We start from the raw sequence: 72089 nt of genomic DNA on the forward strand, positions 1-72089 counted from the left end.
GAGTGGTGTTGGTTAACCAAGGTAAAGGTGGGGATTTCAGATTGGATGAGAATGGTGTTTTGATGTTTCGTGATCGTGTTTGTGTACTAAGTGTTCTTGAGATTAAGAGACAGATTTTGGAAGAAGGTCACAGGAGTAGTTTGAGTATTCATCCAGGAGCGACTAAGATGTATCAAGATTTAAAGAGGTTGATTTGGTGGCCTGGAATGAAGAAGGAGATTGCAGAGTTTGTGTATGCTTGTTTGGTTTCTTAGAAGTCTAAGATTGAACATCAGAAACCGTCAGGTTTGATGCAACCGTTGTTTGTGCCAGAGTGGAAGTGGGACAACATTTCTATGGACTTTGTTGGAGCTTTGCCCAAGACTGTTAAGGGTTTTGATTCGATTTGGGTGATCGTTGATCGGTTGATGAAGTCGGCACATTTTGTTCCTATCAAGACTGGTATGTCTGTGGCGAAGTTGGCTGAGATCTACATTGAGCAGATTGTTAGATTGCATGGTATTCCTTCTAGTATTGTGTCGGATCGGGATCCGAGGTTTACTTCTAAGTTTTGGGAGAGTTTGCAAGTTGCTTTGGGGATTAAGTTGAGGTTGAGTTATGCTTATCATCCCCAGACCGATGGTCAGACGGAGAGGACTATTCAGAGTTTGGAAGATTTGTTGAGAGCTTGTGTTTTAGAGCAAGGTGTCAGTTGGGTTGAATGTTTACCATTGATTGAGTTTACTTACAACAACAGTTTTCATTCTAGTATCGGAATGGCACCGTTTGAGGCTTTGTATGGTCGGAGGTGTAGGACTCCTTTGTGTTGGTATGAGTCAGGTGAAAGTGCTTTGTTAGGACCGGAAGTGGTGCAAGAGACTACGGAAAAGGTTAAGATAATTCAAGAGAAAATGAGAGCGTCTCAGAGTAGGCAGAAGAGTTATCATGATAAGAGGAGGAAGGACATTGAGTTTCAGGTTGGTGATCATGTGTTTTTGAGAGTGAATCCTGTAACCGGTGTTAGTCGTGTTTTGAAGTGTCGGAAGTTGACTCCTCGTTTTGTTGGACCGTTTGAGATTATTGAGAAGGTTGGGGTTGCAGCGTATCGGATTGCGTTACCACCACCTTTGTCGAATCATCTTGATATGTTTCATGTGTCTCAGTTGCGGAAGTATGTGTATGATGCGTCTCATGTGATTCAAGTGGATGATTTGGAAGTAAGAGATTATTTGACCGTTGAGACTTGGCCAGTTAGGATTGAGGATCGTGAAGTGAAGCGTTTGCGTGGCAAGGAGATTGTTTTGGTTAAAGTGATTTGGGTAGGACCAACGGGTGAGAGTGCCACTTGGGAATCGGATAGTAGGATGAAGGTTGCATATCCGGAGTTGTTTCCTTCAGGTAATTTTCGAGGGCGAAAATTCTTTTGAGTGGGGGAGAGTTGTAACAGTCCGATTTTTAGCTAGATTTATTGTATTATATATTTATGTGTGATATATGTGCTCTTATGTGATTATTTGCCTCTGTGTGTATTTTTGGTCGGGAATTGTAGAATTTGGTGTTAGAATGGTATTTTGGTCATTTTGAGAGTAGGGGTAATTTTGTAATTTTGCTGAGGATTATTTTTAGTACTTAGTGAGATTAGTGTTATTTTACTAAGTTGCTAGAGAGAGTGTAGTAATTATTTATTTATCCGTAAGTGACCGCTAGTATTACATTTTACCGTTAAGTGAGTAGTAACATTTTGGGTTAGAATAGAAATGGGTTAGGCCCATTAAGGAGTTGTGAGTTGAGCCCAATTAGGTTGGACCTATATAAACTCTAGTTGGTAGAGAAAATAGGGTTTTACCAACATTTCATTTTCATTAGAGAGAAGAGGTACAGAGACGAAGAACAAGAGGAGAAAGGGTTTGAAGAGAAGAATCTAGAGGGAGCTAGAAGAGGCTAGAGGATCAAGTGTTGGGAGCTAAAGTGAAGCCTTAGCTTGAGTTTGTGGAGAATTAAGGTAAGGGGGTTAATCTTTGGTCATAATCACTTAGTTGTAGCTTCTACCCTAATTCTATACATAAGTGCTTATTTGAATAATTGATTATTTGTGAAATTAATTGTGAAATTCGTGCTTATGTTGTGATGCAATGTTTGGGTATGTAAATTGAATGTTAATTGATTTGTTGACGATAAAATTGCAAGCTTAAATCATGTACATATGTATGCTTTGTGTTTTACCCAAAAATTGATGACATGAGATGTTGTTGTTGATGAATTGTGATGAATTCATGATTGGGTGTTGTTGTTGATGTTGTGAGGTGTTGTTGTTGGTGTTAGAAACCTTGGGTAATCATAATCTTTGATGTTGTTATGAATTTGTGTTGTTCTTGAAGTTTTCATAAAAATGGGTCAAATGATGATTCTTGTGGTGAGGATGTTTTGGTACAAGTTTTACATGATTTTGAGTGTCTTTTCATGTTTAGAAATGTTTAGACAAGTCTTGGGATCAAATTTGGGCATTGGGAAGTCAAAATTGGGGTTTTGGGGTGAAAATGGAGTTTTTCCCGAGAGCTTACTGTCACAACTCGCCACCGCACTCGCGAGGCGAGTTGGATGCGAGCAGCAGGGGCTCCTTGGAGCTTACTCGCCTCATGAGTAAAGTCACTCGCAATGGCGAGTTACACAGGGCAGCACCCCCTGTTTCGCGTTCTTGCTTCTCTTTCCCTCGTTTCTGTTTTGATTTGATTTTTGGTGTGAACATGGAAGTTTTAGATAATCTTGTTATCTTTCCAAAGGCTTTGGTTTGGCGTGGAAATGATTTTTGGTTTTTAAGTTGAGGAAAATACTCTTAGTAAATTTTACGAAACTTCCGCGTAACTATTCCTAAGCCGACCCAAACCTTGTGGATTGTTTCCCAACTTCAAATTATTGTTTTATGAGTTCATTTAAGGTGTCTAATACTTCCTAAACTGTGATTGTAGCGGACCTAACTTGTTTTGATTTGAAAATGTAAAATTCCTCAAAGTGAGACGAACTTTGTGATTTTTATGATTTCGTCGTGTTTGGCCGGTGAAACGCCCAAGTATACTCTATTGTGTTTTATCTTGGTTTTCGGGTGTCAAACATTGATTACGTTTGAACCTTTTTAACCGGTGATATCTTATTTTTTCTTGGGAAGGGAAAAATAAGCAAAACCCTTGAGAATCGAGGTCCGGGAGTTGTTTTCGCTACGGGAAGGTGGTAGGCACCCATAACGACTATAGTATCCTATAGGAACCGTCTTTAATTTCTACGCGCGCGATTTATTTTTAAATGCTATTTAAGAAAGTGATATTAAGCCTAAAGGTTTTCTAAATGAAGAATTGGAGGGAGAAGAATGTGTTTGACTTTTTATTTTATTTGAATTGAAGGAATTTTGTCCTTGCCTACGTACCCGTTTAAGGGATCAAATCCACCGTAGTTCTCTTCCAAAAATGTTTTTGTTTTTGTTGATTGATTTTAAGTTTGAAAATTGGATTTTGAAGAATAAGAGAGAGGCCTCAAGGGCATGAGATTAGAAAAAGGTGAGGTGGAACTAGTTACTCTGCAAAATATGGTCTAAGCATGATTAAAATTCTTTAAGATTTTGTTTAAGAAAAGAAAAGGAAAATTCAATGGGATTTTGATCCCAAGGTTTATTAAAAAAAATATTTGAGTGATGTTGTTCATATTTTTTGGAAAATTGATTTTTCTAAGTGTAAATCCTAAGCATTCATCTAAACATACAATCCTAAACATACATCTAAACATGCATATTCTAGCCATATACCTAAAGTGGGGTGTGTGCATGTGTCGGTGCTTGTGTCAGTGTACATCATTAGAGTCCATTGTCCTTATTACATCATTGGCCTAGATACATTCTATGGTCTTGCAAGAATTTAAAATGGCATAAAAGTAAAGTACAAAAAAATCCTAAGTATTACATTCTAATTTTGGCATGAACTTTAAAGTGTAGAAAAAGGATGAGGATGTGAGATGGAAGATGAAATGCTCATGATGTATGAAATACAATAGAGGAAATTGTTAGTAATATAAGGCATAGAGAGATAGAGATATAGGTAAGTAAGGTGGTACTAACAAAGTGGCAAAACTTAGCAAAACAAGTAGTAAAATATGCCTAAAGATTCACCACAATAACAAGGCAAACACATGACCTATAATCCTCATATCATGACCACTTTACAGAGTATTTTAGTTCAGTTCTAACACAAGAATTATGAAGAAATGTCATGCCAAGCTTTATAGCACACTTTAAGCATATTTTACACTTTATTTTCACAAGAAATCTCTCATTACTTGCAAGACAAGAAACTCATAATTGGACACACAAAACTGTAAAACACAAACATATATCCAGAGATAAACACATCACAAAATCACATATCAAGGATCAACATCACATAACAAGGTAACATGGTCAAAATGTAGTAAGATTTCACAAAAAAATTAACAAGAAAAGCAAACAAGTAACAAGAATTAATACACCTATCTTTAGTCAAATTTTTATCATGCAAAAATATCATAAAACCACTAAAGAAAATACCAAAAACTCGTGGAAATTTGTTTGGAATTTTTACACAAAATTTTGACACGCAGGAGGTGTAAAAATCAAAGTCCAGGGGTGCATCTAGCGAGAAATCCACAACAAACGAAAAACATAAGCCCAACCCAATCCTGTATGGATCCTGGATCTTCAGGAGATTGCAAGGACCGTTGGATTGATCCAGATGGATCAACCCTAGATCCAACGGTCTAGGAAGCGAACCAGTTGAACCAGGCCGGTCCAAAGGCTTATATAAGGGCGTGGTGACCGGTCTAATTCATTTTCCACTTCCCTTTCTCTCTCTACGTTGCAAGTTCTCTCCCTTCTCTCTAGACTTCTGGTCATCTTCTCCGGTGGGTTTCACCGCCGCCGGTGAAGATTCCGGTACCGGAAACCTAACTAACACTCAAACACACCAAAACTCTTCGATCTAAAGCTTTTCACCGTTTATTTTTTGTTCTGAACACGAATCAAGCATCAGAAAACATGAACGAAGTCTAGATCTATGTAGATCGAAACTCATACTTTACGGTTTCTAGGGTTTCAAACTTTTTTCCTAATTTTCTTGAGACTAAACCCTAATCTAACCTATTTTTTGTGCTGATTATGGATTTGAACTCTGTTTCGTGAAATAAACGGTGAATCTCTGAGGATCTACATTTTTAGGGTTTCGTTTCGAATTTTCTTTTGAATCTTTTCGAAGTTTTCTCTTCGATTTACCGTTTATTTCCAAATTCGAGCCTTCGATGATAATTTTATGCGAAAATGAGAAGGTTCTGGGGATTTACCTGGAGATTCGAGTGAGAAGACGGACGAAACCTTCGTGACTCTTCTCTGAACTTCTGGTAAGTGATTTGTTGTTGCGAATTGAACCAGTGAACTTTCTCTTCTTCTTCTCTGATTCGAATCTTCTTTGTTCCTCCTTCTTCTCTCTCAAACTCTCTGCGATCGTACGAATTCCCACCTCTGGTGGAGGATTTGTGCTTGAATTGCAGAGGAATACTGTTCGATGATGAAGGCTCGTCTTTGAGTCACTGAGAACGGTGAAGAAATTGCTTCGATTTTGCTCAATTTGTGATTCTGGAGAATTAGGGTTTTGAACGTTCTTCGTGTTCTTGGTATTTTTTGGAAACGGTTAGGATTTTGATTCTTGATGAGATGAGAGAGAATCAATTTTTGTGTTTGTGATGATTTTTGCTGAGTTGTTGTATTGTGACTGGAATGGTAATGATTGGGGCTTTTTATACATCTGACATGTGTCCTGAAGCTCCAATGGAATATTGACACCTGGATTGGACTTGAGGTATTCGGCCTTGCTGAGTTTGAGACTTAAGGGCCTCTTTTGCAATTTTGGGAAATTTGAAGGACTGTTCTGCAAACCAAAAAAACTAAAGGGACAAAACTGCAAAATAGAAAAAAGGACTGAACTGCAATTTTAATAAAAAGACTTAAAAAAAAATTGAAACAAAAAAGGACTATTATGCAAAATGCGAAATTAAAAGGCCTAAAAAAAAGAAAATTATTAAGGACTAAAAGGACTTGAATGTAATGTTTGGAAACTTTAGAAAAAAGAATAAAAAATAATAAAATTGAATTAAAAGACGTAATTTGGAACAAACGTAAAGTGAAACGGTTAAAATTGACAAAACGGACTAAAATGAACCAATTACCTAAATGAGGTACTTTAAAGTAACCTCTCTCTGCCGAAATTTTGTGTGAAATGACCAAAATGCCCCTGGGGACTAAAATGACTAAAAATGACTCAGATGCAATTTAAAAAATGGACTTTTAACAGGAAATTGAAGCAAGAATTTATTTAAATCAATTTAAAAGACTCAGAGACAATTTTTAGAATTTAAACAGAGTTTTAACACCTGAAAAGACTAAAATGCCCCTAGGGGCTAAACTGACTCAAAATGACTTCAAATGCAATTTTAAAATGGACTTTGACACAGAATTGAAATAAGGACTTATTCAAACTATTTGAAAGGACCCAAACAAATTTTTAAAAGACTGAAAGAAATTTAACATAGGAAATGACTAAAATACCCTTTTCATGAATTTTGCAAGTAATGTTGAAATAAAATGCAAAGAAAGATGTAATTGATCAAAGATAGTTCAAATGACTTGAAATGCAAGAAAAGAAGAATTGAACAAGTATTTTTAGGTCCAAAATTAGGGTATAACATATTGCACTTATATGTGGACTAGAGATATACTTAGTTGAGGCATTGGATCTTAATTGCTTGGTTTTGAATTATTTGTCTCAAATATTTTTATGTAGAACATGAGAGACGAACTTGTCGAAAATGGTCCTCTATATCCAATTACCTTATAATTCTTTCATGAACGATTTTATATGATTAATTGAGGATATGTGGATGATTGTTGAAGGTTGAATATGGTATTTATCATGAAATGATGTGTTGTGCCATTTTACTTGATTATAAAGCATATGGAATGTGGAGGTATATTGTGAATTGATGTAGATGTATGTTGATGATAATGGATGATGACTCTTAGTTGAAATATGATTTGATTGATTGTGTGGACGTGAGTACTTGATAATGCAATTATTGTTGAGTTGATTAATGTAAAAGGAGATGGACTTTTACATTGTTGTTGGTGATATAATTGTTGAGTTTTTGCATTATTGGGTCTTTACTTGTATGTCCATGCATCATAATCATATTGAGTCATATGTTGAATTGTAAAGGAGATGGACTTTACATATGTGAATTGTAAGAGGAGATGAACTCTTACATATGATGTTTTTGTTGCATCATGGGTGACGACCTTGAGGAGATCCGGTACCACATGCATATATGTGTCGAGTATAGGCACATTGCATATTGTCATGGTGTCTTGTTGTGGTATGCGAATGTTGTTTGTCGGTGATGAACATGTTTGATGAGTGCTAGTTGTAATGTTGAGTTTGTTGTACGAGTGTAATTATTGATGTTAACCATTCATGCAAACTATCTGGGATTTAATTGGATTATTTATATCAAATTGTGATTTGTTGATTATGATTAATGTAATGCTTACCCCCAGTGGTTTTTGCCGCATACCTGTCTGTATGGATGGGTAGACGCTGTGCAGGATTAGTGGCTCGGTGAGTTTGCTTGGTGGATGTTTGGATGGCGGGAGCTTTCTCCGCTGTCGAGTCTTAGTCTAGGACAGGCTCTGATTAGGCTAGTGTCTTGTGTCTGTTGTTGATTTGACTTTATTGTCCCTGTGTTTAGGACTTGGAGGATTTATATGTTGGTGTATTTTGACCTTGGTTTGTATTTGAGGAGTTATATGTTTCGTTCCGCTGTGACTGCTGAGATAGTTTATATATATGCATGTTGAGTTTTTGGATTTTTGTGTTAGACGTAGCGTCTATTTCTTGAATATTTGTTATATTCGCGTGTTTTATCGCTTTAATAGAAATAGGGCGTTACAATATGTGCGTGTGAAATTCTATTGCTTATGAATATTAATATAGTTTTATTCAATTCAATTGTTCTTAATGTTTTTTATATACTGATAATATATAACATGCATTCGTGAGAATTAATGATTACTGACCAAAGTTTTCAAAACGTTGACCTAATATCACAAATAAACAATTGTCTATTCCTAGACTAACCTTGTTTATTTGAACAATTCAATTAGGTCTAAGTTTCATCCATACTGAGACAAAGTAAAAACCTACTCACTCATTATAGTAATGAGGATACTACTGAAAAAAATTAAAACAAGAATAAAAAGAAAAGAACTTTTCTTTAAATTCAAGATAAAATACATAAGTTTGCTATTGTTTACAATGGTAAAGTGGTAGCATAAGCAAATGATGCAAAACCTATTATAGACTAAGAGCTACTGAATTCATCCATAATTGACAAAGAATATTATTATGTGACTTAGTTCTCGCATAATGCTAATAATTACAAACAATTTTAACATTTGCAACTTCATAAAATAAATATTACATTATTTTGACTTAAATGTAATTTTGATCCCCCTATTTTTAGTTTTGTTAACTTTCGATACCCCTTTTTCTAAAACGAGCTTTTTGGTCCTCTTATTTAGACTGTCAACAAAAATATTCAATCCCCCTTCTATTTAGATGATGTGGCGTCCTCATTAATGATGTGATCCTACATGACATTGTAGACATGGAACCATCATCATACTTTCATTTCCACATCATTAATATTAAAAATAAATTAAGAAATTTAATAACTATAATTTATTTAAAAAATCTGAAAAACAAATGTCTAAATTGAAGAACCCTAATTTTGCAAAATCCCCAAATTGAATTTCCTTCCAAAATTGAATTTTTCAGATTTAAAGAGCAAAGCTTGAAAGAACAGTAACAAATTAAAAGATCCAGATGCTGCATAATAGAGTTCTATGTTCGTTAGTAATTGATGACGTGTTGGGCAGAGTTTGATCCAATTTTTTGTTTTGTTTTCGGTTAAGTATTTTGTCATCGGTATGTGGAGTTTTTATTTTTCATTAATACATAATATGATTATGTTTTCAAGCAAGAATATCATCGACCTAATGAACTGTGATGTTTCAGTGATCTGGATGGAAAAATTCAGTTATAGACGTGAAAATTGTGAAGTAGAGTTGATAATTGTGAAGTGATTTTCGTATACTCCTTTGACAGAAAAAGAATAAGGAGAAGCTTGATAAGCTATTGATTCACTTAATTTAGTTTCAGCTTAAACCGACTCAGTTTGGGAAGGAAAATTCGTTTGGGGATTTTGTAAAATTAGGGTTCTTAAATTTAGATATTTGATTTTCAGATTTGATTTTTAGTTTTTTTATAAATTATAATTATTAAAATTTTTAATTTAGTTTTAATATTAATGACATGGAAATAAAAGTATGATGGCGGTACCATGTCAGCAATGCTATGTAGGATCACATCATTAATGAGGGTGACACATCATATAAGAGGAAGGAGACTGAAATTTTTTGTTGACTTTCTAAATAAGTGGACCAAAAAACTCGTTTTAGAAAAAAGGATATCAAAAGTTAACAAAACTGAAAATAGGAGGATCAAAATTGCATTTAAGCCTATTATTTTTTATGTGATTGACATTTAAAAATATAAACTATCATTCTCGTTTGAATATTTTTATGAATAAAATACTTATATATATATATATATATATATATATATATATATATATATAAAATAAGATCTAACATAATATACTATAAATTCCAATAAGTTAAAAGGTCAATATTTGAATATACTTTCAATTTTCATATAAATGATAATATATTCTGTCTTTAACATTTATCATCAAACTTTATTGAACTTTACATGGGAGGGTTTTTTTCTTTTTGAGAGGACAAAGGATATGAATCACTATCCCATCAAACAAAACAAATATTAATAACTTCCTGGTCAAAAAAGGAAACATTAATAAATATCTACTCAAAAAGACAAACAGTTAATGTTTTTAAATTAAGTATCGAGTAAACTTTAGTGATGCATATATATGTGAATCAATAGCTTATCAAGCTTGAACTGAGTCAGTTCAAGCTAATTAAGTATTTAAGTATCCATTCCTCTGATTTGACATAGTTCTTATATTTTCAGAGTTCTATTGAAAATATTGTAAGTGTTTGAACACATATGTGGCCCTATTGGCCATACACACATGTGCTCATGTTGGATATGTTGTAGATTGGAAGATGAAAAAATTGGTTTCTAAACGAGGATGATTATGTTCCTGATTGTCAATAATTCAGGAAATTATAATTCAAAATGTAATAAGTAAGAGAATTTAATAATAACCTCACATCCTATTTTATGTGTTATTTATTTTGGGTCTCATTTTTTACTTTTTATTTTTTAGTCTATTTTGAAATTTGACGATCGATTGAATAATGACAAACCTCTAAAGTGGTTTAAGAAGATACTATGGACCATTTTTCCCTTCATTTGGTAACAGACAACTCCATTTATTCACCTTTAAGGTGAATTTCTCTAGCCGCTAGACAACTTGATCAAAAAAAAACTTTTGAGATACTATGGACCATTTTTCCCTTTGTAAAGGAAACATTTTGGTATTTGTCAGTTTAACTTATTTGGTAAAGGATAATGCATAATATATGTAGGTGCTGAAGTTCGAACTCCCGACACCCAACATATTCACTCTTAAGATGAATTTCTCTAGCCGCTAAGCAACTTGACAAAAAAAGAAACCTTTTGAGGAAGGAGGTTGGTTTTCTTATAAAATATTTTTTATTTTTTTGCATAGGATCAATTTTCGCATACTTGTTTTTAATTAAAAAAAATATATATCGATTAAGGGATCCTATTGGTGGTATGTATTAGATGTACAAGAAAGTAGAGTTTAAACTGTGTTCAACGTTTAAGAAATTTGTATAAAATGTCCTTTGTCAAAAAACTTTTCTTCATTTACTAAAACATTTAACTAAAGAGGATGCGGAAAAGATATAAAAAAGATTGACTCTAAGTAAATAAGTAAAAAGAAAATGAAAAAAATACTTTTTTTTATAGTTGTTCAAAATAAGTTTACTAAACCGAAAAATAAGATGTGTGCAAAACATATAGTTAATATTTATTTATTTTTAAACAAAACAAGAGTACTGCATTTTTCCTTCAAAAAAAAAAAAGAGTACTGCATTTTGTTAAAGATCAAGGGATAAAAAGTATGAGAGACTTCATGAAAATTATGGGAGCTAGGATGTGATAAAGCAACTCTAACTATACTATGAGCTATCTTATTTACTAGCCTCCGAACAAACGACACTACATAGTCGAAATTACTACAATATTTTTTCGATAAAATAAATTCATTGATTTATACCTAGGTTAGCATCATTGGAACACACTCTCCCCACCTTCTATGAAGGGTTTGAGAGGGAAGTCGAGATTACTATATAAGATGCTCTTATATTCAAAAAGTAAATCACCAAATTCATTGAGAGGCAAGCTGGAAGAACGTCCATCAAAGTCTTACTATCCGTTTCAAATAATTCATTGAGAGGAATATTGTGAGTTAGAAGAGCGTCCACCACAGTCTTACTATCTGTTTCAAATATATAGTTAATTGAACCATATGTGTAAATTAAACTACATTGAACCATAAAAGATCAAAACCATATTAAATGATTCATAAACTAAAGAACAGATTTTAAGTAGTTCAATTAACCAACTATTATATGATTCATAAACTACTCAGCTAAAGCATTTCCAAGCTGTCTAACCAACTATTTCTTTTTATAATCAGACAAATATACTCAAACTTAACCTTGTTAAAAACATGAAAACATAAATATTTTTTAATCTTTGACTCTTCAGACACGAGTACAAGTTAAAGCAACAAATTTATCAAAGCCTCATATGCTGCAAATATTGCTTCTTATAAAGAACATAGCATTGAATCATTCATTTCCTTCGGTATGGGTTGAAACGACGCTATGGGTTGAATTAAAGAATCAATAAACCAAAAAAAAAATGAACTAACTAATCTGATTGTAACAGAAAACCGGTTCAAAGCTGGTTAAAGTGAACTAAACTGGTCTGAATCAATAAACCACTACTCAACCACACAAGTGACATAGACACCACATTACTGATAGAAATTAAATGGAAACTTTAATACTTAATTAGGGCGAGTAAACGGAATCGAATTTTCTATTAAAACTTACCATGATAAAATCAATTTGCCACTTATTGAAAAGATTTAAATCAGTACATTAAGGAAGCAAATATTCCATATTTATTTTGTTTCCTTATTTTGATGTTTTAGTGAACTTTATGCATTTTATTCCTCTACTTTGACATTGTCATAGCATTTTCACAGTTCTATTTGAAAATATTTAACTCTATTTGAACTTTCAGAGTTCTATTTGATCAAATAACATCATGAAGCTAGGAAGCACTCTCTTAATTGTGGCAGCTTTGTTTACTCTCTTCACCTACGGATCTGGTAAATTTATTATTATTGTTGTTTTAATTATGAGCAGTAATATCGTTTATGAAAATTATAGGCAAGAAAGCGAAGAATTAAGACGAGATGCTAAGATTAATTCTTCGCTTTCATCTGACAAATGGATTGTGATAACTTGCATTTTCCTATTATTATTATTAAACTAAACTAACATATATGTGAAATGATTTGATCTTGTTTTGTAGCCAATTTTTGTTTCCAAGATCTGACAAACAATGGCGACTGTTCTAAAAACTCATGTGAACAAGAATTTGTGGAGTCTTTTGGATCAGGCAGCCAGCCTTACGGTTGTAGATGTGACACTACTCTTGACAATAAGCACATATGCTCATGTTGCGCTTCTTGTGGACCCAATGATAAAGGTTTAGTCTGCCCGCCGCCACAACGGCCAAATAAGAGGGTTTTTTGAGCAATTAGTAAAAGACTCGTGATTTCGCAACTAATTACTACCTTCTTAATGTTTTATTTTTAAATGAAGTCAATAAAAGGGACAATATTCAAGAGGATAATATATACTAATGTAATAGCAAGGGAACTGAATAATGACCTTACATCCTATTGAATGAGGTGCTATATTTTGTTTTCACTTTTTGTTTGTATGAGGTGTTTTGACAATTGATGATTTAATTAAATAATGATAAACATTGGAGTTGGTTTTTTAACTATAAAGATATTTGTTGATTAAATATGATAGAATAGTAGAATTAATACATCAAAAACAATTAAGTAAATAGCATAAACCGGAATGATGTCTTACAATTAATGCAATCAAGTTAAAGTAATCGAACTCTCTATGGCAAAATGCACACCAAGTTATTGATTGAATTTCTAATGTATCGAAGCTAATTGAGTTAATTCAAATCAAATAACGTCTGGTATAGACAATGCATAGTATATGTAAGGTTCAAGTATTTGAATCCATCACATTCATTAAGCTTATTTCCCACCCGAATCACATTTTTAGGGGGCCATAACTCACCATTATTGTCATTATATGAATATTATGATATGATTTCAACCGCTCCACCTCATTCAAAATATCCCATTTTAATTAAAGAGTGAAGACCCAATTCAAATCACCCCTAAAGAAAAAATACCCATTTTACTCTGCCATGGCTTGATTATAATTGAGTGAACTTTAGTGAGGCAATATTCTACGTGATATTAGGACACTTCTTATTTAATCAAGCAAGAGGAACATTTTACTCTTATTGAGTAAAATACTGTGTAATATATTGAGGTCTTTCAGAGTTCTCATATTGAGTGAACTTTTGTGTATTATTCCTCTTATTTGACAGTGTCCTAACATTTTCAGCGCTCTATTAAAAAAACTATCATGAAGCTAGGAGCATATGGATTCAAAAATATTTTATGTTGGAGTGAACAAATGAACTCGATAAATAGAGCAATCAAGGATTTAAGTTTGATCCTTTAGAGAATTCTTAGTTGATATAATGAAAGTTACAAACGCACAAATATGAATCGAAGAGACATATGAATTTTATTTCATAATGTTAAAAGGAAGACATAGAGAGAAATAAAGGTACAAGTGTGCAAAGAGTGGGTGTGTGTGTATGTATATATATATATATATATATATATATATATCAAAAATGATAAACGAACACAAATATTTTGACACAATATAGACACCACTGTATATTATACGGTATTTTACATTTTTTTTTTATTTTTTTGTTTATTTTCTTTTTCTCTCCCTCTTCCTCTCCATTTTTCTGCAACCCTCACTCTCTCTCTCTCTCTCTCTCTCTCTCTCTCTCTCTCTCTCTCTCTCTCTCCCCCCCCCCTTCAACCTCTGATCTCTCTCACACATCCATACTCTCCGAATCACTCAAATTCCTCTCCGGCAGCATGCTGACAACCGCCACAACATCCAGATCGAAACGGTATGAGAAGGTCGATGGTGGTGACAACGAGAGGGGGGGGGGGGTGATCGATGATGATGGTGGTGGTTGTGAGGACTGGGTGTGGTGCTGGGACGATGGTGGGAGGATGGTGACGTTGGTGGTGGTTGATGACATCCTGTCATTACGTAATATTAGGGACTTATTGTGACATTTTGATAGAGTTCTCATGCAATTTATACTATTCTGGAGTGCAAAAAGCTTAAAATTTGAAGTCTGTTCGAAGGAAATCGCGCCACGCCGATTTCAAGCCGTGCTGCGATTTTTGAAGCAAAATTACACACTTCCTGTAAAGAGGAAATCGCGGCACGCCATTATACAAGGCGCGGCGCGATTTTGATGTGTCATGCCCATGACTTCTATAAATACTGCACTCAATCTGAAGAACAAGGGTTACGATTTTGGAGAGCAAAGTGCGATTTTGAGACATCAGAGACGGCTAGAAGGGCGATTTCTTCATCCTTTTACCAATTCATGTATGTTTTAATTATTTCATTGATTATGCTATTTGTAAACTCAATTATGAGTAGCTAAATCTCTCAGAGATTAGGTCAGAGATGAATCTATGTAACCCTAATTGATACATGTTGCTGTGAAACTCTATTACTTATTAATGATATTCTAGTTTTCATTCAATTCAATTGTTCTTAATGCTTTTTATATCCTGATCAAATATAAACATGATTTTGTGAGAACGAATGACTACTGACCATAGCTTTCGACTTAGACCTAATTGAATTGTTCTAATAAACATGGTTAGTCTAGGAATGGATAATCGTTTGTTAGTGATATTAGGTTAACGTGCTTAAACCTTTGATGATTATTAGACCACCTAAGGAATTAGGGGTTGTAGTTTAAAAAGAGGGTCCTAACTCAAGGGATTGATTAGGGCTAATTTGTTAACTATCGTGAAACTAGAGAATCATTAGTAATAATAGGTGCAGTAACCAATTAGGGGAAACATAGAGGATTCGACAGACCTGATCTCATCTCTCTCTCCATATTCTCTTAATCAACTTTATTTCTGTTTCTTGATTTAATTAAAATCAAACCAAATCTACTGCCTAGTGGCAAAACAAAATAAATTTTATACATCCTAATTATATAACGAAATTGAATTATTGAAGTTAAAAACAGTCCTCGTGGGATCGATATTTTTACTACTTCGATAGTATTTGGTGCACTTGCCAAACGTCTATCAAGTTTTTGGCGCCGTTGCCGGGGACTGTTGAGTCATTTCAATAAGGCAATTACGTTATTATTTAGGATTTCTGTCTTTTATATTTTTGTATATATATTTATAAAAAAAAATATATTATGCTCTTTGTTTTCTTCTCATTGTACTGTGCTACTGAAAAGTTTATCCAAGTTTTGCAGCTATGATAGACAGGTTACTCCTCTATGACACAGAAGAGATTGCTAAGTTGCAGTATGAAAAATATATGCTATCTTTTAAGATCAAAATTTTGGACAACAAAATCTCGAGTTGTGATCATCATGAGGCAAATCAACCAGGTAGTGATGGTGAAGGGAAGAAAGAGATGATCAACATCGATTACAATACTCAACTTCAGAATATTTTAGATGATTTCTTGGTGTCAAATCAAGTTTCATTTGAGAAGTTTGATGTTCAGTGTGGTGATCTTGTTGAGAAAGCACATGAGTCTCAGAGGAAGTTGGTTCAGATGAAGAGTGAGTGTCACAAGGTTGAGGTGGAAGAAAAACCCAAAGTGAGGAGTGTTGATATATTCCCAAAGTCTGAACCAACGGAGGTTGAGGAAATCACTCGTGTGCAGATGGATGCACGTCCTTCTCTACGGTGGGAGAGCTTAAACTCTAAAGGTTTAACAGTGAGAGCATGGGAGCATCTACTTCTTTGCTACAAATTCATGGAATTCCTACCAAACAAGAGGAAGAAGAAGGATGATATATTCTTTCTGACATATTTGCCACCCTAACAGTGGTTGAAGCGTCAAGCTCAATGACGTAAAAGAAAGCGCTGGGTGGGAGGCAACCCACTGTTTAATTTTCAGGTATGATTTTATTGCTTTCAAAAATAAAAACACAAAAATATTTTTCTTTTCTTTTAATATGAGGCAGGAAAGTTTTCGAAAAATTGTTCTAGTACCTCCTATCAAGAAAATCATGCAAGGTACTGATGTCTTGCATGATTCTCTCATCAAAAGTTTTTCAAAAATTCAATAAGACTCAGGCATTTTTCAAGAAAACAAGTTTTGGCATGAGAGAACTCCCTGTTTCTACAAAATCGCGCCGCGCCTGTATATGGCCGCAGCGCGATTTTTCTCCTCAGCCCATAAAAACCTCACTGTTCATCATCATTTTCATTCCATTCTTCCTACCTTTCTCTACCAAAACTTCCCTAAACTTCCATTCACGAATTTTTCTCATCTTCATCTCCTTTTTCACTTCCTAAACATCATCTACCCACAATCCTATCATCAATTCATCAATCCAAACCACCATCAAACCACCACCATTCCCAACTTTCCCAAACTTCACAAAACTTCCCTTTCACCATCTTCCTAAACCACAAATGGCCTCCAACCAAAGAAACACCCGCTCAAAGAAAACCACCAACCCAAAACCATCCACAAGCAAATCCAAACGCCCTCGTGCCGCATCCGAACCACCCGAAAACGCCATCCATTTCATCAATGACCAAGCCCAAGAGTTCCATCAATCTATGAAGAGTTTCGAAGTCATAGGGGAAAGGAAGTTTGATTTCACAAAGCTTGTGAAGTATCCTTTCTTTGAGTCTGAATTACGAAGGAGGGGGTGGACGAGGTTGAATGATATGATCGACGAAGCAAACAACAAAACGGTGATCGTCGAATTCTTTGCAAATGCAAGGGTGTCCGATACACCCTTTCAATCTTTTGTTCGAGGAAAGTATATTGATTTCAGCCGAGATGCTCTCAATGCATGGCTGAATGTTCAAGCACCGGAGGAGTGTTGGGTTGAAAAATTGAGGAGGGAGAGATTTGCCATTACGGAGGATACCTTTGATGAGATCATAACCACAATGTGTAGGCCTGGGTCGACTTGGAAAAAGTCCCGGATGCTTACCTATGCGGAGATGCTGCAGGTACCCAAGGCATGGGTGTCTTATGTGGTCCAGACTCTTGAGAGTGCATCTTGCACTTCTGAAATTCCTCTCAAGAGGGTGCTTGCTGCCTACGCCATCATCAAGGAGCACCCTATAGATATTGGCCGCCTCTTGGCCAATAGTCTTCATGATCTAGCAACCGGAAACACCACACAATTGGGGCATGGGAGTCTAATTAATTGGTTGTGTGAGCAAGAGTTGGTGCCGGCTTATGATAGTGATCTCAACACAAGCAATATGAAGCCAATCACCGACTCGGTAATGGATGGATTTATGAAGAAATATGAGGGCTATATGAAGGAGAGAGAGAGGGAGGCAGCAAGGCAACAACAAATGGAGCAAGGAGGGAGTAGTAGCCAAGGGGGTTATGCTCCTCTTCACCCAAAGCTTGAGGAATTCATGCATGTGCAAGCTAATTGGATGAATGAGACTTCGGACCAGCTATGGGTGAACCGTCCTAGGTTCTCAGCTGCGTTTGCTGCGGAGGCTCAATTGCATATGGGTCCGATTAGTGGGTCTTATGAGAGGTTTGGAGGCTCCCGTGAGCGCATGGAGCAATATTTTACACATCAAGAAGAGTATGGGCTGCGCATGAGGAGGGAAATCACTGATGATTTCAATACCACCGAGCAAGATCAAGGGGATGGCATCTTTGAAGCATTGAGGACACCGGGGGCTGGACACTCGGATGATGATGTGAACATGGGCTGATCTACTGATGGATTAGCATTTTCTGCTTTGTATTTTATTTTCAGTCATTTTTCTTTTGATGTATTTTCTTTATTTTCTTTTTAATGTCGAAGTCCATTGAACTATTTCCCTATTGTAATTGCTCCTGCACTTGTTTTTTATTAATGAATTTGTTTTGTTTCATGTGACCTATTCCAGTGTAGTAACAGTTGTTTGATGAAACGGTATTCCAAAAGTTCTAAAGGAGGGGTGACTTGATTCAAAGGCGAAGTGTACGGCGTTGCTAGGTAGTCGCATACTCCCAGAAAGCTCAGCCATAAGGTTCATTGCCAAATCTTGTTTTTCAATTTACTTATATTTAGATTAGTTTTCCATGCAACTACATTTCTAGAACTTGCATTGTTTCTCTATTATTGATTGGTCTTTGTCAATTACACACTGAGGCAAAAGTGATTGGTCCTGTGAGCCTTTTTGAAGCCTACCCTGTTTTAATTCGTTGAATTTATCCTTTCTTAACCAATTTTGAGCCGGTAGGATTAGAACTTTTTGTTCGGTGACAAACTACATTACAAGCCTAGAGACTTTTAGGACTTGTCCCTTAATGTATTTTCTGAGTTAAGGCATTGTAGTATGTTGCTAAAGATTAAGTTTGGGGTTGCTATTGGAATTTACAACCAACTAAGTTTGGGGTGGGGGTACTAGAGAATTAGAGAACAAAAATGAAAGAAATATGAAATTGACATGCAAAATACACACAAAAATGGTGTATCAAAAAAAAAAAAAGAAATTGAATGATGAAAAAGGGACAAAACATTTAAAATCCGAGTAACTTCAAACTCGATTGTCCCTAAATGTTAAAAATGTTCTCTAGTACCTTTGCATTGATTGTATTTCCACAAGGTGAATGATTGAAGGATTGAATTTTGTGCTTTAACTTCCGTAGGAATGCCTAACTCAAATTTTGTGTAGCCTACTTATCCAAATATATCCCACCTTTCACCTAAGCCCCGTTATAACCCTAAAGACCTCAAAAGTGTGTAATGATATTGACTTTGATTGATATGTAGAAACTTTTCAAGCGTATGGTACTATGTAGACCTGCATGTCGACTGGTAGAACCCTGTTTCAATTTGATGCGAGGAGTTGTGAATTGGTGGATGCGAACAAGTCAAACTAGCTCATCTTTAGCTAAAAGGAGAATGAACTTTTGGGTACTATCGTTTTGTCAGGTAACTGTTATTTTACTGTCATTTGTCACTGTTGCAAGCAAATTCCTTGAGGACAAGGAATGGTTTAAGTTTGGGGTTGTGATGACATCCTGTCATTACGTAATATTAGGGACTTATTGTGACATTTTGATAGAGTTCTCATGCAATTTATACTGTTCTGGAGTGCAAAAAGCTTAAAATTTGAAGTCTGTTCGAAGGAAATCGCGCCACGCCAATTTCAAGCCGTGCTGCAATTTTTGAAGCAAAATTACACACTTCCTGTAAAGAGGAAATCGCGGCACGCCATTATACAAGGCGCGGCGCGATTTTGATGGGTCAGGCCCATGACTTCTATAAATACTGCACTAAATCTGAATAACAAGGGTTACGATTTTGGAGAGCAAAGTGCGATTTTGAGACATCAGAGACGGCTAGAAGGGCGATTTCTTCATCCTTTTACCAATTCATGTATGTTTTAATTATTTCATTGATTATGCTATTTGTAAACTCAATTATGAGTAGCTAAATCTCTCAGAGATTAGGTCAGAGATGAATCTATGTAACCCTAATTGATACATGTTGCTGTGAAACTCTATTACTTATTAATGATATTCTAGTTTTCATTCAATTCAATTGTTCTTAATGCTTTTTATATCCTGATCAAATATAAACATGATTTTGTGAGAACGAATGACTACTGACCATAGCTTTCGACTTAGACCTAATTGAATTGTTCTAATAAACATGGTTAGTCTAGGAATGGATAATCGTTTGTTAGTGATATTAGGTTAACGTGCTTAAACCTTTGATGATTATTAGACCACCTAAGGAATTAGGGGTTGTAGTTTAAAAAGAGGGTCCTAACTCAAGGGATTGATTAGGGCTAATTTGTTAACTATCGTGAAACTAGAGAATCATTAGTAATAATAGGTGCAGTAACCAATTAGGGGAAACATAGAGGATTCGACAGACCTGATCTCATCTCTCTCTCCATATTTTCTTAATCAACTTTATTTCTGTTTCCTGATTTAATTAAAATCAAACCAAATCTACTGCCTAGTGGCAAAACAAAATAAATTTTATACATCCTAATTATATAACGAAATTGAATTATTGAAGTTAAAAACAGTCCTCGTGGGATCGATATTTTTACTACTTCGATAGTATTTGGTGCACTTGCCAAACGTCTATCAGTGGTGGTGGGGAAAACGATGGTGACAATGGCAGTAAGGAAGTCGATGGTGACGGTGGTGGTGTGAGGATGGGGTGTGTGTGAGGACGGGGTGTGGTGCTAGACAGTGGTGGTGAGGATGGTGACGGTGGTGGTGAGGAAGTCGATGGTGACAGTGGTTGTGTGAGGATAGTGATGGGTCACTTTCACATAGAGAGAAACGATAAAGAGAATGGTACAGAGGAGAGATACAAAAATTGGTGTGTTGTGTTTTTACATAATTGCCCTGGATATAAGGTGGAAATGACAAAACTGTTCCTGGTGTTGGTATTGTGTCAAAAAATTTGTGTCTAGTTATCATTCCTATATCATATGAGAATGACATCTTTATATGAGAATGAAAGGAATAAATCCCATCAGATCAAAATAGATCATCCAGATTAAATGCTATATTTTAATTAACAAAAAACAGATGGTCCAGATTAAAAGCTATATTTTAATTAACACATGTGTCTTCTTGCCCTCAATTAATTATGAACCTTTCAGCTTCTTCTTCTCTCATCTACCATGTTCTGCAAAATTGATTTTCCAATCTTATTGTTACAAAGCTTACTAAGCCTATTAATAACTGAACACAAAAAATTTGACACAATACAGACACCATGGGCAGTTTAGACATTACAGACTTAAAAGCAGGGACATTTTTATAACAACACCACACTCCATGATCTTCTTCCTCCCTTCTTTGCGTCCTCCCTTCCACCGTCCATTGCTTCATCACCACCACGACCCTCTTCCATCACCGTTGTCCTCACTGCCGCACTCTTCCGTCCTCCTTAGTGACCACCACCATTCTCGTTGTCATTCAATTTGTTCAGATTTGGAACTCACGGTGCCGACGACCTCATCTTCTCACTTACGTCGACGAAGATCTGTTAAAATCTTCACCATCATCCTCGTCAGTCACAAACATCGTTGTCTCTTTGATTCATCCAGATATGAAAACCTCATGTCGCCGACGATCTCCTCTTCTCCCTCACACCGTCGGAAATCAGTTCACTTTGGCGATCTCCTCTGTATCACAATCAACATTGACTTTGTGGTGGTGGTTCGATGAATGGTCGTCGGAGATAGGCTCATGGGTGAGATAGAGTTGTGGAGGAGAGAGAATTGAAGATAGGAAGAGAGAGACTATGAGTTGCAGAACTGGGGAGAGGAAGAGGGAAAGAAAAAATAAAAATAAAAAAGTGGAAAATACGTAAAAAGATACGGTGTTGATTTTGTGTTAAATTTTTTGCGTCAAGTTATCATTATTGTATTAATAATAGAAATAAGGGATCCGGATCCTCTCCAGCCGACATCCCTGTAGCAGCCTCTCCATCTAACAAACCAATCATTAGATACATCCAATGGATGATATGGAAAGGCAATAAAAAGTTGGAAAAACAATCTGCCAATATCTCCAAATTCAATTCGTACACATAAATATTGCTTGCATTTATTACCAAATTCTCAAAATGAGCAATCAGCGCCTAATTTCATATCAGGTTTTTTTCCCGGGTTATGTATGCTCACATCCCTACCCATTCCCGGGTTATTTACGTGTACGGATTGAATTTGGAGATATGTGCGGATTGTTTTTTCAACATTTTATTGCCTTTTCATCATCCATTGGATGTATCTAATTGTTGGTTTATTAGATTGAGAGGCTGCTGCAGAGATGTCAGAGGGAGAGGATCCAAATGCAGAAATAAGAATTCCTAAGGATTTCTATCGAAAATACATCTGAGAGAAGAAAATAATGTTAATTAGATGGAAAATTTGAACAAAAGTTAAGATATTGAAACTTGGTTGGGTCATTATTTTAGGACAAAATATTTTTACAAAAGGTCAATATTTAAATAAATTTTCATATAAATAATATTTTTTTGAAGAAATATAAATAATAATATATTTTGTCCTTTAACATTTATTATCAATCCCATCAAATAAAACAAATATATTTTTTTTAGGGATAAAACAAATATTAATAACTACCTAGTCAAAAAAGGAAACACTAATAAATATATATTAGAAAAGGCAAACATTCAATGTTTTTAAATTAAGTATCGAACTTTAGTGATGCATATATATTGCATTATCCTATTTCATAGTCCTCACATTCTCAGAGTTCTATATTGCAGTGTTTGAACAAATATCATCATGAAGCTAGGAAGCATTATCCTATTTGTGGTGGGTTTGTTTGCTCTCTTCACCCTCACCTACGGATCTGGTATGTTTATTATATAATTATAATAATTATTATAAAAATGACTTGAAATATTTATATATCATATAAAAATGATTTGAAATATTTATATCATATTTTTGTTTTTTATGTTGTAGATGTAGTGCACCCCGACATGAATTTTTGTCCCAGAACTCTATATGGATTGTGTGGTCCCTGTCTGGACAGTTGTTCTTTTAAAACCTGTGAAGAAGAATTCAATGCACGAAATAAAAGTGACCCTCGGAGTTGTAGATGTGACACTACTGGCAATAAACACAAGTGTTCATGTTGGATACGTTGTGGATTGGAAGATGAGAAAATGGTTTCTAAACAAGGATGATTATGTTCCTGATCGTAGATGATTTAGGAAATTTTATTCAAAATGTAATAATTAAGGGAATTTAATAATAATCTCACATCCTATTTTATGAGGTGTTTTCCTCTAACAAAAACAAAAAAAAATCTGTTCTATAAGGTGTTATATTTTGGGTCTCATTTTTACATTTTTTTGTCCATTTTAAAATTTGACCATTAATTGAATAACAAGTCATCCTGTTTGGTGCATATGTTAAGGAGATAGAATATGATAAAACTATCGTATCCTAGTCAAATCCTCTGTTTTGTTAATGGAAACCTATTTCTAATCCTATCATATTTACCCTTTGTTTTTCTAATTCATAACTTTTGGTGGGTTAGAAACCTGCTAACAAAAATATCACACGCCTGTTGTTTTATTAACAAAGGATCCATCTTCGACTCCCACTACAACCCACTCTGCCTTTCATTTTCATGTGGATTTTCAATTTCTAATCGACATCAATTTTTCAATCGACATCAATTTCCGATCCTAATTCTATGACTTTCAAATTTCTGTTCCTAATTTTGGTATAATCGACTTCAAATTTCTGATTCTAATTTACATCAATTTCCATTCAACATCAATTTGATGTCAATTTCTGTTTCTAACCGACATAAATTTACATCAATTTCTGACTACTAATTTTGTGCTAATCAACATCAAAATTTTGCCATGAATATTTGAGTTTGTTTTTTGCATGGTCGCTGCATGCTTGAATTTGTGTTTCCACGAATATTCTCAAATTTTTGCGGAATATTTTAGTCTATGTTGCTTCGTGCTAATCGACAAAAGAAAAATTAATGTTATTTTCTTTTTTATCATGGGTGCAAACACATGTCACTATCATATCATATCTTTATCCAACTTTTTTTTTGTGGTGGTCGCATTGTCTATACCAACTGAGTTAAGTTCACGAAGACTTCTTCATCCAACTCTTTATCATATCATGTCTATATCATATCATGTCCTCCAAACGGACTCTAATGTGGTTTAGAAAAATATTGTGGACCATTTTTCCCTTTGTAATGGAATCCTTTTGAGAAACGAGGCTGGTTTTCTTATAAAATATTTTTTATTTTTTTGCATATGATCAATTTTCGCATACTTGTTTTTAATTAAAAAAAAGATATATCGATTAAAAAAAAAATTGACTTACACCTAGGTTAGCATCATTGGGACACACTCTCCTCGCCTTCTAGGAGGGGTTTGAGAGAGAAGTCAAGATTGCTACATAAGATGCTCTTACATTCATAAACTAAATTAGCAAATTCATTGGAAATATTGCGAGTTGAAAGAGCATCTACCAAAGTCTTATTATCCCTTTCAAATAATTCTTTGAGAGGAATATTGTGAGCAAAAAGAGCATCCACCAAAGTCTTACTATCCGTTTCAAATATATAGTTAATGAGTAAATCATCAAATTCGTCCTTGAATTTGCAAGACCAGCCAAATTTGTCCCCCAATTTGTCGAAATATCGCATTAGTCCCTGAATTTTTCAAATGTCAATCAAATTAGTCTCTACGTCAAGTTGTGGTACTAATGGTGCTGACGTGGTCTGTTAACCTCTCACAAGCAAGGACTAATATGTCCGAAAGTGACAAAATTACCAAGGACGGAATTGATTAATTTGCAGAAAATTGGAACTCTGATTTGCAGAAAATGGTTGTTATATAACGGCTCTTTCTTCCCAAAATCTATAAAATTGGAATCCTAATTTTATAATCTATAATCTAGAGTACAAAATCCCCAAAATTTCTTCCATTAATTGATGACAATGTTCTTCCCCGATTCTAAAAACTTCAAAAACTAATTTTTTTGATTGAATCCGAAATCCAAAAATCCCCAAAATTTCTTCAAGCTTTGGTGTTCAGGTTGAGTCCAAAATGATGGGTGGTGGGTGTATGGGCAAAAACAGTTATCAAAGTCGATCTTCATCTTCAAGCTATATGTTTAATGGTGATGTGAGAGTGTTTGAATGTTGGTGTCCCAGAATTTGTGATGTAAGGAAAGCCAATATTGTCAAAAACCCGTGAAGGTCTTTTTATGCTTGCCCACTGCCAAAGGTTTGTTTAAACATGACTGTGTGATGTCAGAATGGCTTGTTTAACTTCTACTGATTTCTAATTTTTTTTTTGTACAAGATGATGTTGAAAATTGTGAATTTTTTGTCTGGGTTTATGAAGCTAAAGAACTGGGTTACTTTGAAAACAATGGAATTGGTGCTGGTCATGGAAGAAAGGCAAGATTGATGGAGAAGTTTCAGTCCATGGTTAAGCCTGAGGAAAGTGGCAATGAAGATGTTAGGAGGGCAAAGTTGAAGGACAAAGATGACTGTGTAGGAAGTGAGCTTAGGTTGATTAAGTATTTGATAGTCATAATTTGCTTGTTTGAATTGTTTCACATGCTATTGTATTGTACTAGGTGTGTGTAATGTTGTAATGAAAAGAGGTTAAAGATGAATGAATGCAACCTTTCTGTCGAAATATTTTCATAAAATTAGTCCTAAAATTATATAAAAAAAAACCATCAAATAAGTCCTTGAATTATTTAAACAGATGTCAATGTGATCCTTGATTCACATATGTGTAGAACAAAGTAAAAAAAGTAAAGAGAAATAATTTGATTCTTGATTATACGACCAAATAAGTCGTAATTCATTCATTGCACTACAAGTGCAAAAATATTACATAGGATAAAAGCAACCTAACTATGGGACATTAACAAGTCATAAGTCAAAAATCCCACGTTCTTAAATATTACATATCCAAAAAGAAACACAACTTTGGGGGATAATTTAAACAAGTCTAAATATTACATTTTCCAAAAGCATAATTTAACCAAGCATCAAGCATTACTTCAATGGAAATCCTAGGGTTGGGATGAACTTCATGAATTGGGGTTGAATAGAACCGAATGACCCATAACTTGGATATGGTACTCTAGTAACTCCATAAGCAGTTGGATGTTGTGGAGCAAGACCCCTCACTGTTGTTGCTTAGACCTGTCAGTCGAAATAACTGATCCTCAAATGCCATACCTCCTTGTACGTACTCCCTGCAATAAAATAGATCAAATTAGTCCCTAAATTTCTAAAAGTTTCAATCAAATCAGTTCCTAAATTAATTCATTTACTATCAAATTGATCCTTATAAAAGAGGAGTAACACGGGTTTTCTACATATAATTATTTATTCATTTCAATCATTCTTTAAAACTTATTTTTGTAAACTAAAAATTAAATAAATGTTTGGGACTTTTCGGGGAGGTTAAACTGGGATAGATAATCGTATTAGGTTAAGAGTAAGCACGAAAGTGAGATTGATACCGCATTTTCACCGAAAATCTTAAACATTATGTATATGGGTCATATTACTTAAATGTTTTTCACCGCTTACTATTGCATCCAATGTTGAACTATAACTCACATATGACAATTAACATATCTCCCTTAAGTGTGAGACTCTCTATGATATGGTAAATAATGTCAGTCGATGGCACAACATGCTAAACAATGTTGGTTGGATATAATTTCATGAAGAGAGGTTTTTGTTCCTTTATTTTCATGAAAAGAGAGAAAATAAATTTAAAAAGAAAAAAGATAGAAAAAGAATTTGACAATGAGAGAAACACTAAGAAAAAAAAAAAGGAGTGTGTGTTTTATCTGTGAGAGTATAGAGAAGTAGAGTGAGATGTTGGTTATTTTACGGGTTTGTTGATGAAGTTAGAGATTTTTGAATAACTATTTTACCAAAAAAATATACTAAATCAAAAAATGCAACATCATATTAAAATCTCATAACCATGTATCACATCTATATCACATCTATATTTTTTCATTGTCAAATTCTACAAAACACCAAAAGTAAAAGAATTTAAAATAATAGAGGTTGAATAACAAACATAGTATAAAAGCGAATGACATCTAATAACTAAAATTTAAGATTAAGAAAAATTAAACAAATGACATAAAAACTAACAAAACAAATTATTATAATCTTGATACTTTTGGGGGATCTTAGATTGGGTTGAATCATCATATTAAGTTAATAGCAATCACACAAATGAGATTGACACCATATTTGTACAAACAACCTGAAGGAAATTAAGTATATATGTCATCTCACTTAGATGTTCAAAATCTACTCTTTCATTCAATTTAGAATGTTAACTCACACATGAAACATTAACATCTTTAAATCAAGTGTGTGACTATCCACGTCTGTAATTATGTAACATAGTCCAATAAGGTCAAATAGAGGCGTAACATGTTCGAAAAGGTGGCTTGTTGTGTATTTTTATGGGGGGAGGTTTATGTTCTTTTCTTTAATGAGAAAAGAAAAAGGAAATTAGAAATAAATAAAAACAACACGAAAAAAGAATTTGAACATGAGAGAAAAAATAAGGGGAACAAATAAGTATTACGTGCTTTGTCTATGAGTGTGTATGGAATAGAGTGAGTTGTCGGGTTTGTTGAATGAGTTGGATTTTTTCGGGTCATTATTTTACCAAAAAATTAGACTTAATTAAAAAACACCAAAAGTCATTTTAAAATGTCTAATAAGTGTCTATTCTGTCAATTCATCATAACATTTGAATTTTTCCATTGTCACATCCCACCAAAGACCAAAAATTGAGGAATTTGAAATAATAGAGGTTGAATAATGTTTTATCTTGGTTTTTCGGGTGTCAAACATTGATTAAGTTTGAACCTTTTTAACCTTTGATATCTCATTTTTTTCTTGGGAAGGGAAAAATAAGAAAAACGCTTGAGAATCGAGGTACGGGAGTTGTTTTCGTTACGGGAAGGTGTTAGGCACCCATAACGACTATAGTATCCTATAGGAACCGTCTTTACTTTCTACGCGCGCGCTTTATTTTTAAATGCTATTTGAAAGTGTTATTTACACCTAAGGGTTTGCTAGGTTAAGAATTGGAGGGAGAAGAATGTGTTTGAATTTTGTTTTATTGGACTTGGAGAAGTTTTGGCTTCTTGCCTACATACCCTTTTTAGGAATCAAACTCCATGTAGTTCTCTTCCAAAAAATGTTTTTTGTTTTTGTTGGTTGATTTTAATTTTGAAAATGAAATTTTGAAGAATAAGAGAGAGAGGCCTCAAGGGCATAAGATTTGGAAAATGTGAGGTGGAATTAGTTATTTTGCAAAATGAAGTCTAAGTATGATTAAATATTCATGAAAGTTTTTGTTTAAGAAAATAAAGGGAAAATTCAATGGGATTTGGATCCCAAGGTTTCTTTAGAAAATTATTTGAGTGAAGTTGTTCATGTTTTTTTGGAAAAGAGAATTTTTTCTAAGTATCATGATTCCTAAGCATACATCTAAAGCATACGTTCCCTAAGCATACATCTAAAGTATACACTCCCTAAGCATACATCTAAAGTATCCATGTGATGTGTGTGCATGTGTCGGTGCTTGTGTCAGTGTACATCATTAGAGTCCATTGTCCTTTACATATTCCCTAGTTTACATTCTATGGTCTTGCAAGAAATTAAAAGCATAAAGAAAATTACAAAATCCCTAAGTTTTTACATACTAAGTCTTGGCAAAAATTTAAGTGAAAGAAATAAAAGCTAAGAATAGAAGATGGAGGATGAGATGCTTGTGGATGAATGAAACATGAAATAAAATGATTAGTAGCACAAGGTGTAATGTGGGGAAAAATATAAGCAAGTGAACATCCCAAAAAAAGACCTCAAAATACACCAAAAGCAAAGGTAAAATATACCTAAAATTTAATCACAAAGGCAAAGCCAATACATGATTCCTAATCCTCCCATTTCAATAAATTTCCATAGGCTTTAATTCAGTCTTGACAATGAGGATTAGGGGAAAGTATCAATCTATACCATTATGATGCATTTTTAGACCTATTTTACACTTTAATTCCACATAGAACTATTTACATAACTTGTGAAACAAGTAAGTCACAAATCAACACGCCAAATAGTAAAATAACCACAAATTCAGAGGCATATATATCATAGAATCACACAACAAGTAGCACCATCATATATCAAAGTATTAGAATCAAGACCATACCACAAGTTCACAAAATTTAACAAAACAAGTGAAAAATATTAATGAGAAACATCACATATATTTTTTTACAGCTTTTATCATGCAAAAATATCACAAGAAACAAGTCTCAAGTATCAATAACAATCACAAGAACTTTCACACAATTTTTGGAAGTCTTAACAAGATTTTAACAAAATTAAAAGTACTAAACAAATTAAGAGATCAATATTTTCACCTATATTTTCCTAACCAATATTAACAGGTAAAAATCACCAAGAATCAACAAAAAATATCAAGAAAAGCATTAGGAAATTTCTTAGGAATTTTTATAAAAGTTTTTGGTATCACAGGGGTGCAATTATCAAAAGGCAGTGTTAGAAATAGCAAAAAGACAAGTAAAACGAAATTCAACAGCAAAGTTAGGCCCAAGCCCAAGGTTAACCTGGATCTGGATCTCAGGAAGTTACAGGAGCCATAGGATTGATCCAGATGGATCAAACCTAGATCCAATGGCCAGGATGCAAGGGGAATGGACCGGTGCTAGACCGGTCCGGTTTAACTACCTATAAATACCTAGGAGGACCGGTTCAAATCGTTTCCTCCTTTCGTTTCTCTCTCTAAGTTTTCCCTCTCTCACTCTAACTCAACGTTGCTCTCTTCTTCTCACCGGTTTCTGGAAGAAACTGGTCGGAGAAGATGAAGATCGGCCGGAATCTTCATGATTCCGCCGGAATCTTCATCTAAACCACCGTCACCTCCAGATTCTGACGAGGTTGAAGCTTTCACCGATTTAAATGAAACAAACCCTAATCTATTCTATTTTTCCTCCTAAACACAAATCCAATGCCAGAAATCACATGCAAGCACTGAAACGTTGTAGATCGGAGAAAAACTTTTACGGTTTTCAAACTCTTTTTAGATCTTAAAACTTTTTCAAAAGAAACTTTCTTGAGGCTCACCGATCTACATCATTTCGTCGATTAGACACACTCACGCGCCTTCGTTGATGTTTTGAAAGAAAAGAAGAGAAGGTTTGTGATATTACCTGTCTTAATCGGAGATTCGAACAAAGATTTCACTGGAGAGCTTCGTAACTGCTTCTGATTCTTCTGATTCGAACAAAGATTTCACGGTGAGTTTCTTCTTCTTCTCTGGTTTGATTCTTCTTCGTTTTCACTTCGATCCTCTTCTTCTCTCCTCAAACCCTCTGTGATCGTGCTTGAGTTCGCCGTTAACAATGGTGAATTCGCACTCGAATTGCAGAGGTAACGATTCGATGATGAGGATTCTTTGATGAATCACTGAGAATCACCACGAATTTGTGGAATTTGGCTTTGAATTTTGATTCTAGAAACCTAGGGTTTCATAGTGTTCTTCGTGTTCTTGATGATTTTCTGAAAACGGTTAGGGTTTTGATCTTCTTGAGAAGAGAGAGAAATAGGGAAAGTGTTTGTTGAGTTGGCGTTGAATGATTGATTCCTTTTCTGTGCATTGATGATGTGTCGTATTTATAGCTGACAAGTGTGATGCCTTGGCCAATAGCTTGCTGACATGTGTTCCTGGACTTGTTTGGCTCGTATTTGGACTGAATTTGGGGCTTGGACCATTCTGCAATTTCTGAAATTCAAAGGACTAAACTGCAATTTCTGAAAACGGACAAAAAGGGCAATTTTGACCAAAGGACTAAAATGCAAATTGAAAAAGACATTAAAAGGAAAATAAAATGGAAGAAAGGACTAAAGTGCGATTTTTAAAATCTTGAAGGACTGAAATGAAAATAATAATAAAATTGGAATAAAATTGGTAAAATGGAAAAAACGTAAAGTGAAACCAATAAAAAACACAAAATGGACTAAAATGAACCAACTACATAAATGAGGTACTTCAAAGTAACCTCTCTCTGTCAAAATTTTGTGTGAAATGTCCAAAATGCCCATAGGGACTAAAATGACTTAAAATGGCTCAAATGCAATTTTAAAATGGTTTTTAACAGGGAATTAAAGCAAGAGTTTATACAAGCAAATTGAAAAGACTCAGAGACAATTTTTAGGGATTAAAAAGAGTTTTAACACGGGAAATGACTAAAATACCCTTTTTTATGAATTTTGCAAATAACATTGAAATGAAATGCAGAGAAATATGCAATTGATCAGAGACAATCTTCAAATAACCTGGAATGCAAGAAAAACCCTTTGGATGGTTTAAAATGCAAGAAAACATAGACAAAGTCACAATTGAAAATTTTTCAAGACAAAGACAGTAAAACGTGCAGCTAAAACATAGTAAAATATCAGGGTAAACAATATCAAATTGGCAATCTCTCAAGAGTAATAGACACATATCAAATATGGAAAAACATTTTGATCAAGTATTTTTAGGTCCAAAATTAGAGTATAACAGCTGCCCCTATTTAAGTTTCTTTGTCCGGAGGGTCAAGAGACGAAGTCTTTGATTTGACGGGACGAAGATACTTAAATATTAACATTTGCACTGTTTTTTGGACATAAAAATACGCTCTCACATTTGCAAAATCATGAATGCCATGCAACATTTTGATTATGAATGCAAGGCAACCAACTGGAGTCTACAAAGCATGTCATATCACTGGGGATCTTGGTAAACATTGACAGGGTAGACAAACCAAGGGACAAAAGGTAGGTACAAGCTGTTCTTTGGATCGAACTAGCCACTTGACTAGGTAACACAAGCAAAAGGTGGGTACAAGCTGTTCTTTGGATCAAACTTGCTACTTGACCGGGAATAGAAGTACAAGAAAGGTACAAGCTGTTCTTTGGATCGAACTTGCCACTTGATTGAAAACACAAACAGTTAGGCGGGTACAAACTGTTCTTTGGATCGAACTTGCTGTTTGAACGGAGACATAGACAAAAGGCAGATACAAGCTGTTCTTTGGATCAAACTTGCTGCTTGATCAATATCACAACATGCAGGCAGGTGCAAACTGTTCTTTGGATCAAAGTTGTCGTTTGACCGGTAACAAAACATAAGCCGGGTACAAACTGTTCATAGGATCGAACTTGTCGTTTGACCGGAAACATATGCCTATAAGCAGGTGCAAGCTGTTCTTTGGATCGAACTAGCCACTTGACCAATAACAAGACATATAGCAAGATACATTGAAGGTTTGAATCAAGATACAAATTGAGGGTAGATCGATATTGACTTAATTTGAAGATAGACATGACCATTATTGTTGGCCCAAAAGCAAATTGAGAGTGGATTAGCATTGGTTTGAATTGAATTAAAAGTTGACATTGAAAGAGACATTGAAAGTTGAAAATAATCAGAGACACAAACATAGACATAGACATGGAATTGAATTGAGAGTTTAATAGAGACATAGACATAGACATTGAATTGAGAGTTGAAATTGGATTGAAGCGGAAGTTGAGATTGAGTTGAATTGAAATTGAGATTGGAAATGCAACATGTACGTATGGTATAACAATATCATCAAATGTATGAGCACATAAAATGCATGATTATGCATGTATGAATGTTTGGAAATGCATGATTGGTTTACAATTTGGCAGGAAAGTTTCACAGAGACAGACAAATCCTTGGAAGATCGGACACGTGGTGGCTCGTGCTATAACATATGTACGTGGACATCCTCTTTGGAGAGACCGTCGTTGAGGGACGTATCAAAGCCATGGCTGAGGGCAATATATCATATCACAGATGCAAAACTTGCAGAAAAGGGAACCTCGGAAGACTCCTTGATACAGGTTGGCATGTCAGTGCTGGGCAAACATTGGATGTTCGCATTTGTGGTCAATGCTTTTTATATCATTTTTCATTCTTTCCTTTTTATTCTTTCATTTTTTAATCCCATTTTTGCCTGAATCGCCCTTTCGGGTTTTCGACTCACCAGGAATAAATTCTTTTCATTGCCCCATTTTTGCTTGAATTGCCTTCATAGGTTGTCAATCAGCGGGGTGCTCATTTTTGCCTAAGCCGCCCTTTCGGGTTTTCGTCTTAGCGAGCTTTTCATTTTTATTTTCATTTTTTTTTCGTTTTGTTTTTCATTCTTGCCATTGACCACAGATCATCCTGGGGAACAAACTGCTTGTAACATGTATTGAAATAGACATTGACGCTCATTTATTCATGCATGTTTCACTGGAATGTACCCTATTGCTCATGTTTGCTTTCAAAATAGACGGAAAAGGTTTTTCAATTTTCAAAAATGTTTGTTTCAGACGTTGACATTATCAAATAGAAAGAAAATATTTTGTATATAGCATTGAAAGTAGAAGGAAAGTAGAGTTTCAAACAACAGCACAGGCTCAAATTGATGTAGAAGAGTGAGAGTCAGCCAAAGGCATAACTCCATGGATTTACAAAGCTTGGAAAATGGTAATTTTATTGGTTGGTGGTACATTGAACACGATGACCGCTAAATTTCATAGAAATTTTGAATTCACAAGTACAGAAGCTTCTGATGAAGACGATCATTGACAGCTGCAGATGCCCCAAGGGGTGATGGTGATTTGCCAGATATAGTTACTTGTCTTTCATTATCGATCTCATTTTTGCATGAACCGCCCTTTCGGGTTTTCGGCTCATCGAGACGCTCAATTTTGCCTGAGTTGCGTACAATCTCAGCGAGCTTTTTCATATTCATTTTTTTGTCCCTAAATTTTGCCTGGATCGCCCTTTCGGGTTTTCGATCCACCGGGAAGCGCATTTTTGCCTAGGCCGCCCTTTCGGGTTTTCGACCTACCACGCCGTTCTTTTCACATTTTTAGACAAAGTATTTCTTGACTATATCGGCATTTACAGGATTCGGAAGTTCAACACCATCCATGTGTGTGAGGATCAAAGCACCACCAGAGAAAGCCTTCTTGACAACATAAGGACCTTCATAGTTAGGTGTCGACTTGCCCCTTGGGTTGGGTTGCTGGCTTATCCTTCTTTTCAATACAAGTTCGCCTTCCTTGAATTCTCGAGGTCGGACCTTCTTTTCAAAGGCATTCTTCATTCGCACTTGATACAACTGTCCATGAGCCAAAGCATCCATGCGTTTCTCTTCAATCAAATTCAACTGATCATACCGACTTTGACACCATTCAGCCTCGGTTAGTTTTGCTTCCATGATCACTCGAAGAGACAGAATCTCCACTTCCAGAGGGAGGACTGCTTCCATACCATATACCAGAGAAAAAGGTGTTGCCCCGGTTGAACCGCGCATCGTAGTACGGTAACCATGCAAGGCAAAAGGTAGCATCTCATGCCAGTCTTTGTAAGTAGTGACCATTTTCTGCACAATCTTCTTGATGTTCTTGTTAGCGGCCTCAACTGCACCATTCATCTGAGGTCTATAAGGAGAAGAGTTGTGATGTTCAATCTTGAATTCTTCACATAAAGCTTGCATCATGTTATTGTTCAGATTGGAACCATTGTCAGTGATGATCTTGTTGGGAACACCATATCGATAGATGATGTTATTCTTGATAAATTTCACTACCACTTGCTTGGTCATACTCGCATAGGAATCAGCTTCAACCCATTTGGTGAAATAATCAATTGCCACTAAAATGAAACGATGTCCATTAGAAGCCTTTGGCTCGATTCTTCCGATCATGTCAATGCCCCACATAGAGAAAGGCCATGGGGAAGAGATAACATTGAGGGCATGTGGAGGCACATGAATCTTGTTAGCATAGATTTGACATTTGTGGCATCTCTTGGCATGTCTGTAGCAGTCACGCTCCATAGTCATCCAGTAATAACCGGCTCTTAGTAGTTTTCTTGACATGGTGTGACCCGTAGCATGGGTCCCGAAAGTACCGTCATGTACATCATACATCAATTTCTCAGCTTCTTGTTCATCAACACATCTCAACAAGACCATATCATAGTTCCTCTTGTATAGGATTTCTCCGTCCAGAAGGAATCTACTAGCCCATCTCCTCAAGGTCTTTTTATCCCTATTAGAAGCACCAGGTGGATATTCATGATTCTGCAAGAATTGTTTGATGTTATAATACCAAGGTTTTCCATCATTCACATCTTCATCAGCCTGATCTGGCATATTTTCAATAGTAAACACGTGAGTGGGTCTATCAAGACGCTGCACCTTGATTATGGGCACGTCATTCCAGTGATTCACACGAAACATGGAAGACAAAGTAGCAAGAGCATCAGCCATCTGGTTTTCATCCCGAGGGATATGGTGTAGCTCAACCTTTGTAAAGTATGTCAACAGACGTCTTGCATAGTCACGGTAAGGGATCAGCTTCTCATGATGAGTCCCCCATTCACCTTTTATCTGATTAATAACAAGTGCAGAATCTCCATAGATGTCAAGGTGCTTAATTCTCATATCAATGGATTCTTCAATGCCTAGGATGCATGCTTCATATTCGGCCACATTGTTCGTGCATTCAAAAGTTATTCGTGTAGTGAAAGGAATGTGGTGTCCCTGCGGAGTTACAATAATGGCCCCAATCCCTTTACCATAAGCATTGACAGCACCATCAAATACCAATCCCCATTTGCTATTGGCATCCGACCCTTCATTAATCAGTGGTTCTTCACAGTCTTTTGCTTTCAGATACATAATCTCTTCATCAGGGAAATCAAACTTAATCGGCTGGTAATCATCAAGAGGTTGACAAGCAAGATGCTCAGCAAGGATACTTCCTTTGATTGCTTTTTGAGCTTTATACACGATATCATATTTAGATAACAACATCTGCCAGCGTGCAATATTTCCAGTAACAGCAGGCTTTTCAAAGATGTACTTGATCGGATCTATTCGGGATATCAACCAAGTTGTATGATTCACCATATAATGACGCAGGCGTTTGGCAGCCCAAGCTAAAGCACAACAAGTCTTTTCAAGCATTGTATACCGAGTCTCACAGTCGGTGAATTTCTTGCTCAGATAATAGATAGCATGTTCTTTCTTTCCAATCTCGTCTTGTTGACCGAGAACACAACCCACAGACTCATCTAACACTGACAGGTACATAATCAAAGGCCTTCCTTCCACTGGCGGGACAAGGATAGGTGGTTCCAACAAGTATTCTTTAATGCTATCAAAATCTTCTTGGCATTCATCATTCCATACGACAGGCTGATTCTTTCTGAGTAATTTGAAAATTGGTCCACAGGTAGTAGTCATGTAAGATATAAATCTTGAAATATAATTCAGGCGTCCGAGGAAACCTCTGACTTGCTTTTCAGTTTGAGGGGCTGGCATCTCTCTGATGGCTCGGACTTTGTCAGGATCAACTTCAATACCTCTTTGGCTGACAATAAAGCCTATCAACTTTCCAGATCTTACACCGAATGTACACTTGTTAGGATTCAACCGCAGCTTGTACTTTCTCAATCTTTCAAACATCTTTTTCAAATACACAACATGCTGCTCTTCATCACTTGATTTCACAATCATGTTATCAACATATACTTCAATTTCTTTGTGAATCATGTCATGAAACAGAGTAGTCATACCTCTTTGATAGGTAGCACCAGCATTTATCAAGCCGAAAGGCATCACTTTTTAACAGAACGTTCCCCATGGAGTGATGAAGGATGTCTTTTCCCTATCTTCAGGCGACATCCATATCTGGTTATAGCCGGAGAAACCATCCATAAAGGAGAACACTTTGGATTGAGCAGTACTATCAACGAGCACATCAATATGAGGCAATGGGAAGTTATCTTTCGGACTGGCTTTATTCAAATCTCTGTAATCAACACACATCTGCACTTTCCCATCTTTCTTTGGCACTGGTACAATGTTGGCAATCCATTCAGGATATTCAGCTGTCATGAGGAAGCCCGCATCAATTTGCTTTTGCACCTCAGCCTTGATCTTAAGAGCCATGTCTGGACGAGACCTTCTCAATTTCTGTTTGACGGGAGGGCATTCAGGTCTTGTCGGTATCCGATGTTCCACAATCTTGGGATCTAGACCCAGCATATCTTCATAGGACCATGCAAAGACATCTGGATAATCATGGAGAAGCTGAGTGATCTTCTTTTTTACCTCTGGCTCAAGTGCAGCACCAATTTTGATCTCTCGCTTGTTCTCTTTAGTACCCAGGTTGACAAGCTCGATCTCTTCATGGTGGGGCTGAATGGCTCTTCTTTCTTGCTCAAGCAGTCGAGTGATCTCATACGGTATCTCTTCATCATCCTCCTCATCTTCAGCTTCATATACAGGGAATTCAAAATTTGGAGGAACCGCAGGGTCACTCTGTTCAACGGGTTTATTATGGTTCAATCTGCATAATATGATTGTGATGATTTTAGAAAAATGTTTTTCATGCATATTTTTTAAATTAATAAGAAAATACAGATGTTTTGGTTTTTTCTGGCATTACCATTATTTCCAAGAAAAAGACACTAAAAAGTAAAAAACAAAGAGTCGCGGGGAAGACGACAACTTTTATTGATAACGGCAATGCCGAAACAAACATGCCCTTACAAAGACATCACTTTCGCCTTGGGCAGAGCGAAAGGATTGTTATTTTGAAAACAAAGAAAGGCATGAGCAACAAGACACATTACATGGAAGCATGCATGACTAAAGGAACATCAATGGCCTCCCAATTTCTCACGGTGCCTCCTGGTACAACAAACGTGGGCACATAACTACTTTTAGCAGCATCTTCAGCAATATCGTTAATAAACCCAGCACTATAGAAAGTTCCTGTTGAAACGCCCGAGGTCGGGGAGAAACCGAGGCCTTCTCTGCGCTTATTCTCCAAAATTTGTATCACTTTGCCCCAGCCAGCAGCTTGCCCTTCTTGAACAGCTTTCTGGGCGTCTTTCAATGAAGCCATAGTAGCACTACCTCTTCGGGGTTCTGCACCTTCAACAGTCAAACCTTGAAATGACGTCCCTTCAGCGGACCCTGCTTCAACACAAGAGAAAGATGACACTTGGCTAACCAGATACGCTTCTTCACCATGTACAGTGACAAGCTTACCATTCCTCACAAACTTGAGCTTTTGATGCAGAGTGGAAGTTACCGCCCCAGCATCGTGAATCCACGGTCTTCCGAGGAGGCAACTGTAAGAGGCGTTGATGTCCATGATCTGAAAAGTGACCTGGAATGTCTCCGGTCCAATGGTAAGTCCATGATGACTCAACTGTCTCAATATAGACTCAGGCATTACATTTAAGGACGATCCAGTGTCCACCAACACATTGGATATCATGTCAGACTTACAGTGCACTGAGATATGCAAAGCTAAGTTGTGATACTTCCCTGCTTCAGGGAGTTCATCGTCACCAAACCCCAAGTTATTACAAGCAGTAATGTTACCCACTATTCCGTTGAACTGATCCACGGAGACTTCATGATCAACATAGGCTTGTTCCAGTACTTTCATCAACACTTTCATGTGAGCTTCTGAGCTCAGGAGTAAAGACAAGATGGATATTTTTGACGGAGTTTGCAGCAGCTGGTCGACAATCTTATAATCCCTCTTTTTAATAAGCCTCAAAATTTCGTCCAGATTAGACTCTTCAATAGACTGGCCCGATGGGCTGGCATTCTTGTCAATATGAGGAGCAACCGGTGGAGTTACTGTAGCAGTAGGTGTAACGACCTTCTTCTGAAACAAGGGTGGACGAACCCTTCCACTTCTCAGAGTTGTAGTTTCTTCAGCAATGTTACTAACCGCAGCTGGGGATACCAGAGGCACCTCTACCCCATTCTCAATCATAGTTGCATCATACTTGTAAGGGATTGCCTTAGTAGAGGCATAGGATACCGGGCCATGTAGCCTGATCACCAAGGGTTCAACATTCCTTGTCTGAGGCACACTCCCAGCAGGAGAATCATGAAACACCGGCACAATCATACAAACGTCGCTGGCAACCAAGTACTTATTGTCCATTAGGCTCTGTATATCACCCTGCACTGTACAACAACCCATAGGATTCTGAAGACACTCAGAACAGGAAGCATGATCGTGATTAAACAAGGAAGCTTGACAAAGCTTGACATGTAGCGGCACCAAAGGAGTAGCAACATTACGGACATCTAAAGTGGGAGCCCCTCGAGGATTCCGAGATGTTTCAACTTTATCAGAAGCCGCAATCATGTTAACAGCTGCATGGTCTGGAAGTGGATTGTCAAGAACGTGTGGAACACTATTTTCAAAAGTCAATCGTCCTCTGTCTATTAGATCCTTTACAACGTACTTCAAAGCATAGCACCCTTCAACATCGTGGCCCTGAGCGCCCTGATGGAATTCACATCTGAGGTCCTGTCGGAACCTGGGAGGCAATGGCGTAGGCGGAGGCTTGCCTGGCTTGGTGACGCAGTGCCCTTTAGCTAGTAGAATTGGGAGCAGATCAGCATAACGCATTGGTGGAAAATAAGGCCTGGGCCGATGACCCTGTTGTTGTGGCTGTTGCTGTTGAGCAGGAGGCTGCTATTGTACCTGCTTGGCAATTGCATTAACGGGCACTGGTGGTTGACCCGGTGGCAGAGGATATTGCTGGTAGAATGGTGGGAAGAAGGGATGTTGAGAGTACTGCATATATTGGTAGGGTAGGGGTAACTGAGCAGCATTAATAGGAGCGACAACAGCTGTAGACTGGTTACCGGACACCATCCCTACTTCGGATTCCTTCTTCTTATGGTGGCCGTTACCATACTTCTTTGGCGCACTAGCTGAGGACTCACCTTTTCAAGAACAATGATACCTTCTCTGATTCTTGGAGACATCGGAGGTCTTGAGATGGAGATCACGGGCAATATCCAAAGGAGTAGGGGGATGCTCAAGACCCGTGAAAGGTACCCCCTTAGCAATAGATAGATCCATCAATCAAGAATAAGCCTCGAGTGTGGGCACTAACTGAAAGTCGGGAAAAGTGAAGCACCGATAGTCCCGATCATAAAACTGCACTAGAGTGTGTACAAGCTTCTCATCCACATTAGTCCGGAGAAGAGTAAGTAAGTCCCCGTAACGACGTCAGAAATCGGTCGGATCCTTGATCTTGAGTGCCAAATCCCTCAAACTAGCCAAATCCACTTCCTTGAACTTGTAGGACTTAGTCTTCCCCATTCCTACAATGTTTACAAATTCAATTTGTCTAAGCCCTTCGATAAATGCATGGAAAAAGTTTATGCATGTATGCATGTATGCATGTATGCATGATCACATTCAAGTACGGAGAGAACATGGGGGACACGATGTCAAGGAGTCATGGAGTCATGGGGGACACGATGTCCGGTGAAACTAGGGCTTCAGATAATAGTAACCGGGTCCTACAAAAGGTTCCCAAGTCGCAACCTCTCCGACGTATATCATGGTGCTACGAGACAAACACTCGCTCCATGATTACGCGTAAGAAGGTCTAACCTGAGTGTAGTATCGTGTGACGACTAAAACTCGAGACAACACTCGGTTTAGCCTCCGCACTACATCCTACAAAATGGCCATGGATGGGTTCGGTTATCTACGGTCCATAGCGTCATAGAACAATTAGAAGTAAAGTGCCTAAACGCGACAACACGTGCCGACAACATCACCCCCAAAATGCCTCATCTATGTGGGATTGATCGCATAATCCAATACACGAGGCAACCCTCGGAATGAATTGTCGATTATATCCCCCCTAATTCCTAAATTCACTTATCCCGGGTGTAGGACTTTTGATATTCTCACCCCTACACGTTAGCAAGAATTTAAACAATTATTCGCATAAGAAAGCAAGTAAAAAAAAGAAGCAAGTAAAAACAAAGCGCGAGCGTGAAAATAAAGACTAGGCGTAACTCTCGAATCTCCCCAGTGAAGTCGCCAGCTGTTTTATCTTGGTTTTTCGGGTGTCAAACATTGATTAAGTTTGAACCTTTTTAACCTTTGATATCTCATTTTTTTCTTGGGAAGGGAAAAATAAGAAAAACACTTGTGAATCGAGGTCCGGGAGTTGTTTTCGTTACGGGAAGGTGTTAGGCACCCATAACGACTATAGTATCCTATAGGAACCGTCTTTACTTTCTACGCGCGCGCTTTATTTTTAAATGCTATTTGAAAGTGTTATTTACACCTAAGGGTTTGCTAGGTTAAGAATTGGAGGGAGAAGAATGTGTTTGAATTTTGTTTTATTGGACTTGGAGAAGTTTTGGCTTCTTGCCTACATACCCTTTTTAGGGATCAAACTCCATGTAGTTCTTTTCCAAAAAAATGTTTATTGTTTTTGTTGGTTGATTTTAATTTTGAAAATGGAATTTTGAAGAATAAGAGAGAGAGGCCTCAAGGGCATAAGATTTGGAAAATGTGAGGTGGAATTAGTTATTTTGCAAAATGAAGTCTAAGTATGATTAAAAATTCATTAAAGTTTTTGTTTAAGAAAATAAAGGGAAAATTCAATGGGATTTGGATCCCAAGGTTTCTTTGGAAAATTATTTGAGTGAAGTTGTTCATGTTTTTTTGGAAAAGAGAATTTTTTCTAAGTATCATGATTCCTAAGCATACATCTAAAGCACACGTTCGCTAAGCATACATCTAAAGTATACACTCCCTAAGCATACCTCTAAAGTATCCATGTGATGTGTGTGCATGTGTCGGTGCTTGTGTCAGTGCTTGTGTCGGTGTACATCATTGCAGTTCATTGTCCTTTACATATGCCCTAGTTTACATTCTATGGTCTTGCAAGAAATTAAAAGCATAAAGAAAATTACAAGATCCCTAAGTTTTTACATACTAAGTCTTGGCAAAAATTTAAGTGAAAGAAATAAAAGCTAAGAATAGAAGATGGAAGATGAGATGCTTGTGGATGAATGAAACATGAAATAAAATGATTAGTAGCACAAGGTGTAATGTGGTGAAAAATATAAGCAAGTGAACATCCCAAAAAAAGACCTCAAAATACACCAAAAGCAAAGGTAAAATATACCTAAAATTTAATCACAAAGGCAAAGCCAATACATGATTCCTAATCCTCCCATTTCAATAAATTTCCATAGGCTTTAATTGAGTCTTGACAATGAGGATTAGGGGAAATTATCAATCTATACCATTATGATGCATTTTTAGACCTATTTTACACTTTAATTCCACATAGAACTATTTACATAACTTGTGAAACAAGTAAGTCACAAATCAACACACCAAACAGTAAAATAACCACAAATTCAGAGGCATATATATCATATAATCACACAACAAGTAGCACCAACATATATCAAAGTATTAGAATCAAGACCATAGCACAAGTTCACAAAATTTAACAAAACAAGTGAAAAATATTAATGAGAAACATCACATATATTTTTTTTACAGCTTTTATCATGCAAAAATATCACAAGAAACAAGTCTCAAGTATCAATAACAATCACAAGAACTTTCACACAATTTTTGGAAGTCTTAACAAGATTTTAACAAAATTAAAAGTACTAAACAAATTAAGAGATCAATATTTTCACCTATATTTTCCTAACCAATATTAACAGGTAAAAATCACCAAGAATCAACAAAAAATATCAAGAAAAGCATTAGGAAATTTCTTAGGAATTTTGATCAAAGTTTTTGGTATCACAGGGGTGCAATTATCAAAAGGCAGTGTTAGAAATAGCAAAAAGACAAGTAAAACGAATTTCAACAGCAAAGTTAGGCCCAAGCCCAAGGTTAACCTGGATCTGGATCTCAGGAAGTTACAGGAGCCATAGGATTGATCCAGATGGATCAAACCTAGATCCAACGGCCAGGATGCAAGGGGAATGGACCGGTGCTAGACCAGTCCGGTTTAACTACCTATAAATACCTAGGAGGACCGGTTCAAATCATTTCCTCCTTTCGTTTCTCTCTCTAAGTCTTCCCTCTCTCACTCTAACTCAACGTTGCTCTCTTCTTCTCACCGGTTTCTGGAAGAAACTGGTCGGAGAAGATGAAGATCGGCCGGAATCTTCATGATTCCGCCGGAATCTTCATCCAAACCACCGTCACCTCCAGATTCCGATGAGGTTGAAGCTTTCACCGATTTAAACGAAACAAACCCTAATCTATTCTATTTTTCCTCCTAAACACAAATCCAATGCCAGAAATCACATGCAAGCACTGAAACGTTGTAGATCGGAGAAAAACTTTTACGGTTTTCAAACTCTTTTTAGATCTTAAAACTTTTTCAAAAGAAACTTTCTTGAGGCTCACCGATCTACATCATTTCGTCGATTAGACACACTCACGCGCCTTCGTTTATGTTTTGAAAGAAAAGAAGAGAAGGTTTGTGATATTACCTGTCTTAATTGGATATTCGAGCAAAGATTTCACTGGAGAGCTTCGTAACTGCTTATGATTCTTCTGGTGTTTGATTTGTTGTCTCTGGAAACCGAAAATAAATCGGTGAGTTTCTTCTTCTTCTCTGGTTGATTCTTCTTCATTTTCACTTCGATCCTCTTCTTCTCTCCTCAAACCCTCTGTGATCGTGCTTGAGTTCGCCGTTAGAAATGGTGAATTCGCACTCGAATTGCAGAGGTAACGATTCGATGATGAGGATTCTTTGATGAATCACTGAGAATCACCACGAATTCGTGGAATTTGGCTTTGAATTTTGATTCTGGAAACCTAGGGTTTCATAGTGTTCTTCGTGTTCTTGATGATTTTCTGAAAACGGTTAGGGTTTTGATCTTCTTGAGAAGAGAGAGAAATAGGGAAAGTGTTTGTTGAGTTGGCGTTCAATGATTGATTCCTTTTCTATGCATTGATGATGTGTCGTATTTATAGCTGACAAGTGTGATGCCTTGGCCAATAGCTTGCTGACATGTGTTCCTGGACTTGTTTGGCTCGGATTTGGACTGAATTTGGGGCTTGGACCATTCTGCAATTTCTGAAATTCAAAGGACTAAACTGCAATTTCTGAAAAAAGGACTAAAAGGGCAATTTTGACCAAAGGACTAAAATGCAAATCGAAAAAGACTTTAAAAGGAAAATAAAATGGAAGAAAGGACTAAAGTGCAATTTTTAAAATCTTGAAGGACTAAAATGTAATTTTTAAAATCTTGAAGGACTGAAATGAAAATAATAATAAAATTGGAATAAAATTGGTAAAATGGAAAAAACGTAAAGTGAAACCAATAAAAAACACAAAAAGGACTAAAATGAACCGACTACATAAATGAGGTACTTCAAAGTAACCTCTCTCTGTCAAAATTTTGTGTGAAATGACCAAAATGCCCCTAGGGACTAAAATGACTTAAAATGACTCAAATGCAATTTTAAAATGGTTTTTAACAGGGAATTAAAGCAAGAGTTTATACAAGCAAATTGAAAAGACTCAGAGACAATTTTTAGGGATTAAAAAGAGTTTAAACACAGGAAATGACTAAAATACCCTTTTTTATGAATTTTGCAGATAACATTGAAATAAAATGCAGAGAAATATGCAATTGATCAGAGACAATCTTCAAATAACCTGGAATGCAAGAAAAACCCTTTGGATGGTTTAAAATGCAAGAAAACATCGACAAAGTCACAATTGAAATTTTTTCAAGACAGACAGTAAAACGTGCAGCTAAAACATAGTAAAAAATCAGGGTAAACAATATCAAATTGGCAATCTCTCAAGAGTAATAGACACATATCAAATATGGAAAAACATTTTGATCAAGTATTTTTAGGTCCAAAATTAGGGTATAACAAATAAAAAAAAAGCATGAAAGCAAATGCTATCCAAAAACTAAAAATTAAAATAAGTAAAAAGTTAAACAAATGATATCCAATACCTGGCAAAACAGTTCATAAGAAAGTTTAGACAATATAGGGAGCCTACACTAGGTTGACCTATAATATTAGGCTAAGATAAATCACATAAATGAGATTGGCATCGCTTCTTCAGTTAAAAAGTCTAATAAGCATGTACTTTGTCAACTCAATAACATATCTATAATTTGTCATTGTCACATCCTACCAAATAAATTAGAAAAGAAAGAAGACGGAAAAAAGAATTTTAACATGAGAGAAATGACAAAGAAAAAAATAAGGAGTGTGTGCTTTGACCTTAGGGAATATGGAGCGTTGATGATAATTTTACGGTTGGAAATTTTGTGGTAATTATTGCACTAAAATATTAGACTCAATTAAAAAATATCACATCATTTTAAAATTTCTAATAAACATGTATTTTGTCAACTCAACATAATACATCTACATTTTTCTATTGTCAAATTCCACCAAAAACTAAAAGAGATTGAATTGAAATAAAGAAGGTTGAATAAAAAAGAAAGAAAACGAATGACATCCAATAACTAAATTTTAAGATAAAAAACTAAATAAATGACATCCAAAAATTAAAAGAACAACTCATGATAATATTCTCACTACCGGGGGGATCCTACATTAAGTGAGATTGACATCGCAAATTTACCTTAAACATTCAGACATTAGTTATATTGGTCTTATCAGATATAACCTATATGTTTCTTAACATATACTCTTGCATCCAATGTTGAACTTTAACTCACACTTGACACATTAACTTCTCTCTCTCTCTCTCTCTCTCTCTCTCTCTCTCTCTCACAAGTATGAGACTCTCCACATCCCTGATCTACCACTAGGAACTACTCACCCTTCCCCCACAAAGTCGAACTGGGTTATGTTGTACCTGAAGTGTAAACAGCAACCGCAACACCGCAACTTTAAATAATAACGCAGCAACCGCGACTTCGAATAACACCGCAGCCACCGCAACTTCAAATAACAACGAACCAGATTCTGTAAAACAAACTAGAAAGCAAACCTGTATAATCACGTTAGTATTAATATGAGGCGTCACGAAGACTGTCCTTGGAATTTATCTGCCTTAATGTGTGCAAACTCCCCAGGATTCAACAGGTCCTTCTCCAAGTTATGGAGGTTACAGAACAACAAGACTGATAATTTGATCAGGTAGATGTTTATCTCAGGAATTAGAAAATTGTAGGAGAAGAAAACAAATTTGTGAGGTATGCCTGTGGTTTTATTTTTGTTGCTACTGATCAAGTATGAGAAAGAACAAAGCTTAACTTTTCTATATTTTATTGTTCACGTCAGAATGTGTTTATATGGCAACAAAATTGACTCAGTCATGCAAAAATAAAGCCACAATAATAGCTAACAAATTTTTAACGTTGGGAATGAAAAGTAACTGATATAAACATGTTAAATGTGCTAATTAATTTTTTTAACTTTTGAAATATTTTATATAAAAATACAATAATCCTCCACATATTTCAAAAGTTAAAAGAATGAATAAAAGAATTTTTCTGAGTAAACATCCGTAGATGTAATGCATCGGAACAATATAACAAGCTATGGAACCTGTCCTAGACTAATAAGACTTAACACACAGTGAATTGGTTTAGCAAGCTATGGTACCCAAGACACTTGTTATGTGTTAGAGGTCTCACAATCACATTACACCCCCACAATTCTAGCTGTTACGCCGTTGTGCACTAATAGGCCATGCGCGTGCCCGGTATTCATGAGTGCTCTAGAGACCCGCCACGGTCTCATGCAAGCGGCCCCACTTGACACTCATATAGGTGATTCCATCTAGTGCATGCTCCAACCACACACCACCTATAAGGGCTTATGGTAATCATTAAAAGCCTTTTAAGCTTACCCTTCAATTTTATATAGATTAGCACTCTCACATCCAATATCATACACCATAGGAAAGGGACGAAAAATTTTAGTGCTAACAGAACTAACAAGTAACTTGTTTTTCCCATTGAACCTTCTTCATGGGATCTCCAATCCCAAAGGTTGGGTTACCATTACTTATCGTTTTCAATTGGCTCAAGTCCCATTCCCCTCGATGTTTCACATATTAATTTCATCCCTAGAGGCTTTGTTAGTGGATCGGCTAGATTCACTTCTGATTTCACATAATCGATCGATATAGTTCCATATTTTTGCAATTGCTTTACTACATTATGTCTCAGACGTACATGTCTATTTTTGCCATTGTAAGATGTATTCTTTGCAATAGCTATAGCCGATTGGCTATCACAATGAATTGACAATGAATTTTATATAGATTAGCACTCTCACATCCAATATCATACACCATAGGAAAGGGACGAAAAATTTTAGTGCTAACAGAACTAACAAGTAACTTGTTTTTCCCATTGAACCTTCTTCATGGGATCTCCAATCACAAAGGTTGGGTTACCATTACTTATCGTTTTCAATTGGCTCAAGTCCCATTCCCCTCGATGTTTCACATATTAATTTCATCCCTAGAGGCTTTGTTAGTGGATCGGCTAGATTCACTTCTGATTTCACATAATCGATCGATATAGTTCCATATTTTTGCAATTGCTTTACTACATTATGTCTCAGACGTACATGTCTATTTTTGCCATTGTAAGATGTATTCTTTGCAATAGCTATAGCCGATTGGCTATCACAATGAATTGACAATGAATTTTATATAGATTAGCACTCTCACATCCAATATCATACACCATAGGAAAGGGACGAAAAATTTTAGTGCTAACAGAACTAACAAGTAACTTGTTTTTCCCATTGAACCTTCTTCATGGGATCTCCAATCACAAAGGTTGGGTTACCATTACTTATCGTTTTCAATTGGCTCAAGTCCCATTCCCCTCGATGTTTCACATATTAATTTCATCCCTAGAGGCTTTGTTAGTGGATCGGCTAGATTCACTTCTGATTTCACATAATCGATCGATATAGTTCCATATTTTTGCAATTGCTTTACTACATTATGTCTCAGACGTACATGTCTATTTTTGCCATTGTAAGATGTATTCTTTGCAATAGCTATAGCCGATTGGCTATCACAATGAATTGACAATGAATTTTATATAGATTAGCACTCTCACATCCAATATCATACACCATAGGAAAGGGACGAAAAATTTTAGTGCTAACAGAACTAACAAGTAACTTGTTTTTCCCATTGAACCTTCTTCATGGGATCTCCAATCACAAAGGTTGGGTTACCATTACTTATCGTTTTCAATTGGCTCAAGTCCCATTCCCCTCGATGTTTCACATATTAATTTCATCCCTAGAGGCTTTGTTAGTGGATCGGCTAGATTCACTTCTGATTTCACATAATCGATCGATATAGTTCCATATTTTTGCAATTGCTTTACTACATTATGTCTCAGACGTACATGTCTATTTTTGCCATTGTAAGATGTATTCTTTGCAATAGCTATAGCCGATTGGCTATCACAATGAATTGACACTGATGGTGTTGGTTTTGTTCCTAAAGGAATACTTACCAAAAAATTTCTTAACCACTCAGCTTCACTACCAGTCAACTCTAGAGCTACAAACTCTGACTCCATAGTTGATCTAGCAATTATTGTTTGTTTAGCTGATCTCCATGTAATCGCACCACCACCTAGTGTGAATACATAACCACTAGTAGATTTTGTCTCATCTGAATGAGAGATCCAGTTAGCTTCGCTATACCCTTCTAGTACAACGGGAAATCCACTATATACAATACCATAATTCATGGTACCTTTCAAATATTTCATAAGTTTAGCAAGTGCCTGCCAGTGATCCTGACTTGGGTTATGAGTATATCTACTCAAGCGACCTACTGCATATGCAATATCAGGTCGAGAAAAATTCATTAGATGCAGTAAGCTCCCAATTACTTGAGAATACTGATTATGGTTAACAGGATCACCTCTATTTTTCACTAATTTAGAGTTAGCATCATAAGGGGTACTCACAGGATTAGAGTCAAAATGACCAAACTTTTTAAGAAGTTTCTCAACATAATGTTGTTGGGATAGTATTATACTATCACCCTTCCTTATGATTCTTACTCCTAAAATAACACTTGCTTCGCCCATGTCTTTCATATCAAACTTAGATGAAAGAAAAGATTTAGTTCTGATCACAATATCAATGCAAGTACCAAAAATGAGCATGTCATCCACATATAAGCATATAATAACATGTTCTCCATCCAAAGATTTAACATAAACACATTTATCAACTTCAATAGAGGAGAAACCATCACTAATCAAAATTTCATTAAATTTTTCATGCCATTGTTTTGGTGCTTGTTTCAAACCATATAAAGATTTAAGGAGTTTACACACCTTTTTCTCTTGACCAGAAACAACACATCCTTCAGGTTGAGCCATATAAATTTCCTCTTCTAAATCACCGTTTAAAAATGCAGTTTTTACATCCATTTGATGTATAACAAGTTTATAAATAGAAGCTAAAGCTATTAAAATCCGAATTGAGGAAATTCTCGTTACCGGAGCAAAAGTATCAAAATAATCAATGTTTTCTTTTTGAGAAAAACCTTTTGCAACTAAACGAGCTTTGTATTTATCGATTGATCCATCAGGATTATATTTTTTTTTAAAAATCCATTTGCAACCAATAGTTTTTGATCCTGGAGGTAAATCGACTAAAATCCAAGTTTTGGTTTTGGTAATAGAATCAATTTCGGTTTTAATAGCATCTTTCCAAAATTTTGAATCATAAGAAGAAATAGCTTCATGAAAATTTTTAGGCTCATTATCAACAAGATAAATATAAAAATCACTTCCGAAGGATGTCTCTTTTCTTTGTCGTGTACTTCTCCTTAATTCCTCATTAGGACCTTCAAAATTAATTTCTAAAGGTTGCTTAGAGCTACCTTCAGATTTGGATTTAAAAGGAAAAATACTTTCAAAAAATTCAGCATTCTTAGTTTCCATAATTGTATTGCAATCTAAAACATCACTTTTCAAAACAAGAAACCTATAGGCAGCACTATTTGAGCATATCCTATAAACATACAATCAGATGATTTAGATCCTAACTTTCTTTTCTTAGGTTTAGGTAACATGAATTTAGCAAGACACCCCCACACTCTTAAATATTTCAAGTTAGGTCGATGACCTCTCCAAAGTTCATATGGTGTCTTACCGGTAGTTCTATGAGGTATTCTATTTAATATAAAACATGCAGACAATAAAGCTTCACCCCAAAGATTATTAGGAGCATGAGAACTAACTAGCATATAATTCATCATTTCTTTTAAAGTCCTATTTTTCCTTTCAGCTACGCCATTATATTCAGGAGAATAAGGAGGAGTTATTTCATGTATAATGCCTTCTTTTTCACAAAATTCATTAAAAGAAATATACTCATCACCACGATCAGATCTAACTCTTTTAATTTTCTTATTTAATTGATTATCTATTTCAGCTTTATAAGATAAAAACATGTCAAACACTTCATCTTTATGCCTTAATAAATAAACCTTAGTGTATCTAGAGAAATCATCTATAAAAGTCACATAATAACATTTACCACCTCTTGTTGGAGTTTGCTTTAAATCTCCTAAATCAGTATGAATTAAATCAAGCAAATTAGATTCACGTTGCACAGGTGGACATGTCTTTTTGGTTAATTTACATTCAACACAAACATCACATTTATCATGTTGTTTATCACCAAGAGAAATTATACCAAGACGATCTAATTTAAAAACATATGAAGAACTAATATGTTCTAATCTAGCATGCCAAATATCATATGAATCAATCAAACATGCAGAGGAAATATTTTTATTCATAATTGTAGAGATATTCAACACAAATAAACCATTATTATAAAATCCTTCGCCTACAAAGCCCCCACATTTTGAAAGTAAAACTTTGTTTGATTCAAAAGTGACTGTTACACCCGCTTTGCTCAATATAGACACAGTCACCAAATTATAACTCATATGAGGCACATATAAAACATTACTTAAAGACATGGTTTTTCCAGAAGCGAGTTTTAAATCCACTTTTCCTATACCAAGAACATCAATTGTTCTCAAATCACTTAAAATGATATGTTCCTTTCCTTTCTCTATAGTTTTAAAAGATGTGAACATATTTTTATTTGCACAAATATGTGAGGTAGAGCCTGAGTCTACCACCCATGGTTTTTCCTTCATTGAAAATATTGTATGAGAAACAACATTCACATGTATATCACCTGTCAAAACTTGTAAATTAAATTTAGAATCGATAGGTTGGTTGTTTCCATCTTTGTAACTATATTGAGCAATATGATGTCCAATTTTTGGTTTAAATTTTTTATTGTAAGAGCATTTCAACAAAGCAGATTCCAGAATAATAATTATAATAATGATAATGATAATAATAATAAAACAATAACAATTGCAATCACAATCACGTATAAAACCAAATAAATGAATAACAATGTTTCTACTATTTCATATAGCAAATATATGAATCAGGTTCGGCAATTTATTTTTGTCAATTAATTATTGCATGAAAGCTGTGTACCTTGTAGAAGGTCTGCGCTAATTATCCAATCATCGAAACTTTAACTTGCGGTCACAGTTATAACCGATAAATTCCAAGATTGTTGTACCTGAAGTGTAAACAGCAACCGCAACACCGCAACTTTAAATAATAACGCAGCAACCGCGACTTCGAATAACACCGCAGCCACCGCAACTTTAAATAACAACGAACCAGATTCTGTAAAACAAACTAGAAAGTAAACCTGTATAATCACGTTAGTATTAACCTGAGGCGTCACGAAGACTGTCCTTGGAATTTATCCGCCTCAATGTGCGCCAACTCCCCAGGATTCAACAGGTCCTTCTCCAAGTTATGGAGGTTACAGAACAACAAGAATGATAATTTGATCAGGTAGATGTTTATCTCAGGAATTAGAAAATTGTAGGAGAAGAAAACAAATTTGTGAGGTATGCCTGTGGTTTTATTTTTGTTGCTACTGATCAAGTATGAGAAAGAACAAAGCTTAACTTTTCTATATTTATTGTTCACGTCAGAATGTGTTTATATGGCAACAAAATTGACTCAGTCATGCAAAAATAAAGCCACAATAATAGCTAACAAAATTTTAACGTTGGGAATGAAAAGTAACTGATATAAACATGTTAAATGTGCTAATTAATTTCTTTAACTTTTAAAATATTTTATATAAAAATACAACAGGCTATGCTACCATTGTTGTGATTTCTGGAGGAGTTAACAATGCGTCAATCGACCCATTGAACAAAGAGAAATCATCAATGTAAGAATGATATCAAATCTACATCCAATATTTTAAAACATTAAGTATATAAGTCTTTTCACTTAAATGTTGTCCTACCTTCACTCTTCTATTTAACGTTGAGTTGTAATCAGTGACGGATCCAGAAAATTTAATAAGTGGGGTCAAGATCACTTATTATATTCAGGTATATCATTTATCATAAAATATAATAATGCACTAGCGATAAATGGCGACGTCATATTTATCATTAGGGAAAAAAATTAGAGATTACAAAAATTATACCTTTATGGTAGTAAAAGTGGCGTCTCTGCTTTTAGCGCAGTAATCAATGATTGTAGACGCCTATTAGCTTCTGATTTAGTAACCTCTGATGTTAGGTTTATTCGGAGACAAGCCAACGAAGTCGCTCATAGCTTTGCTAGAGTGACTTTGCGTCATGCTAGTTTCCATATTCATATTAGGATTCCATCTTGTATCTCTACTATTATTCTAAATGAAATGCAATAAGTTTCTTCTTGTCAAAAAAAAAAAATTATACCTTTATATATCTAAAATCTGAAGACACATCACTCTTTAGTCAATTAAAATAATATAACACTAAATAATTATCTGTTAGAGCACAAGTGTAATAACTTAAAAAATATTGAGGGAGAAATTACTAAATCTCAATAATACAATATTACAAAAATGAAAGGAAAAAAAGTAACAACCCGTACAACTAAGGTGATAAAGGATTATAGAGACATTTGATATGTTAGAATAGAATTTTGAACCACCATTTCTTACTTCTTTGTATTTAGTGTATATGAGTTTTGTCACTAAACTTTTTAGGAGGAAAAAAATACTCCCTCCGTTTCAAAATGAGTGTCGTTTTAGGTATTTACACACATATTAAGAAATGCAATGATTAAGAGAAAGAGAATGATTATTTTACCAAATTATCCTTATTAACTATTGGTTAGTTTTAAAAGTAATATTTTGGAAGTAGTGTGCAGAGTATTAATTGGAGGGTAAAATTGAAAAGAAAAAGTTATTATTGCATTGGAAACTGAAAGCGACACTCATTTTGAAACAAATTTTTTTGGCTAAAGCGACACTCATTTTGAAACGGAGGGAGTAATAAAAGAACAACTTACATTAATGTTTCGTCACTAGATTTCAATAAACTTCAAACAAATTAATTACACCTTCACGAATCTCCCACTTATTTTTTATTAGGGAAATTCTAACTGGTGCCCCCGGACACTGGTTAAGGATATGAAAAAGGAAATTATATAATAGTTAATGTATTGAAATTGTTTAATTAATTTATAATAAAGTCAAAAACAGTTCACTCTTATGGTAATAATTCCCTTTTATGGTATGCTTAACCAGTGTTCCGGAGACACCGGTTAGAAGAACCTTTTTATTAATCAAAGAGTCTCCCACTTAAAAGTTAAAACACAAAACATCAAGAGTAGAGACGAATTAAAAAAAAAAAACTTATGTGGTGCGCATCACCTTCCACATGTCCACCCATTTCCATTTCGTTTATCTATAATTTAAGAAATTTTTTGATTGTTGAATAAAGACCAGCATTTACAGTCTGTTTGGTAAGCAAGAAATAGGGACGAGAGAGACACTGAAGAGAGAAGTATGAGAGAAAGTGGCCATTTCTTTGGTTTGGAAGAGCAGAGAAACAGGTGAGAAAGACATAATTTTGATGGGACCCACGCTTTTGTGGTTCTCCTCAGATTTGCGAAGAAAGAAGAGAGAAAGCAGCAACATTTATTATTTTCCTATTCTGCCCTTCTCTCATAGTCCCATCCATCAAGTTGAGAAAGTGATATCCCCTGTACAATATTATTTTTTTGAAGGACCTGTACAATATTATTGTTATCGTGTTAGTGCTAAAGCTATTTTTATATGTTTTTTTCTTAAGAACTGAAGCTTATTTATATCTTTATTTTTTGAAAGACTTATTTATATCTTTGACTATGTTGGTTTTGATTGAATGAATTGACGTTAGAATATTACAAACTTAGTTTAATAAAATAATAAATTATAATTAAGTTTATTATATTATAATGTCAAAATTAACAATTAATTAGTTAATCTAATTAATATAACTAATTGAAAATTAAAGTATATAACAAAATTCATTGATTTCTCTTAAAATAAAATAGAATTAATTAATTTAATTTTGCTAGAATGTGTTTTAATTCAAGGGTATTTTTGTACTTTCAAAAATAATCAATACTTCTTTCTCTTCTATTTCTCTCTTCTTTCTCTTGTACCAAACAACTCATCAAATCTACTCTATTTCTCATATCTTTCTTTCTTCTCTCCTTCTTTCTCACCTCTTTCTCTCTTCTCAATTTCTTCTCACAACCAAACATAGTGTTAGTTTCCAAAGCAATGCACAATTGCACACTAAATAAGTAGTAGTGTTTTTTTGCGGTGCAATTGATTAATTAATTGGACAATGGGGGGTCAACATAACATTTCAAGTGGGGGGTCAAACCATCAGAATATAAAACTCTTGGTTAGTAATTTTGCCATAAAAGGCTGACCCCATTATAGGCTGTGTAGATCCGTGCCTGGTTGTAATTGACACTTAATACATCACAACATTCTCTTTATCAAATATGACTGAATTCTAACCTGTGAAGCCCCGATACTTCAAAATGGATGACGTATCGTATCTCCTGCGTATCCTGCACCGATATCTGCCCGATACTTCCCGATACGTATCCGGAGAGTATCCAAATATTAAATTTTATTTTTTTAAAAAATAATTATCCGATACTTTCCGATACGTCTCGATACTGACGGATACTTGTGTTTTTTTTATATTATTTTGATTTTTTTCTTTTTTAAAAAAAATAAGAATAAAAACATTATATTGTACAAGTTAGTTACATGTTAGTGTTAACTCTTAGTAGTGATGTGTTCTTTTTTGGATATAGTGCTTCTTTTTTGGATCAATATAGTATATCACTAACAATGTTCATTTTGGATATAGTGTAGCATTGATGTATAGCACTGATGATGCTCTTTTTGGTATATATTGCGTATGTAATTGACTAATGATCACTCTCTTAATCGTCAATATTATTTATATTTATGTTAATGTGCTACGAGTCTGGTTTCTTGTGTTTGTTAATATATTTGCATATTAAAAAAATTGTTATAATTATATTGTAAATTTAATTATATAATTTTTTTATTAACGTATCCCAGCCGTATCGTATCTTGATTTTTGAAATTTTCCCGTATCGGCGTATCGGTGCAGTATCGTATCCGTATCGTATCTTGTATCCGGGCTTCGCAGATTCTAACCCATTGTTGTTGGCATAGGTATGTCTAACATAAATACTAGACCATGAATCTTATAAACGGGATGTTCGTATATTATGATTAACCGCAAATATCATGAAGGAAATTTGTTTTGAAACATGGGATGCATAAAAACATGATCCTTATATTCCAAGAGCTGCATATTTATCATAATATGACATACAAATTTGAATTTAAAATGGTTAAAATTTATAATGAATATGTTACGTTTGATAATTTTTTTTAGTCTTCAATAAGTTTTCTACAATAATTTTCACTTCATCTAAAAGAAAATAAATTTCTGGAGATGAAAAATACTTTTTTCAACCACCTATTATACATTTGACATAAGCATAAATATTAGAATAATATAATTAGAATAAATGATTTTTTTAAGAGTAAATAGGCAATTACCCCCCTGAAATTGTAAGTTTCGTCAATTACCCCCCTGAAATTAACAAAACGTCAATTACCCCCCTGAAATTGCACAACGTTAATCAATTTACCCCCTCCGTCAAATTTTTCTGTTAGTCAACACGACGTTTTGCAAATACCCCCCCGAAGTTTTGAACTTATGTGCAAAATGCCCCCTAAACTTAAAAATTTATATGTTTTTTTCTTATCCTTGACTCAAAAGATATTAAAGACAAACAATTAACGATTTTCTTTAATATTTAAGGTTACAATAATAATATATCCTCTAAAAATAATGCAGAATTAATAACTTCATATTACTTTAGCAAAATGCATGTTTAGTTCAATTTTTAAGGCAACAACGACGTCCCAACTAGGTTTGCCACCCCACGAAACCTTCATCCTATGCCGCCAAACTAAAAAGAATTATTAAAAAAAAAGGAGAAAAGTATATATAAAAAATGGGGACTAGGCCAAAACCCTCAAAGCTGTGAGAAAAGAAGTAAAACAGAAAGAAAAATAAAATAGAGGCAAATTAACAGACAAGGGAAATCTGTAGTTAGGAAGACCACACCGATCAGGAATGAAAACCAAAAGCAGCCAGACTGAACCTTGAACTGAGTGCCCCATATTTGCCAATTTATCGGCACATCAGTTACCTTTACGATAAATATGTGAGGAGAGGACCTGAACACCAAGAGAGCAAGCATTATGCCATCTGTTCCGAAGCGAGACCGGGCCCAAAGAAGCGTTCCTAAAAATCATCAAAGCACTGGTGCAGTCGCTCTCTGGCCAAATGTTCATCCATCCATTCCGAGCAGCATACTTGATGGCAAATATGAAATTAGTAATCTCAGAGTGAAAAAAAGATGAATTACCAATGTTACAAGAAAAAGCTCCAAGGAAGGTTCCTAATGATCGTGGAATAACCCTCCACAAGCAGCGTTAGAACCAATAACAGAACCGTCTGTATTCACCTTGATCCAAGGGAAGGTGGGAACAAGACTGCAATGATGTCCTTGACTCGACGGTTATGGGGAGAGACCGAAAAAGAGTCAAGAAAAGGACCATCCGAAACTAATCACTTCCCAATTAAAGCATTACCACTCATAGAAACCAAAGAATGCACACGAACCTTTGCAGCATGAAGGGTCGAATTCAAAGGGAACCGAATAGTCTTCCGAGAAATCCAAATAGAGTGTAAAGGGTGGAGCACCGCAGCTAGAAACATATCATAGACTTGGGATGAGCAATGAGGAGGGATACAAGAAAGAAGAGAGTGCACCGAAGTCTTATCCAACACACAATTGAGCTTTCCACCAATCCAATTCCAAAGCTCCAATGCAAAGGTACATCAGAGGAGCAAATGATCCGAAGATTCAGCCGAATTCCAACAAAGACAACAAACCGAGACCACAATACATCCCCGCTTCCTGAGGTTTTCATCCGTAGGCATTTTACCATGCATTAAGCACCAAAAAATAAAAGAATGAGCAGGCGGAATACATGGTTTCTAAATCGAATCTGCCCATGGCAGAGACTCCATATTTGGCCTCAAAAAGAGAAAGCATGCTTCGCCGAGAGCCTACCATCAGCAGCTTGCGGCCAGACCATCAAATCCGGAAGAGGAGTGCAAGGCAGAACAAAATAATCCATGCAAGAAGGCACAACAGGAATGGCTCTCCATGTCACCGGAATATGCTAGACACCATCAACAAATAAGTAAGAAACCATACCATTAAAATCCTCATGGAATAAAGCATGAACATGAAGCAATTCAACCAACGGCTGCCCCAACAAATTATCAGTCCATATATGAATATGTTCACCTGTTTCCACAATCCATAATTAATTAGTAATAACCGTTGAGCGGCTGGCCACCAGAGAAGAACCGCTTCTTAAACAGCTCCGGCAAATGCGACTGAGAAGAAACAAGATTCCAAGCCAACTTAAGAATAAGGAACTCATTAATTAAACGAGTCGGCTTTAAATCAAGACCTCATGCTGCCCAAGGGCGACACATTATCTTCCAAGAAACTGTGCAAACCTTTGACGAGAGAATATCATCGCTCTAGATAAATTTTTTGATCCATGTATCCAACAAATGTAAGAGTCTCATCGACCACATATACACATAGAAAGAATAAACCATCATGCCATGAATAATAGACTTAACCAGCTGAACACGCCCAATGATGGAGAGAATAGTTCCCTTCCAAGTCGCAAGCTTCATCTTAATTCTGTCAGTGATAAATTGAAAGTGTGCACACTTTGGCTTTCCCTTAAAAATGGGGCACCCAAGATAAGTGAAGGGGATAACACCTACACTGAACCCAAGAAGGTTAGAAAACATCTGAGTACGGGTGCATGTCATGTAACCAGTGAGAAAACGACTCTTTGCAGTATTAATGACTTGACCAAACACCTCTGAATAATCATGAAAAATATGCAAAAGCCGACAAATATTACATTTAATGACGGTACAAAAAATCATCACATCATCAGCATATAATATATGATTGGGAAAGGAAACACCTCTAGAATAGGACATATGGGTAATCTGTCTCGCAACACGAGCCACAAAAATAGCACAAGTAAGAACCTCCTCTGCAATACAGAACAGAAGGGGAGACAAGGGGTCCCCCTGACAGACTCCTCGAGTGCAAGAGAAATAACCAACAACTTTGAGTTCACCAAAATAGAGAGCCTAGCTGAGTGCAAGATGGCCAAAATCCTATTGATAAAAACATCCGAAAAACCAAACTTCTGTAACACAGAGAGCAAAAAATTCCAATCCAAAGTGTCGAAAGCCTTAGAAATATCAACCTTCATAGCCACATTACCCCCATACTGACGTTTATCAATCATATTAATAACTTTAGAGGCTAGAATGACACAATCAGAGATGTTGTGATCCCAAATAAAACCACGTTGCTCAACAGAAATAATACACAAAAGAAAATTAGAATAAAGCTTGGGGAAGATGTGCAAAGCAACAATGATAAATAGTCATCTTAAATATGCAAAGTATGTATGTTATTGTTGCAATTTATATATATCTTTTTATATATAAAAGTTAACCCGGGTGATTATTTTAGCCCTAATTTTAACCTAAAACCTAAGCCAACTTTTACTGTATTACCCCTGACCTACTTTGAGACCCCATACATCTTCTTATATAAAAAATTTAACCCGGGTGATTATTTTAGCCCTAATTTTAACCTAAAACCTAAGCTACCTTTTACTGTATTACCCTGACCTATTTTGAGACCCCATACATCTTCTTATATATAAAAGTTAATCTGGATGATTATTTTAGCCCTAATTTTAACCTAAAACCTAAGCTAACTTTTATTGTATTACCCCTTACCTACTTTGAGACCCCATACATCTTCTTATATATAAAAGTTAACCCGGGTGATTATTTTAGCCCTAATTTTAACCTAAAACCTAAGTTAACTTGTTGGATATTTGTATGTTGGCTTCACTTTTGCCTAAAACAAATATTCACTTCAGATGTGGAACACAATGTTCCAACATCAAGAGTTGTTCTGTACGTTCTGGGCCTGACCTATGTTTACGCACGCGCTTGCTTGATTGAAGGAATCCACACCAGCATGTGTTGGTATGAACCGTGTGCAATTATGAAGAGATCAGAACATATGTGATTTCTTAAGGAATTGATGAAATGACTTAGGAAAGTATTTTTATGTGACTTTTAATAAAGCCTATTTTATAGGAGTTTCTATATTCGTCCATTGCTTAATGAAGAAGTCACTGATCCGATCTGAAGCATGATTGAAGGAATGACACGCCTTGCTTCAGTATATAAAAGGCTGCAAGACCTGAAGATATTCATTCAAGACATTGTGCAACAAATAGAGTTTTTGTTTAGGTTTTGAGTCATACATATTGTGAGCCTTTCGTGTATCATCTTGATACATGTTTAGGACTGTGCTTTGAGTTGTAATACTGTGCACTACTCCGAAGCTTTTAAGCAAGGAGCTAGGAAGATTGTGGACTGCATCTAAGCTTTTAAGCAAGGTTGCAAGTTGTTGTTTTTCGAGGGTAACCTCATTTGAATTGAGTCTGTAATTTGGGAATCACAGGGGATTGTGATCTGTTGTAAGGGAGTGAGATGGGATCTCAAATCTAGGAGTTCCTAGGTTGAAGTCTAGTTGGGGTAGGTCCTAGGTCTTAAGTGCAAATGTGGTTTGCTGAGAGCTTTTGAATACGGACTGCACTAGTGGATTTCCTTCCTGGCTTGGTAGCCCCCAGATGTAGGTGACGTTGCACCGAACTGGGTTAACAATTCTCTGTGCCTCTTTTCTTTCCTGTCTATTATTTGCTTTATTATATTTATGTCTATTAGCTTAATGTTCTAAACATCATATACAACATCTGTTTACTGTGTCCTGTGTTGGAACATCGTTTAGAACATCGTAAGTCTAACGTGCCAGAATAACAATTGGCATCAAAGCAGGCACCCTGCCTGTTATTGGGTGAGATCCAGAGGAGATCTATTCTGGCAATATGGAGAAAGAAGGAGGATTCGTTAACAGACCACCTTTGTTAGATGGAACAAATTATGACTACTGGAAGTCACGTATGTGTGCATACCTAAAGTCCATAGATAGTAAAATCTGGAAAGCAGTGTTAAGAGGTTGGGAACATCCAGTTGTCCTTGACAAAGATGGAAACAAAACAACTGTCCTGAAACCGGAAGAGGAGTGGACTGCTCCTGAAGATGAATTGTCACTAGCAAATTCTAAGGCTCTAAATGCTATCTTCAACGGGGTTGATCAAAATGTGTTCAGAATGATTAAACAATGCAATGTTGCTAAAAAGGCATGGGAAATTCTGGAAATTACTTATGAAGGCACCTCAGGAGTGAAAATATCTAGATTACAGCTTCTAACCACTCAGTTTGAAAAACTGACCATGAAGGAAGATGAGAATATTCAAGAATTCTACATGAACATTCTTGACATGTCTAATAATTTTGACACTCTTGGGGAAAAGATGTCTGAAGAAAAACTGGTCAGAAAAATTCTCAGGTCGCTTCCCAAAAGATTCGACATGAAAGTCATTGCTATAGAAGAAGCTCAAAACATTTCTGAAATAAAGATAGAAGAGCTCATTGGATCTCTTCAGAATTTTGAAATCATCATCAACGACAGGGTTGAAAAGGAAGATCATTCTACTGGCATTAGAAAAGCTCAAGGGAATCTTGGAAATAATGAAAACTTGACTTAGTCTGTAGTTCTCCTAGGAAAACTGTTCAACAAAATTGTGAGTTTGGCAACAAATGGTCAGAACATTAAGTCCAACATCAGAGAAAAACAGAAAGACAAGGAAGATCAATATAGTGAATGTGGTGGTTTTGGTCACTTAACAACAGAATGCACTAACTTCCACAAGAAAAGCCTCAATAGTGCTTGGTCTGAGAAGAATGTGTCTGAAAGATTAAATGAAGGTATGTTCTCTAGACAAGTAACTGCTCTAACAGGAAAAATCTACTCTGATGATGAATCTTGTGATGATGAATTAGAATATGATGACCTAGTTACTGCATATAACGATCTGCATGCTAGAAGCACTGAAATCTGTAAGATGTTAGGAGAACAAAAGAAGATAAATAATCAACTCCTTGAAGATAAAAAGGCTCTTCTGACAAAAGTATCTGTTGGAACAAAATGTGTTTAACAATGAACCTTAAAGAGTTTTGATGATAACAAGGTATTAAAAATTGTAAATTGGACTAGCTAATATTTGTTCAAGTGTACAGGACCATAATTATAAAGTTACATCATCATTGGTTCTGAATGAGCAAATAAAGAGCAAAGGAAATGAAGCTTAGATGATTCTGAAGGCAAAGCACTCCTGAAGTCAAGCTGCTCCTGAAGAAATACCGCTCCTGAAGTAAAGCTGCTCCTGAAGAATAGTGCTTCTGAAGACAAGAGGTCCAGAAGCCACATCATCAGAAGCTGCACCATCAGAAGCTGCCTCATCAGAAGTCATTTCACCAGAAGCTGAAGATCAACTGGATTTGCAAAACATTCAAAGATTGAAGGAACTACATTGCAAAACTGTCTATTGGATTCGAAAACATAACAGAAAATTAGTGGAACATTGCAACGGTCATTTCAAAGGTGTTTGAAGGCTTGTGCTTGCAATTTGGACGAAAGCGTTGACATTGTACTTTGTACGAATTGTACAACCACGTTCTCCACCACTCTGTTTTGTGTCCACGCTACAAGACAAGAAAACAGCTCCAGAATACGGTCTCGCCTGCATATATGTTCCTTTGGATAAGGAATGGATTTCAAATTGGTTCTTCATAGGACAACAACCAAATCAGGCAAAATATCATTGGTGAAAGATCAAGCTTCAACAACGACTCTTTGGTGTGCTGGCAATTTCACAACGTCTCTTTCACACCTCTATATAAAGGAGTGAAGACCTAGAGATTTGGCAATGCAAGAACGCTGAACGAAAGACTCACAAGATTTTCACAAGTACCAAACCTCTGCTGAAATTGTTCTGCATTCACTTAGAATTTCTGTGTCTCAAAGTCATATCTTAGAAATTCTTAAGTCCATTGAGTCTGTATCTGATTTGTATTGTGAGCACCTCTGATTGTATATCAAGTGTTCAACCTTAAACAATTTTCTGTGTAATTTTGTTTAGTTAGGAAGTCTCTTGCAGTTGTGCTTGAGCAGGAAGTCTCTTGATTGTGTTCTTGAGCAAAGGAAGTCTCTAGCTTGTGTGCTTGAGCAAAGGAAGTCTCTTGCTTGTGTGCTTGAGCATTTGTAATCAGATATTACTCATAGTGAAATCTCCTTGGAAGTGCAAGGGGGACTGGACTACTTCCGGATTGTGGAAGGAACCAGTATAATTGCTTTGTGTCGTTCTTCTTCTCTCTCTCTGTTTTTTCCGCTGCATTTAGATTCTGATTATCACTTCAGAAGCTGTCTCACTTAGCTTCTGATCAGTGTGTTCAGTTTTTAGGAGAAACGAAGAATTTTTCAAAACACAATTCAACCCCCCCTTCTTGTGTTTTTCTCACCTTCAGTATCTGATCTCAATGTTGAGGTAACATGTTTAAACTCACAAATTGGAGAATTAAAAATACAGGTTGAAAACAAGTCTACATCTCTGAATAATGCTGTAGAAGGTGAGGCCAAGACACAAACAAAATGTATAAATGGTGGAAGATCATGGATTGATAAGAAAAGAAGAACCTAAGAAGCATAAGGTTACAGACACTTCAGAAAATGGTGGAACCTCTGACAACAAGACAATGTTGGAACCTTCTCAACAACATCTGCATGAGAAAAGGAAAACTCGCCCATGGATTTGTCATCATTGTAAGAGAAAAGGTCACATTAGACCTTTCTGCTACAAACTATACGGTTATCCGTGTAAATTTAATTACAAATGGTTGCCTAAGAGTGACAACGTTGGCTTGGTAGGACACACGTCTAAAAAACCAATATCAAAAGAAGTTTGATATTTTGACAGTGGTTGTTCCAAACATATGACTGGGAATGATAACTATTTCGAATACATAAGACCTTGTGAAAAAGGACATGTAACTTTTGGTGATGATGGTAGGGGAGAAATACGAGGTAAAGGTAAGTTGATCAGTAATAAGCTACCTAAACTTGATAATGTCTTATTTGTTGAAGGACTCTTCTCAATTTAATCAGCGTGATTCAGCTGTGTGACCAGGATCTGGAGGTAAGATTCAATAAACTTGGATGCAGGGTAACAAATAAGGAGGGACGAGTTCTTATGCAAGGAAAAAGAACTAAGAATGACTGCTACAAATGGATCCCTGAAGAACATGTTGACATGTTGGACAGGATGCTGAAACATCAGAAAGATCAAAGGACTTCACACTCTCAAGAAGTAACAAGAGGCTCACCTCTAGAAATTGAGAAACTTCAAAAAAATCTGAGTAGAAATCCTAGAGAAGAAATCAGTTGCATCCCTACAGAAGAAACAGTAAGTGATGATTTGGAAGAATTGTTGGGTCTTAAAAAATTTAGAAAAATAAAGGACAAACTGGACATTTCATCAAGGAAGAAGTTATAGCAGTTAACTAAGGGAAAGCGTGCAAAAGAAGGTTGTGCTTCACGTTTATTAGGGCACACATATTTAGGCGGTTTTCCCCAATTAACTTCCCTCTCTCTACCAACTGAAATCATACCACATATATCACTCCTAACCCTTGTCATTCTCTTTCTTCTCGCAAAACCTTTCAAAACCATTCACACTCATTCTTATTCAAATCAATCTTCAATCTTTCCTTCTCATCCCATATCATTTCTCTTGTCCATCATGAAATACAAAAAGGGCACCCCTGTTTCCTCTGAAATAAAAGCCGCCACTCAACATGACACCAGTTCCTCTGTCCCTAAAATGGTCAAGCCACTCAACACTGTCCCTCCTGTAAAATCTATGAAGAAAACTGCTGAGAAGTCCTCCACTAAGAAGAGGAAGATCACAAAGAAGGGTGAATCCAAGCAAGCCCTAACCATGACAGATCTCTATGAAAAGGAGAATCCTCTTAAGGCGACGGAGAAAGACTCTGCTGTTAGTGATACTAACGCTGGTGACGATTCAAAGATTCCCTCAGATGTTGCAACACCGAATCGTGAAAAAGGTAATCCTATTTCTACTCAAATTCCTGATGAACCTGTATCTGATAGAAAACTAGGGTTAGAAGATCTGAATGATGCTATAGAGAGTACTGAGAACATGAATTTAGACAAATTGGAAAAGGAAACTGGTACTGAGGCCTCTGTTGAAAACAACCCCAAAGAAACCCTAGGTCAAGAGAATGTTGAACCGGATGTTAGCACATCCCTAGTTGAACTTGCTAAGTCATCTGGTGAAGAAGAGGATGTGAGTGTTGAAAAGGTACCTAGTGTTGAGTCAGATTCTAACAAGGAGATTGGTCCCGAAAAGTCTGTGGAGAAAACCCAAACAGAAGAAGGTAGTGTCTCTGGTGATGGTTCTAAAAGGAATGATGAGGAAGCAGAAGAAAGTGATAAAGGAGTGGTAGATGTTGATAAACTCAATCTAGAGGATGTTCCTCAGACACAAACTCCTGGTAATAGCATGGCCAAGAGACTAAGAAGTAACAAAGGTAAGTCTGTTCCTGCTGTTAGCCAAACCTCAAAGAAAACTGATACCCCTGTGACTGAAACACCCAAAAGAAGGACAAAGGCTGCTGGTGTTGGTCCTAAGAAAAGTTGGAGTAAAGTAATGGTGAAAGCTGCTGCTGGGAGTTCGAAAAAGAGAAAGGTTGTTTCTTCAAGTGAGTCTGAGTATGATGTTGAGAAGGATGTTTCAAACATCGTTTCCACTGATTCCAAGAAAGCTGATAAGAAAGATCTACTGGTTGTAGAAGACGTGCCCATTGACAAAGTGTCTTTTCATCTCCCAAATTTTGCTCAGAGGTGGAAATTTATCTTCCATAGGAGACTTGCTTTGGAAAGAGAGCTGAGTGAAGAAGCCTTGAAAGTTCAAGAGGTAATGAGTTTGATTAAAGAGGCTGGACTGGAGAAAACAGTGTGCAAGCTAGGAGATTGCTATGAAAAGCTGGTCCGAGAGTTCTTGGTAAATATTCCTAAAGACTGTGACAATCCTCTCAAGAAAGATTATCAAAAGGTATATGTTAGAGGAGAATGTGTCAACTTCTCACCCAACATCATAAATAGCTTTCTAGGTGTTGAAGGAGGTGCTGCTGAGGTAGAAGCCACTGACAATCAAATCTGCAAAGAAATCACAGCCAACAAGGTGAAAACTTGGCCAAAGAAAGGGAAGATTTCTTCTGGAAAACTGAGTATGAAGTATGCAATTCTTAACAGAATTGGTGCTGCTAATTGGGTTCCCACCACTCACTCTTCAGATATTGCAACTGGTTTAGCTAGGTTCATCTATGCTGTAGGAACTAAGACTAAAATGGACATTGGGAGATATGTCTTTGATCAGACCATGAGGCATGCTAAGACTGATGCTGTGAAATTGCCTATTGCTTTTCCCACCTTGTTGTGTAAGATCATTCTGAGCCAACACCCTGCTATCATCTCTGCTACTGATCTGGCTATGAAAAGGGAATCACCTCTCACCTTCCACCAGAAACTATTTAAAGCTCATCATGCTCCGGATCTTGTTGGAACATCTGCCTCTGCTCCTAATACAGGTATTATGACAAAGGAAGAGATCATTGCGGCCTTGAAAGACACCTGTGTCATGCTGGATAAAAGGAAGGCTAAGTTTGAGCTGATGATCCACACTCTGGAAGGACAGGATGCTGGTACAGAAGATAAGGAGGATGAGAGTGAAAAAGAAGATGATGATGAGGCTGAATCTGAGGAAGAGGATAAAGAAGCAGAAAATGAAGATGGGGAAGCTGGTGACAAGAATGAAGAAGAAGATGAATCTGGGAGCAGCTCTGAGGCAGAAGAATAATTTCTTTTCTGTTTCTTTTGCTGTATTTGTTTTTTTTTTGGCTATGCCCTGGATATTTTGTGCACTATATGTGCTATGGTCTGTAACAGCATATTTTCCTGCACTTTATGTTTCTTGGTACTCGTATGTTACACTTCTCCTGCTTTGAAGACTGCTTATCTGTTATATTCAAATAGTTTGGCATATTTTATGGCTAAAATGGGGGAGTAGATATGCATGACTATATGCATGACTTGACTTATGTTTAATTGAAGTAGGAGGATTAGTGTTCAGATAATGTGATAATGTGCCTATTGATGTTGAGACATTCTGATGGATGTGTTGATGTGTTGAAGTCTTCTATGTTTATGCATGCATGTTTTCGTATTGATCTAGTTCGAGTATGATTCTATTTTGTGCACATAATTAGGGGGAGTAAAGAATATTTGTTTGTACTCCTTGAGGGGGAGTAAGCTTCTGTGTCCCTGAATGTTCCTGTGGATGTTAAAACATCATGATGGTTTGAGCTACTGAGTACTATATTCCTATTTCTCTAAGTAGCGTGTTGTGACAGTTGACTGTCTGTTAGGATGTACAGGAATTTATTTTTCCTTATACGTCCTTTACTGCATAACTCTGATCTTCTCTCTGATACCTTCTAGTCTGCTCATTTCCATATGTTAATTGTTGTGTATGAAAGCAGTATCTAAGACCTGTAATATAATTCTTCTAGTCCTGAAGATTGTTATACCCTAATTTTGGACTTAAAAATACAAACTCAATTCTTATTTTCTTGTATTTCAAGTCATTTGATATGTCTCTGATCAATTACATCTTTCCTTGCATTTTATTTCAATATTATTTGCAAAATTCACATAGAAGGGTATTTTAGTCATTTCCTATGATAAAATCTCTTTCAATCTTTAAATTTTTTTTTTGAGTCCTTTCAAATAGTTTGAATAAGTCTTCATTTCAATTTTATGTCAAAATCCATTTCAAAAAATTGCAGTTGACGTCATTTTGAGTCAGTTTTGCCCCTAGGGGCATTTTAGTCTTTTCATGTGTTAAAACCCTGTTTAAATTCTAAAAATTGTCTCTGAGTCTTTTAATTCGCATGTATAAGTTCATGCTTAATTTCCTGTTAAAAATCCATTTTAAAATTTGCGTCTGAGTCATTTTTAGTCGTTTTAGCCCCAGGGGCAGTTTGGTCATTTCACACGAAATTTCGGCAGAGAGAGGTTACTTTGAAGTACCTCATTTTTGTAGTTTGTTCGTTTTAGTCCCTTGGTTGATTTTATTTTTGGTTTCACTTTACGTTCATTTCAATTTACCCTTTTTTACTCAATTTTATTAATTTTTCATTTTAATCCTAATTTTCTACTAATTGCATTTTTAAGTCCTTTTTGATTAATTGCAGTGCAGTCCTCGTTTTTTAGTTAATTGCAGATTTGTCCAAAGGAGTGTTCAAGTCAGGTGCCACGTGGCAAGCACCCATTGGTCCAATCCATACACATGGCATGCTATAAAAGGCAGTCAACAGGTCAATTTTCCAGGGTCCCAATCATTACACATTCCTTCCAGAATCTGAGAAATCAGAGAGAGAAAATTTCCCTCTCCTTTTTCTCTTTCTCACGCGCCACTCCCCCATCTGTAACTACCTTCCTCAACAACCCTCTCCACCGTAACCACCGTATCCTCTTGGACCTGGGTTTGGACTCCTGCGCAGACTGTTTCCTTTCCATGTTTCTTGCTATTTTGAACGTTGTTCTTGCTTTTCACACCTCCTTTGACTCAAAAAAATCTTTTCATAGAAGCATCTAAAATCCTCGTGTATTTTCAAAGTGTTTTCTTGATATTTTGTGAAGTGTTTTACATCTTAAAATTGATAAAAGAGATGTATAATTGTTACTTGTGTTTTTTGTTTATTTTTCTTGTAATTTGTTTGCTATAATTCCGTACAATATCTTGTTAAATTGATATGGATGTTGGTGTGAAAATTTGTGAATACGTTAGCTCCTGAATGGTCTTTTCTTTGTTGATTAGAGAATGCAATTTGATTGATTTCTTGGGGTGCAAGTTATGTGTATGCCTTAATATATGAATAAATGGTGAAATAGGCTTATGATGATTCATGATCTTTAAGAGCTTGATATGGCTTTGTAGTTCTCATGTTGTGGCTGAAATAAACCTTTTGAAAAAGCTTGTCACAACATGAGAATTATGGGACATAGCCTTGCCTTGGCATTGTGATGAATATTAGGCACATTTTACCACTTTCTCTTGATTAGGTTTTATTCCCTTGCTTGATAATATTGCACTTGTTCTTAATACTTCTCTTGTTTACATTTTCTACCATTCCTTGCTTTATATTACTAACCATTTGTTCATTATTTCATACATCATTTCATCTTCCATCTCACATTTTCATTCTTTTATTTTCTTACATTTTCAAATTCATGCAAAGTTTAGAATGTAAACACTTAGGAGTTTTGTAATATTTTTCCTTTATGCACTTTTAATTTTCTTGGCAAAGAGGCCATAGAATGTATCTAGGGTATGATGTAAAGGACAATGGACTCTAATAATGTACACCGACACAAGCACCGACACATGCACACACATCACTATAATATAGCTAGAATATGCATGTTTAGATGTATGTTTAGGATTGTATGTTTAGATGAATGCCTAGGATTTATACTTAGAAAAAACCAATTTTCCAAACAAATGTGAACAACTTCACTCAAGCATTTTTCATAATAAACCTTGGGTCAAAACCCCATTGAATTTTCCTTTTATTTTCTTAATCAAATTTCAACAAATTTTAATCATACTTTGACTTGTTTTTGCAAATGACTAATTCAACCTCACAATTTCCCAATCTCATGCCCTTGAGGCCTCTTTTCCTCATTCTTAAAAATTCCAATTTTCAAACTTAAAATCAACCAACAAAAACAAAAACATTTTTGAGAGAGAACTACGGTGGATTTGATCCCTTAAACGGGTACGTAGGCAAGGAACAAAATTCCTTCAGTTCAACTAAAATAAAAATCCAAAAACATTCTTCTCCCTCCAATTCTTCATTTAGCAAACTCTAGGTGTAAATAACATTTCAAAATAGCATTTAAAAATAAAGCGCGCGCGTAGAAATTAAAGACGGTTCCTATAGGATACTATAGTCGTTATGGGTGCCTAACACCTTCCCGTAGCGAAAACAACTCCCGGACCTCGATTCTCAAGGGTTTTGCTTACTTTTTCCCTTCCCAAGAAAAAATAAGATGTCACCGGTTTAAAAGGTTCAAACGTAATCAATGTTTGACACCCGAAAACCAAGATAAAACAATTAGGGTATGATGTAATAAGGACAATGGACCCTAATAATGTACACCGACACAAGCACCGACACGTGCACACACCTCACTTTAGATATATAGCTAGAATATGCATGTTTAGATGTATGTTTAGGATTGTATGTTTAGATGAATGCCTAGAATTCATACTTAGAAAAAATCAATTTTCCAAAAAAATGTGAACAACATCACTCAAACCATTTTCTAATAAACCTTGGGATCAAAATCCCATTGTAAATTTCCTTTTCATTTTCTTAATCAAAATCTCAAAGAATTTTAATCATACTTAGACCACATTTTGCAAATAACTAATCAAACCTCACATTTTCCAAATCTTATGCCCTTGAGGCCTCTTTCTCTCATTCTTCAAAATTCCCATTTTCAAACTTAAAATCAACCAACAAAAACAAAAACATTTTTGGAAGAGAACTACGATGGATTTGATCCCTTAAACGGGTACGTAGGCAAGGAACAAAATTCCTTCAATTCAAATAAAATAAAAATTCAAACACATTCTTCTCCCTCCAATTCTTCACTTAGCAAACTTTAGGTGTAAATATCATTTTTCAAATAGCATTTAAAAAGAAAGCGCGCGTAGAAATTAAAGACGGTTCCTATAGGATACTATAGTCGTTATGGGTGCCTAACACCTTCCCGTAGCGAAAACAACTCCCGGACCTCGATTCTCAAGGGTTTTGCTTACTTTTTCCCTTCCCAAGAAAAAATAAGATATCACCGGTTTAAAAGGTTCAAACGTAATCAATGTTTGACACCCGAAAACCAAGATAAAACAGCTGGCGACTTCACTAGGGAGATTCGAGAGTTACGCCTAGTCTTTATTTCCACGCTTGCGCTTTGTTTTTACTTGTTTCTTTTACTTGCTTTCCTATGTGAATAAATGTTTAATTTCTTGCAAACGTGTGGGGTGAGAGTATCAAAAGTCCTGCGCCCGGGCTGAGTGAACTTAGGATTTAGGAGGGATATAGTCGACAATTCATTCCGGGGGTTGCCTCGTGTTTTGGATTATGCGATCAATCCCACATAGCTGAGGCATTTTGGAGGTGATGTTGTCGGCGCGTGTTGTCACGTTTAGGCACTTTACTTCTAATTATTCTATGATGCTATGAACCGTAGATAACCGAACCCATCCATGGCCATTTTCTAGGATGTAGTGCGGAGGCTAAACCGAGTGTTGTCTCGAGTTTTAGTTGTCACGCGATACTACACTCAAGTTAGACCTTCTTACGGATAATCATGGAGCGAGTGTTTGTCTCATGACACCATGATATACGTCGGAGAGGTTGCAACTTGGGAACCTTTTCTAGAACCCGGTTACTATCTCCTAAAGCCCTAGTTTCACCGGACACCGTGTCCACCCATGACTCCTCGACTTTGAACTTCAACCCACCATGTTTTCTCCGAACTTGAACATAATCATGCATTCATGCATACATGCATAAACTTTTTTCCATGCATTTATCGGAGGACTTAGACAAGTCATCTTTTGAACATCACGGATGTGAACACCAAGTGATACCATCTCAACTAAACTTCTAGTTTTGCTCAAGATCTTCAAATAAAACCGTGTTTCTCCGTGATGTTCACAACTACTTTGACAAGTCTTCTGACAAAAAAGAGTCTTTTTTTGCATTTGCATATCATGCATCATATGCATCATTCATCGGTCACAAATGGCTTCCCGTGCTCATTGTCTCCTGGTTCTTCTGCCGCAGTCTGAAAAGTGGCTCGTGCTGGCAAGATTCACCAACCAGATAGAGTTCATCAGACAAGATTGTACAAGAGAAGAAACATGGCTAACCTTGAGGAAGAGAATGCCAGCCCCTCGGGCCAGCCCATTGAAGAGTCTAATCTGGACGAGATTTTGAGGCTTATCAAGAAGAGTGATTATAAGATTGTTGACCAGCTGCTGCAAATTTCGTCAAAGATATCTATTTTGTCTCTGCTCTTGAGCTCAGAAGCCCACAGGAAAGTGTTAGTGAAGGTACTGGAACAGGCCTATGTTGATCATGAAGTCTCCGTGGATCAGTTTGATGGAATAGTGGGTAACATTACTGCTTGCAATAAATTGGGGTTTGGTGACGATGAACTCCCCGAAGCAGGGAAACATCACAACTTGGCTCTGCATATCTCAGTGCACTGCAAGTCTGACATGATATCCAATGTGTTGGTGGACACTGGGTCATCCTTAA

General features: G+C 35.9%; 4 protein-coding genes across 4 annotated transcripts; 3 read left to right on the plus strand and 1 right to left on the minus strand.

Moving 5' to 3' along the window:
* The first annotated feature begins 22802 nt into the window (after nt 1-22802).
* LOC146904664 (uncharacterized) lies at nt 22803-23408 on the plus strand. The gene is made up of 2 exons (XM_085727534.1): nt 22803-22930; nt 23044-23408. Exons 1-2 carry the CDS (start codon nt 22861-22863, stop codon nt 23265-23267), a joined length of 294 nt encoding a protein of 97 aa, XP_085583660.1. The 5' UTR covers nt 22803-22860; the 3' UTR covers nt 23268-23408.
* A 34211-nt stretch (nt 23409-57619) lies between these two features.
* On the minus strand, nt 57620-58933 carry LOC146904665 (uncharacterized). The gene is made up of 3 exons (XM_085728338.1): nt 58682-58933; nt 58215-58490; nt 57620-57766 (listed from the first exon to the last, which is right to left on the minus strand). Exons 1-3 carry the CDS (start codon nt 58931-58933, stop codon nt 57620-57622), a joined length of 675 nt encoding a protein of 224 aa, XP_085584464.1.
* A 1665-nt stretch (nt 58934-60598) lies between these two features.
* LOC146904666 (uncharacterized) lies at nt 60599-61321 on the plus strand. Its single transcript, XM_085728339.1, has one exon. It carries the CDS (start codon nt 60599-60601, stop codon nt 61319-61321), a length of 723 nt encoding a protein of 240 aa, XP_085584465.1.
* Nucleotides 61322-64411: 3090 nt separating this feature from the next.
* LOC146904667 (uncharacterized) lies at nt 64412-66879 on the plus strand. Its single transcript, XM_085728340.1, has one exon. The coding sequence runs from the start codon at nt 64412-64414 to the stop codon at nt 66548-66550; it is 2139 nt and encodes a 712-aa protein (XP_085584466.1). The 3' UTR covers nt 66551-66879.
* The last annotated feature ends 5210 nt before the right edge of the window (nt 66880-72089 follow it).

Source organism: Medicago sativa, chromosome 7, assembly GCF_051527215.1.
Source record: "Medicago sativa cultivar Bolivia chromosome 7, Bolivia_mono, whole genome shotgun sequence".
NCBI lineage: Eukaryota > Viridiplantae > Streptophyta > Magnoliopsida > Fabales > Fabaceae > Medicago > Medicago sativa.

What these genes read in the sequence shown, in the direction of transcription:
- LOC146904664 (XM_085727534.1), top strand. Translation starts at nt 22,861, where the DNA reads ATGAAGCTAGGAAGCATTATCCTATTTGTGGTGGGTTTGTTTGCTCTC. An exon ending in CACCCTCACCTACGGATCTG is followed by an intron (nt 22,931 to 23,043) that starts GTATGTTTATTA and finishes TTTATGTTGTAG; the next exon opens with ATGTAGTGCACCCCGACATG.
- LOC146904665 (XM_085728338.1), bottom strand. Translation starts at nt 58,933, where the DNA reads ATGATTGATAAACGTCAGTATGGGGGTAATGTGGCTATGAAGGTTGAT. An exon ending in CTTGTCTCCCCTTCTGTTCT is followed by an intron (nt 58,491 to 58,681) that starts GTATTGCAGAGG and finishes GATTATTCAGAG; the next exon opens with GTGTTTGGTCAAGTCATTAA. An exon ending in CTATTATTCATGGCATGATG is followed by an intron (nt 57,767 to 58,214) that starts GTTTATTCTTTC and finishes GATGGTGTCTAG; the next exon opens with CATATTCCGGTGACATGGAG.
- LOC146904666 (XM_085728339.1), top strand. Translation starts at nt 60,599, where the DNA reads ATGGAGAAAGAAGGAGGATTCGTTAACAGACCACCTTTGTTAGATGGA.
- LOC146904667 (XM_085728340.1), top strand. Translation starts at nt 64,412, where the DNA reads ATGAAATACAAAAAGGGCACCCCTGTTTCCTCTGAAATAAAAGCCGCC.